General features: G+C 43.7%; 1 protein-coding gene across 1 annotated transcript; it reads left to right on the top strand.

Annotated features, from left to right (window-relative positions):
* Positions 1-14,470: 14,470 nt before the first annotated feature.
* Positions 14,471-47,333, top strand: MAP1LC3B (microtubule associated protein 1 light chain 3 beta). Its single transcript, XM_069216694.1, has 4 exons — positions 14,471-14,667; positions 30,799-30,854; positions 33,393-33,499; positions 45,544-47,333. The coding sequence occupies exons 1-4, from the start codon at positions 14,628-14,630 to the stop codon at positions 45,716-45,718; spliced, it is 378 nt and encodes a 125-aa protein (XP_069072795.1). The 5' UTR covers positions 14,471-14,627; the 3' UTR covers positions 45,719-47,333.
* The last annotated feature ends 24,756 nt before the right edge of the window (positions 47,334-72,089 follow it).

The following is a 72,089-nucleotide window of genomic DNA, read 5'->3' on the forward strand; positions in this document are numbered from 1 at the left end:
AACTTCAACATACAGCTTGACAGAAAGGAATACTTAACAGTTATATAATTATGACATTCATGTTTTTCGGCTATATCCTTGTTTCACATACATGAATGAGAGAATTCAAATAATTGTTAGATGGCAGTTGCTGTTTTTCTCAATCGCATTCCACTTTGTCCTATTTAAGTTCTCTTTGGTTATCTGTATGTACTGAGAAATCACATAAGTTCACGTTGGGGGAGATGGCTTCATTCACCAGACACACAGAGATGACATCAAACTGCTTCCCATGCTTGGAAGGTCAGCTATTTTTGCCTGGGATAGGTAGAGGTAAATCTCTTTCCAGGGTTGGTAAGAAAAAGGAACAATCCCAAAATAAGTGAGGGAGTTGCAGAAGGGTTTGAGCCAGGGGGTGAAATATTGTCTTCATGGAGAAAAGAAAATGTCAGTTAATGCACTTGCAATTCTTTCGCAGATTTTTACGTTAGCAAATGATTACCTGTATATTTGCACAAGCAAAAATTTAATTCAAAAACGTTCACAGTGAGTCTGCCTGGAACCCAGAAAGAGTGTGCATTCTGAGGGTGCTGGGAAGGGGGGCATGGGCAGTACAGAGCCCCACCCCCTGTGGCCCCCTACATTGTGTTTCCGCCAGCCTGTCCATGGCGGGGTCCCTGCTATGGGAAGGCTGGCAGAAACAGGAGTCATGATCAGCACAGGGGTGCTGAGTTCATCTCCACCGTAGCTGACCACGAGTCTGCCGCTGTCAGTCTGCCAGGAGCCTTGTTCCCGGCGGCGATCCCCAGCGGTCAGACCCCCCAGGGTCATAATGTGGCAGTCGGACCGCCTGGAGTGCGGCAGTCACAGGCTGGTGATCTCAAGACCACCAGACTCGTAATGAGGGTCTAAGGCCTGATTTACAGTTAGGCGGATTGGATTACTCTGTCACAAACTTGACGGATATCCCGTCTGCGTATTACAATTCTATTATAGCCTATGGAACGCATAATACGGTGGACACGGATCTCCATCACATTTGTGACGGAGTAACCCTTCCTCCAAACTCTAAAGGGGGCCCTTAGACTGGACAAAAGAGCAGACAGAGTTTTTGTAAAGCAACAGGTGTTATCTGTAAGTTAGTCTGCTATTCATTTTCTAAGGGGTTGGCCAGTATTGTGAAGGAATAAATAATGTGCATTATTGCCATCTATGTTTGAGGTCTGAGTAAGAAACACCCATAACCAAAGAATGTACTATTGCCACCAGTGTATTAATGCTGCCCTGTTCTACCGTGAAGGTAGTGCACACATCGCCTCAGAGAGACTCGCAGCTTCTAATAATGAGACCACCACAGAAAAAAAGCCATTGTGGAAGAGCGCAGAAGAGGATGCCAGTGAGTTAATGCTGCTACTTGTAAATTAGTAACGTTTTGCGGTTTTGAGTTTTCGTAAAAAAAAGGAAACTCTTAACAACTCCTCTTCGATCAGTACAGAAGTGGTTTATTTTTTACTAATGACAGTCAGAGACTTGTGACATAGACATTTCTTAGTGGCCAATGGAAGTTCCCTAGTCTCAGAGTAATAATGCAGGATAGGGTAAGGGGATGAAAACAACAGTTGAAGGGTGTAAATGGAAAGAAAACTAAATTCTGTGACCATTAGCAAACTTCCGAAGAGGCATATCACCCTTAAACCAGATAAATAAGCAAGTTATGGTTGTGAGAAGAGAACAAGAATACTGATTTGTTTATTGATCTTAAAAGTTTTGTATGGGACGAACAAGGTCAACTAGGCATCGATATGCTTTATATAGAAATAATTTCTTTAAAAAACAGCCTCTGCAGTAGACGACCACATCCTTTGTGTAATCAATACGTGTGAGCAACAATGGTTCACTGTGGGGTATATGTTAAGAACCTATTTATACATTCAATTAAAAATAATACAAATAATTACAAAGTCCTTGTAACTAGCAAGAAATGCCACATCCCAATATAAAATAGAGTCATAAAAAAACGTTCAGATATATTACATTAGGGACGTAGCTTCACGGGGGTGTCTGGGGTGTGACACCCTCCAAATAAATGCATTCTTAGTTCGGTAGTTGGGACTTGGGGCCCTGAGTTGGGTCTGTAATGTCTGTGTTAGTTGTTCTCATTGTCCTGATTTCGCTGAGAGGTTTTTAAATGTTCATTGTTTGGCGGAGGAACTTACATACAGGGACTGGTTCACCTAAAAAGTAAATCTGCACCCACCAATGAACTCTTCGAGTGGACGCAAATGTACTACTTTTTGGAATTCACAAATGTGCGCTACCAGGATATACCTTGTGCTGACGGATAATAAAACAAGCATTTGCAATGCAACGGGTCTCGCGTTTGCACATGTTAGAGCTGATAGCGTTGTAAACTCATAACCCGACTTTTCACCTCTCGGCAAAAGTGCATTTATGCACGTAACCCGAAAAAGTGCAATTAACTATGTAAAGCGCTCGACTTCTGCCAAGTGAAATCGCGCTAGTAAATTAGAGAAAAAGTAGTCCACGAGCCGGACAGAAAACAGCGAGCCTCGCATGTTTTCTGTACTTAGTCGATGCGCTCGAGGAGGGCTAGCCACCGGAAAATGCATGACATATGCATGCCTTAGACTAATAAACGCAAGCAGATTTTAATAGGCAAGCCCACGAACCAATGAAAAAAACCAACGTGACGTCGACAGGGCCCCAAGCCCTTTTCTAAACACTAAAGCGTCTCGCTGCGATACGCATGCGCGAGAGCATGCAACGCCCTTCCACCCTCCACTCTAATCAGGGTGGAAGGTCAGATGGCTTACCTCCAATAGCCCCTACTACATTGGCCTGTGAGAGGAAGTTTTACACCAATGGTGTACATTTTACTCCATCTGCATAAAACTTGTAGTCCATCTGACTTGGACCTTGAATTTGGTGGACAGGGTATTCAGTCGCTGTTGCAATAGAGTACCAGTCTGCCGAACTGTAAATCAGCCCCAGAGGCTTACCTGATGCAAATCAGTACTGACCCTGCACCTCTTGGGAACAGTTCATACTGAAACATGGTCATCTCTATCTTTCACCCTGACGTCCATGGCTTTTATACCTGGGGAATATAAGATTCACACACCCCGAATGTCACTCACTACGGTACACCTCTATTATAGTTTGTTTTTACGTTTCAGGAAACTACACTGATAGTAGTTGTGCAAAAAACTGCTTAGTGTTTGCGCTCACCCAGGGCTAAAAAAACAAAAAACAGACGTCAATCGACAAGGATTGGTTTGGACGCTTTTAGACCTTATGAAACATCTTCTTTGTTTGTTCAAATTGTATGTTTATGATCCAAATATCTGTTTCCTTACTGGTGACCAATATATCATCTTGGGATTTAAATCCCATCAACATTTTGAGTAACTAGACATTTCATGTCTAAATTAGACCTATTGGATGGGCAAAATACTATTTGCCCCGATTAGTCTTTTTCATGATCCTTGTATTTCAAATTGTGGCTTTTTGCTTAATTATACCGAATATATTATATGATTTTTTGTATTTATATGCACAGTTCTCCTCTAAATATATATACTACAGTGAAAAAATGCTGCTTACATAAATTAAAAAGAAACGAGTCACAAAACAAATGCAAATCTAGGGCATGTATATGGCTCATAAGGGTATAATTTACAGGTAAACAGTAATGATACAGAAATGTAAACATGAACAAGCAAAGACTAAAATGCAAGTGAAGGAACATAACTAACTCACTAACTAAATCGAAATCTTTCTTTATTCGATTATAAATGTACAATCATAAAACAGGCAAATCTTACAATACATAAAAACACTAGCCTCAGCAATGTCACCAGCATTTTCATATAAAATACTTTAAAAAGCAGACTAGAGACTACTAATTAATATTTTAAATCATACGACTCATCAACTCCCCATAAGAAAAAAATCCCTCCACATTGGAGTTACAAATTATCAGTAGCAAACAAATAGCCGCTCAATGGGCACACAAAAGAAGATAAAAACAACAATGCAATATAACTCGAGGGCAGTGGACTCACACCAATAAAGTGCGTTTTTCAGAAAGGCTCCCACGGAATAAGAGACATTATGATTAGAGAGCATTCGTGGGTAATAAAGTTCAGGCCTATATTGATAAAAACCCAAGAACTGACTAAATAAATAAATAAATAAATAAAAAGAACTGTTGACATGGAGGCCAAACTGGGCCAAATCATTACAGTGTACAAGTACAGATTAACAAGTATTCTCAATGTAAAGCAAAATGTTAAGTTGCAGATTTGTTTATAATGTATGCATACTGTGCCATGCTGAGGAGATACAGCACAGTAAGAGGAATTAAAACCGTGAGTTAGAAAAAACTGAAGGTGGTGATAGATTTTGTTTTAATGGAAAAGATTAATTGTCGGGAGAAATGAGGAAGAGAGTTCCAAATCTTAGGCACACACCCTGAGAAGGGCTGAACAGGTATGCACTGTTTTTTGAAGGCTGGTGTCTTTACTACATGGGAAGTATGGTGCTGAAGAGAGCATGTTCCTCCAGATCGTGTTAGTTTCTTTGTTAGATAGTTGGGTGAGACCAGATAAGTGGCTTGAGTAAGATATACCAGTTTACACATACTTCTAACTTCATTTGGAAACCCATGAAAATTGAGGAGAATGTGCGTATTGTGGTCAAATTGTTTGGTCCCTGACACCAGGCTTGATGTTGCATGTAGGACTGCTTTGAGGGGTTATACATGGCTATTTGGTATGCCTGTCAGAACAGACATTCCCTAGAGAAGCCTGAAAAGTGCAAGGAATGGCACCAAAGTTTTGAAGTCTGATTCAGGGATATAAAAGTTGATTCCTCTGAGAACTTTTAGCTGGGAGTGTGCATATCTGGCTGTGTTATTAATATCTGCATGAATATTCAGGGCCTGAGTACGACCTTGTCGGATGGGATACTCCGTCACAAACGTGATCACGCCTCAGCAATGCAGGAATCCGCGACAGAGCCCTGGACTGGGTCACCTCCTTTCTCACCGGCAGAACCTACAGAGTCCACCTCCTCCCATTCTGCTCAGAGGCCACCAAAATCATCTGTGGCGTACCCCAGGGTTCATCCCTCAGCCCGACCTTCTTCAACGTCTACATGGCCCGCTCGCTAACATCGCCCGATCCCACGCCCTCAACATCATCTCATACGCCGATGACACCCAGCTGATCTTCTCACTCACCAAAGACTCCACCAAGACCAACCTCCACGAAGGAATGAAGGCCATCGCCGAATGGATGAAGAACAGCTGCCTCAAACTCAATTCCAACAAGTCGGAAGTCCTCATCTTCAGCTCCACCCCCTCCACATGGGATGACTCCTGGTGGCCTGCCACTCTTGAAGCTGCTCCGACTCCCACCGACTACACACGCAACCTAGGATTCATCTAGGACTCCTGATTATTGATGACCCAGCAAGTCAACGCCATCTCCTCCTCCTGCTTCAACATCCTTTGCATGCTTCGAAAGATCTAAAAATGGATCCCCACCGAAACCAGAAGAACAGTCACCAAGCCCTTGTAAGCAGCAAACTGGACTACGGCAATGCCCTCTATGTAGGAACCACGGCCAAACTCCAAAAGAGGCTGCAACGCATCCAGAACGCCTCTGCACGCCTCATCCTGGACATCCCCCGCCACTGCCACATCACAGGGCATCCGAGAGACCTTCAATGGCTCCCAGTCAACAAGAGAATCACCTTCAAACTCCTCACCCATGCTCACAAAGCACTGCACAACACCGGACTAGATTACCTCAACAGGCGTCTCTCCTTCTACACCACGACCCGGCATCTCCGCTCCCCTCCCTTGCCCTCGCAACCGTCCCACACATCTGCAGAACTACAACCTGCGGCAAATCATTCTTGCACCTCGCCGCCAAGACGTGGAACACTCTTCCCACCCACCTGCATCAGACCAAAGACCTCCTTACCTTCAGGAGACTTCTCAAGACCTGGCTGTTCGAGCAGTAGCAGCACCTCTCCCCCCCACCACAACCTCAGCGCCTTGAGACCCTCACAGGTGAGTAGTGCACTTTACAAATTCCCAATTGATTGATATCCCGCCGACCATTTTACAAGTTCCATAGGATATTATGGAACTTGTGACACGGCGGAGGGGATATCCATCATGTTTGTGATGGAGTATCCTATCTGCCAAGGTTGTAATCAGCCCTCAACCTTCTCTACAGAGTAACCATGAAGAATTAAGTACTTTCCATGATGAAAGGTTTGCAGTCCAGGATGATCAATTAGGTTGGCCAGGACTGAATCGGATGCTTGCATGGTCAAGTTTAGAGGGTGGTGAGTTAATGAAGGTTGTCTACTCCTGTGAGACAGTGTTCAAAAATAGATGTCTTCAAGGGGAATACAACTTCAAGGCGCAGCAAAGTGCCATTAGCATAAAGGTGGTAAGAAACGCCTGAACATTTGAGATGTGCCCCCACAGTCCAACACAGTGATTAAGGGCCTGATTTAGAATTTGGTGAAGGGGATTACTCCATCACAAATGTCACAAATGTGATGGATATCCCATCAGCTGTGTTCCAATTCCATTGTAGCCTATGGAACTTGTAATACGGCGGGCAGGATATCCATCACCTTTGTGATAGAGTAAACCCTCCACCAAACTCTAAATCAGGTCCTAAGCCAAGTAGATGCAAAGATAGAGCCTGGTGGTATTATGTGCAAGAATAGTCTCAAACTTGAGAGGGTTTTTCCAATTTTTATCTTGTGCAATCTATTTTTTAAATAGGAGGTAAACCAGTTCCCTCCCATCCATACCCATGTGTTATTTTAGGGTTTTGAATATTGATGGGGTTCATGGTATCAAATACTGACAGTAGGTTTAAGATGTTTAGTATGTATAATGGTCGGTCCGCTATTATCACCAACAGTACCTGTGCTCAGCAGTTCAGTGTGGGTCATCCAAGAAGGTACCTACAATCAAGTTTTTTTAAAGTTGCGCATGTACCCAACTCAAATATTTTCACTAGAAAAGACAGAACTGAAACTGCCCACAAATTATTGCATTCTTGGTATATGCCACTTGAATGACTGCAGATCACTCACTGTTAGATAAATCGTGTTCTATAACCATGGGGGATAGGATCACAAACATGTTTGGACTCTGCTATGGTTTCTCCTCAGTGCTAAATAGTGCTATACTTGGTGCTGCATAACACCACTGCATCATGAAATTGGCTGGTGGTGGCTGCTTTGTGTGACAAGTGTGTTTGCTCACAGCATAGCACAATACCACATATTGTTATTTGTTTTGTGATTTTATAATCCCTTATGTTTCTTTAATACTAAAATAATACAAGGGTAACAATAATATAGCAACACAACATGCATCTAAACAGCAAACAATACAGTGTGCTGTGTTTTTGTTATGCGTTTAGTTTTGTTTATGTGATGTTATTGTTGTGGTCTTGTGTTTTATTGCTATGGAGTGTTGGCGTTGTGAAAATGTTGTGTCATTTTGGTTGTGCAATGTACTGTTGTGGTGTGGTCTGTGATATTGTTGTGTTGTGTTTGAGTTGCTTTCTTTTTAGATGTTATGTTGTGTTTTTGTTACTGTGTTAATGTGTGGTCTGATTGCTTGATATTGTATAGTGCTGTGTATTGCATCCCCTACTACAGACATTAACATATGATGCTATGTTTGCAGCCCAGAACAGAGTATTTAATTTGTTGAGGTTGTTACTTGATCCCGTCCCTGCCTAGACACTTAAACCCCAAACCACCCCTAAAAAGCTTAGGTAACTCTGTGCATCCTTGAAATACCTTGGCTACAATAGAGATACCTTGATTAGTATAAGGAAATGCATTTACAGATCATTCAGTGACAGATTCCTTCTAGAAACTGATGACAAGAGATCAAGATCAAACCACACCATTAACACTCTTGATTCACTTGTGTAGCAACTTTGCTTAACATACTAACGTAACTACAGTGTTACTTTAAAACATTGATAGGTAGTGTGCTGCAAACCAAATATATAAGAAATGTGCAATTATCCCTCAGCATTTTATTTTTAAATAATTTCTCTTCTTCCCAACTCACAAGATAACCCCCTTCGCTCACTATCAGTATTTATCTTACATCATCTAGCTACCATGTTCTACAGGTAGATCTTGGCTTGTATCCATGACTTTCATTTGGAGCTAGGGCAGAAAGATCTCAGTATGGGATGGAGCCTGCTGTTTTTTTCTTCACATGTGGGGAAATCAGCCTTTCTTCATTGAGAGATGTGTTCAGTTGCTCCTAATGCAGTGGACAGGATACTTGGATACACATCCAGCTACAGTGATACGATTAGGAACTAGGTGCCACTAGTATTAAAGTTTTTGATTCAAAAAGAAGTCACAATTTGCTGGCAGTATTTTTGCTACCAGAAACTTGTTTTGAGAAATGACATACATACTAATAGTTTGGTTTCCAAATTAAGAACTCGGACTGAGTCGCAAATGACCTACCTAGTTAATATTCATTAGGTAGACCATGAATTGTGACTCAATCCAATTGTTCCAAATCACATAAATGGTGGTTTGCGAGGGTCAGCAGATCATCAAATCTATGTTTGACTGTAAACTGATATTTTTTTGTTAAAAGCTTTTTTTTAAGGAAATAGGGTTGCATTTAAATAAATGTTTCTCTTTTTTTAAATTTTCACTGAGAATTGTCTCCTCCCTGAAACTTGAACAAAACTTCTTCAGGAGAAGGGCTCCAAATGGAATTCCTTCCCCATTACAAATAAATTACCATTCAAATTGGGAGTCAGTAACTTCTCTATGGGTTGTGACTGGAATTCTGGTTGCAAAATATTGCTACATTGGATACTGATTTGGTATTTGCAAACCACAGCATGCCCTTTCCAAATACTGAATCAGTACCCATTTGTAAAACCGTTTTAGGAATCAGTAAAACTTTACTAACTCCTAAAGTGAGTTTTGTACATTACCAGAAACGTTCTTGTGGTCACAAAATCTGAATCAAAGTGTTTGCTGACACAAAAAGGTTACATACATTTGGCCCCTAAATGATATTGGTAACAGCCCAGATATGGCTTCAAAAATAAATTATAGGACGTGGAATAGCATTTGATGGTACCTCATTGGGTACAGGCCAGAGACACATCACAAGATGACTGATAAAGATATTTTATTAACATTTTCAATAAAAAAAAAAGGAATATGGTGACCATATGATCACTTATTGCCCTTCACCGAAGGCAAAATACACATACTATTGTTATGTGTACATACTTTGGCTGTAGTCCATCACTTCTGCTCAACAATAAAACAAAGTTAGCGCAGACCTCAACAGCATGAGGAATTACAATTTTTACAACTTCAGTGGTAACATCCCTCTGTAGTGCTGCCGTGGCTGCCATATTTTTCCTCATTTTTTTGTCCATCCTTTCCCCTCATAGGTGTCATAAGATTACCCATTAACTCAAACTTCCACAGGAGCAGATGCCTTTTACCCAACTCCCTCCAACAGATGCGTGCTCAGACTTTAACTGATTATCTGAACCCTGCATCCACTATGGGGAAAGGGGAATGGGAATAGAAAAAGAGAGACCACCTCCAGATATAGTTCAAGCCTGTGTTTCCCACTTGAAGATAGGATATTCAGTGTGTGTCTCTGAAAACCTGCACCTTTCTTTTTATTGGGATTTCTTTAAAGGAAGGACCTGCAGTCGGGCGATAACAGCATAGATAAGTACATTCCTAATGCGCATTCAACTGTTCAGCCATTCAGATTCACCCAATTCTATTGTTCTCCTAACCTGGATCTTTTTAGAGACTAGCCTCTCTCTAAGAGAACAATGTTAACTTAATATCTTCTTTTCTCCAGGAGTCAGAGGTTACCAAGGTTCTCTGGAGAACAGTTCAAAAGTTCACAACTATAGAAACCACTGATGTCTTTTACAGGAAACGAAAACTCCTTCTCAAGGTTCAGTTTTCTCAATCACAGTCTCTAGGAATTAGTCTAAGCACTGAGGTTTGTCTCTAAGACTGACAAGTCTGCAAAGCAAAATTTCTTGAATATTTACATATATTTACTGGCAAGTCTGGAAACCGTACAAAAGGATTCCTTACCGCAGTTGCTTGAAGTTCTGTTAGGCCAAAAAGAATTCTCATCAGAAAGCCGATAGCCAATTGTTGGAAGAAGGAAAAAATTCAGCTTCTTCAAAAGGGAAAAAGTAGCTGGTGTGCACACCGTAACAAGAACAAGAATTAATTACTCAAAACTGGAATAAATTCTCTATGAAATGAAGCGCCCCAGGAACACTGTTCATTTTCCTCAGGATGACACTTGAAGTGCAGGGCTCCCAGAGAGAAACAGCTGGAGGGAAGCTTCAGCACGAGACTAAGGTAGAAACACTAGAGCGCTGACCTCACAAGGATTTGAGGCCACTATCTTGAGTGGCAGTTAAATCTGAAGAAGCTAGTTCTAAGAACTGCCTCCGCAAGAGCCACCGGTAGTGAGGACACCGCTTCAACCAATGTGAGTACAAGGAAAAGGGGAATCGTTTTTGCTGAGGGAAGAACTTAACAACGCTGGCAATAGTTTTCCTGACAATACTTGCCTTTTGGCCAGCATGCACCAATCCACATATTGCTTCCAGCTAACCAGCTCAGGTGGATCATTTTCTTCCCACTTTCTGGCAATGTTTCTTCTTGCCATGATTAACACGAGACTGCATAGTAGTTCGGTGTATTTCAGCAGGCCCCCATCCCTCATACATTGAGTATAAGTAACTTGACCACTCCATCTGCTTGTGAGCCAATGACACACCGTAGCATTCCTGTACCCACTCCCAGAAGTGTTGTACCTGGGGACAGGATCATAAGGTATGCATGAAGGTGCTTCTTTGGTTGCAACCTCTTGTGTGTCTATTGGTGCCAATGATCTATGCAGTATCGCAATTGAATTAAATGGAACTCTGCTATGATCACCGCCTCCCTTGTAGTTTTCAGGCCCACTCCCATTCTTCCTCCTCCAGTTTCCCTAGAACTCTCTCCCAGTTACTTCTCAGTTATGCCAGAGATTTAGGGAAGTTGTTGACTTTTTTTGTAGATCAATGAAATATCCTTTTTGGAAAGAGATTCAGACAGGACCCTATCTTCCAGTGAGGAAGGGTCCTATATCACCAAGCACACCGTAAAGTCAGTTGTTAGCACATGCCAGAACTGAATGTACCTATAAGCTTCTATATCTGCCAGCTGTTATGCTTGCTGAAACAAAAACAATGGAACTAGTTCTTCACCCTTCCAGGTTTCACCTAGTTTTCTTATTCCTATGTAGTACCAGTTGATGAACTCCTGCAGTTTTCCCATCTCAGCTTGCAAATCACTCTCCCATAGTGGTGTTTCCTTCTTCAGAACTTCCTCCCATCCTAGCTATTTGTTTGTCTTGTGTCAACATTGTTAAGGAATTCTCCAAACTGGCTACCAGTGAAAACAGCATCACACCCTCATAGGAGCTGTGCAACAACCTCGCCCACTTCTACTATGACATAATTGCAACCGTATACAGAAGCTTCAGACCCCAACTTACACCTATGGACTTCCTCAACAGATACATCACCACTGTAACCGACACAAACTACACACTGACAACCTGGAACATCCTCTCCACCCAGGATATCACCTCCACCATGAAATCCATCCACTCTGGGGCTCCCACAGACCCATGCCCACACCACATCTTCAACCTTGGAAACCAAAGGATCGACCAGAAACTCACCACCCTGCTCAACACCTCTATCACCACCTCAACAGTTCCTGATGCCTGGAAACACACCAAAGTCAGACTACTTCTTGAAAAACCCTCCACTGACCCCAGCGACCCCAAAAACTACTGGCCAATGTCCCTGCTCCCATTCCCACTGAAGGTACCGGAAAAGATCATCAATAAGCAACTCATGAAATACCTGGAGATGAACCGGTTACTCGACGTCCCCCAATCTGGGTTCTGCAACATTCACAACACCGAAACCGCCCTGATCATAGCCTCTGATGACATACGAACCCTTTTCAACAGAGAAACAGAAACTTTGATCCTCCTCGACCTCTCAGCAGCCTTTCAACACTGTATCCTACCTACCACATGCTGAATGAAAGACTCCACCCCATCAGGATCCAAAGGGAGGCCCTCAGATGGATCAACCCCTTCCTCATTGAAGACCCCAGAGGATCCACCTCCCACCTTTCTCCTTGAACCCAAGGAGATCATCTGCAGGGTCATCCAGGGCTCATCCCTCAGCTCCACGCTCTTCAACGCACATATGACCCCGCTGGCCAACATAGTCAGATCCCACGGTCTATAAATAATTTCCTATGCAGACGACAACCAACTCATCCTCTCATTCACTGCCGACCCCTGCACCACCAGAACCAACTTCCACAGATGCATGACAAGTGTCACTGACTGGATGAACAACTGCCTGCAGCTGAGCAGACAAGATGGAAGTACTGATCTTTGGCAACAGTAGCAACATGTGGAATGACTCCTGGTGGCCATCAGACCTTGGACCCTCACCCACTCCTTCCAATCATGCCAGAAACCTTGGAATCATCATTGACAACAAGTTCACTATGAAATCACAGATCAATGCCATCTCCTCTGCCTGCTTCCTCACTTTGCGTATGCTATGTAAGATCTTGAAGTAGTTATCCCTACACACGAGACGCACTGTGTACAGAAGAGATGCCAATTCAAGTTGCTGACCCACGCCCACAAGGCTTTACACAACCAAGGACCTGCATACATTAACCACTGCCTGGAGTTCCACCAACTGTCGCGAAGACTACACTCTGCCTCCCTTTCACTTGCCCATACTCCCCGCATTTACCAAAGCAGAAGTGGAGGACGCTCCTTCTCTCACATCGCAGCAAAAACCTGGTACAGCCTCCCCGCGCACCTCCAGACCATCACCTCACTTTCGGAATTCCAAATAGCCCTAAAGACCTGGCTGCTCCAATATGCCTCCAGGACCTGCAAGCGCCTGGGTACCCAAATTCGGTGATTAGCTGTGCTTTATAAATTCTGATTGATTGATTGAACTGGTGTGGGACAGCTTTGTTGTTTAATTCTGGGACTTGTAGTACTGGTTTTTAAATTAGTAAATAATTCTACAAGACGTGTAATGCTGGGGTGATAAGCTAATCATGAGTGGATTTGCTAAACTTGGCTGGGCTGTACCAGTGAGTCAAGAGACAGTACACACCTTTAGAAGGTCAGCAGCAGCCATTTTTTATTACCTCATTTGAGGGACTAACATAATTTATAGCACGCTTACCAATTTATAAAAACAAATGAAACAATGGTAAAAAAATAATCTGGCCTATTGTGATATTTACACGGGAAAAAATATAAATGGAAACCACTGCAAAACGTCCCACACCTTTATGATGTTGCCAGACCATTATATTTCAGAAAATAATGAATTTCTGAAAGGTTATGTTTATGAAATTCCTAATTTTCTGAAATGTAATGGTCTGGGAATAGGCCGAAGAAGCAACTGCTATGTTCTCATTGCAATAAGTGTTACTTAAAGTGTCACACATACTGGGTTCAGTGGCGGCTCACTCATCCAGCAGCTGCAAAACTTTTACAGTAAAACCATAATAAACCATGTTTATTATCATTTTATTGTTGAATGGGCGGGGGCATGATGGACAGAGGGGGGAACATTCCCCCATAGTGCGCATGTTGTTTGGCCAGCCGTCTTGGGCCAGCCAAACACACATGCGCACTAGGCTCTCCAACCCGGCACTGTGTTGCTGATCTGGAGACAGCAGGCAGAGGCTCCCACTCTGCCTGGAACTCCCTGGCGCTCCCTCCAATCCGTATGGCAGGCTAGGACTGAATGGGTTACAATTGCATTCAATGACTATGAAAACATGGAAATGTCACACATAAGCAAACTTAAAAACTTGACAGCTATGCAATCGGATCTCGGTTACATGCCACGGGGTTACTCTTATTCAAGACGCTGTCGTATAATTTCCGGTGTCATCGTGATACTTACCATTCTCGAAACCTGAAAAACCATACCTCATTTTTGGATACATAAGGCTGAGAGGTAAGTTTGTCGATAATTTTATTTAGACACCGGTGGATACAGTTATTTAGACACCGGTGGATACAGTTTGCTCCGACGTATTGCGTCTGAATTGTAAACACCACTAGTCTTTTCACAGCAAGTGTTAAAGAATAGAATTCATTTCTATCTGTGCTATTCTCCGAATTTGCAAAGGTGAGAAGTGCACTAACATCCTCAATGTAGCCAGCACCAACACGCCACACTCAACATGGCGCCGGAGACAAGTCATACTGCTCCCGGTGGGGGCTGCGCAGTGACGTCGTGGCGTGCGTCTGTGTGTTTTGTTTTTGCTGGCCTGGGCAGGGCAGACAGAACAGCGGAGGCAGGCAGAGGAAGCGAAAGGCAATTTGGAGGAGGCTGGGCCTTGTGTATCTGCGTTCCTTGGAGTCCCCTAGCAATAAACAAAGGAGAGAGATAGAACCTGACGGCCTCTGTAGAGGGCCCGCCATGCCCTCCGAGAAGAGTTTCAAGCAGAGGCGCTCCCTGGGTAGGTCCTGTCTCAGCCCCCACCCTCTGTTCTCAAGAGTTTGTTTTTCAATGTCATGGAGCTTGTCCAGAGGCAGTCCTGTTAGGGCTGGAATTAGTAACTGGTGATTTTATATAACGCATAACCAGTCCGTTTTAATATATATGTGTTTTTCTCAGTTGGTCGGGTTTCTGTAAGTCGATTTTTTTGCGCTTGTCCGCCTGCGAGCCTCTGACATTCTTATTGGGAGCAGAAAGACTTGAAGAATATCGTCTCGCTCATTTTACCATCAAAATAATAACGCAGACTTTCTCGCATACTTTCAGTGGACGCCCTGCCCAAACTCCCCTGAAGATGCAGCTCTTTGTCACACTTAAGCGGCCTTCGACAGACTGCGCTTTCGTTCGAGAACAATGGGTGATTAAATCACCGTTTCAAATAACGCCCTTATTTAAGGACAGACAACTGGCTGTTACGAGGGGCAGTGTGTTTGGGGGTATGAGATGATAGGAAAGAAAACGGATGAGGTAATTGCCAAGGAGCCATCGGGTGACGTCACTGCAGATTCTGGTTGGAGGAGGGCTTCACGCTAATCCATTTTTCCCCCAATGGACTCCTATTTTTTCTGTCGTAGTGTCTTTATTGATTTAGCTTAAAACAATCCAGGATCTCTTGAGCTAAACGGAAGATTGTTGTTGTTGTTTTTTTTTTTTTTTTTCGTTTTGTAATAACAGGATGTGACTTTGACCGACACAGATAGGTACGTTTAAACAGACGTCGATACAGTGACATTTCTCACCCGAGTTCAGCAGCCTGTTGTAGTTACACAAGACTTAATGGGACACGCTGCATTACGAACCACTGTTTTATATTAGCTCAATGTTTTTTTGTTTTTTTTTAACCAACCGATTATAAAATTGTAGTCCTATGCGCCATTAATTATAATTGTCTGAAGCCAGAAACCTCCTCTTTCTGTGTATATTTCTCTTGCTAAGCGGCCATTAGGGAGTGGATTTGTCCAAGGCTCACTGACTGACATTTAATACCCTTGAAGCCAGAGCAGAAGATACCAATTGAAGATTGTTGTGTTTGTAGGCAAAGGGATTGGAGTGCTTTCTAGGTCGTCCTCTGAGAATCTTACATACGAAGGCAGTTTGTAACCAGCTACACAGCTTGTTAAATTGATGTACTTGGTGAGGTTTAGGAGCAGCCTTCAAGCCGATACCAGAAGTACCGTTGAGAAAAGTAAATTGAGTATTATGTAGTAACGGCAACGGGCTTGCTTCATTCTGTTTTCCTAACCAGTTGCCCCTGTTCTAGCGATCTCGCAAAATCCCTTTCAAGGATAACCCTTGACGTGAAGGTTACACCTAAAGCATCTCTACAACGAGCGTGCAACCCACTTAGTTATCCTACTGCCTCAGTTCTACCATCCTCGGAGACACTGAGAGCAAGCATGCGAAATTAACAATAGGTTGTTAAATCCAAACTAACTGTGCAGCTGCTTAAGCAGTTCGTTTTTGATGTACAAGCTAACACAACACGCCGTTTTTCACCGTAAACATGTTTTGCATAACACAAAGCTGCATAGCTTTTGCGAGGTTCGTCAAAACATTTGAATTGTCATTGGTAATAACGTTTCTTTATTGTTAATCCAACTTCGTTGTGTTCTTGCTACCAAGGCCTTGTCTCAAAATTGAATTCTTCAAAATAAAAACAATGTGCATGCTACAAAACCGAGCAACGATGCTCCAGAAATAAAGACAATACATATTGTAGGATGTTTGACCTCACCTCTTTGTGTGCAGCTTCGTCTTGTGGTGTTACTGGAGAAGGAAGGTCTAGTTATGGGAACTGAAATACTGTTTCCTCTTGGAATCCATGTAGCCTGTTCTCGGCCCCAACACCTGCACAAACACGACTGCAGTTCTTTGTTCAATGACGTATTCTTTGGTTTCGCTTCATAGCTATTGAAATTAGTTGGCAGACTCTACTGCTACTTGCAATGCACTATGGGGCATTTCTATGCCTGCCCGCTACGTAAACGCTGAACCAAGAGCCCAACGTGTTTGTCTGTCAAGATAAGGGCCAAATAACTTTGTAGCATGAACTACGAATCCATAGCTTTGGGGTTGTGAACAGGCCTGACAAACTGGTTTTGAGTTTGATTTAAATAGGCTGACTATTTTGTTGAAAGAAAAAAAAAAAATACTGCCAGCTCTAATCCTACTTTTGATACAGTCGTTACTGTTTTTTTGTTTCACCTTGTTTAGCATTGCCTCTTTAAATCCATGCGTTTGGGAAACCGACTCATAATTACTGAATCACGGCCCTTCCTATTTCGACAAGGTTTTCTCATCAGCAGTCAGGCTTGCACGTGTTCTTATCAGAATTTGGTAATTTGGGGATTTTTCTACACTGGGTTGTCCAGTTAGCGGTGGGACTACTTATTTTTGGGTAAGCCTATTGGCTAGATAAACTGCTCCACGTTATTTTTACGTGTGTTTTTTTTTTTTTTTTTTTTTTAAGTAAAAAAAACAAAAAAAAAACGTTTTTTCAAACTGGGTTCCAGATACTATTGACAAAGGATTGCTAAACGTTACGTACTCTTCAGAGTTAATGCATCCTCGTCATTCATCTTAGAATGGTTATCTTTATTCTTCCAGCGGCCCAGCTGGCCACTATGGCTTGCCTCACGGCCCCGGAAATGAGAGGGCTCGGGTCACTCGATAAGGTCACTGATGCAGCAACAGCTGAGTTTGCATTGTTTTTTTGGGGGGTGACCTAGTGGTTAATTCTCTGGGTTTTGCGGGGTCACGAGGTCAGCCCGACCCGTTCATCCGATATTACCACCTCTTTCTATCTACAAGCTATGCGCTTAAAGAGGACAAGTCCAAATGCAGGAGTGAAATAACTAAATTAACTTAAGGACGTGCATTTTTGTTCCAATTGGGCCTTCTTAAACAAATAACTTGATTGCATCTGCCTGTTTCCTGGATTTTTATGTAATGTATTTGATTATAGTTTTCTATCTACTTATTTCTTTAACAGACGTTTCCATTTGTTTGATGCAGTTCCGTAGTCAGTCTAGCTTGGCTTAGAAGTCGTCATACTCGTTTGTCACTATTTGTTCCCCACACTAAATTATTCTTATCAGTTATTTTTATATCCATTTTCAAATCTTATCTGGTGATTTCTGCATTCTCCATAGCCGTATAACGTGCTCTTGTCCTGTAGCCGTAGTTGCAGTGAAATGTGTGTGGTTGTGCCTCATCCTTCTTCTCTCGATGCTTGACTTTCTTGATGATTTACCGGTGTGTCAGTCTCGCCTGGCTTCCTTTGAGGGTTTAGCAGAATTCTAAGGTTCATACTGCTGCAGAAGGTAGTTTGTGGTTTGGGAGGGAAAGTCAACCCTCTGCCTTATTTGAAAAAATGACTGACCTGTGAAAATGCAGTGCGTCTTTGAGCTTCAGCACTTGCCATCACTATCTAATTTCAGTGAACCATCAAAGAAGGGGGGAGTATATTCTGGATATGTAGGGTACCTTTTTTTTTTTTTTTTTTTTTTTTTATAGCACTGGAGCAGTCTCTATCCAAGTATCCAAGTCCGCCGGGAGTCTGAGGAAGATGTATATTCTGTTTGCAATTGCTGACCTCCACACGCCTGCATCACTTTGTCCAGGATTTCATCGCCTGCAAAAACATCCAGGTCTTAACAAGCAAGTGCTGTTTCCCAGAAGACCTGTACGTGTGTTTTTGTCATGCACGTTTGATAGAGATTGTAATTGTATTTATATAGCGCTTACTACCTCTGACAAGGCGTCAAAGTGCTTTTCGGCGAGTAGCATGCTACTCCGGAACCCAAAAGGAATTGGAGGTAGATTAGTATAGGAAAAAACGTGTACAGTATTAGTATGAGTTAATTTGAGCGGAGGATATGTGAGTTTGCTAGTTGGATTGACTAGACCAATGGAGGGAAGAATCCAGAAGTGTTAATTGGGAGTTTATAGTAATAGGATGAGGCTTGTGATGAGTAAAGGAGAGATGAAGGAAGGGGTAGCAGAAATGCTGACTGAATTGGCACAATACAAAATGGTGGGTCATCACTGGCCTTTGAAGGTCGTGCTTTTTAACTCCCCAACCCCTCCCCCCGCACTCCTTGTGATTTTTAGTTTGTGATATTTGCGCAATACACTGCTCCTTTATGTACTGTGGGTAACTTCATAGCATCTCAAGTCCATTGGAATATGGTGAAGATCCATCAGATACATTTTCTACCATCAACATTGTTTTTTAATTAGCATGCTAATGGACATATGTCTTGCTTGGTGCAATATTTCTACAATCTATCAACTCTCGGGAATGAATTAAGAATGTCTCGATGTACACAACTGATTAATATTTCTTGGTCAAGGTGTTACTCTTTTCCCCTTGAATGGTGAGAAGTTATTGTGCAGTTACTCTTTGTACACAACAGTATTTGTATTTCCCATAGACATCTGGCATTGAAACTTTCTAATTCGTTTTCCTTTCAGTGGTCTGGTGGAAGTGGAGTCTTCTGTCCAGTTAGCCGTACGCATTTTACGTTCTTCATGACTGTTTTCACTCGTGCTTTGGCATTTTTCGAATAGAGGGCCCAGGTCAGTTCTAAGTTCAAGATCAACATGCCCATAAAGTTGATTGGTCTACAGCGAGCATCGTAATCAGCCCTCTCTCCTTGCTTCAAAGAAGGAGGAGAAAGTTAGGCGTTCCTTTACATATGCTTCTGTGTGTGTGTGTGTAGTTGTTTTTTTTTTTTTTTTTCTGATTGCCTGTGGCCTAATCAACTTTTGCAGTATTTCCGCTCTTAAAATAGTTGAGTTGGCTATGCCTTCAGCTCTTCTGATGAGAACCCTTTAGCTTAATCAGGGTGTTCAAGATTCAGTATATCATGTTTCTGTGCTGTAGTTTATACAGACAACATAAATATCAGAGTTGTAACCATTACAAGTGACTTCCAGTTTCAGATTATGAACCTCTTCCTCCCCACATGAATCTGAAAAGAAGTTAGGGTATGAGTATATAATTCAGTGACACCTAATGGCGGGTGGTCATTACCTTGACCGTGACTGATTTATGCAGTCCACTCTTACATGTGTTGCTCCCTTTCCATTCAGGCAACGTTTTTAGGTCGACATGTTGATATGTATCTGGGCTTTGAACCACACCCATCTCATGCCCGTCACTATTACTCGTTCGTGGGCTTGCCCTTCAAAATTCATTTGAAGACATTGGTAAATGGTTTGTTTGTCCCTCCTTGGGGAGGTTTTGTTACCGCCTTGGCCCCTGTTACATGGCTCATTGCACTTTTGCCGGTAAGTTTGACTGCGAGCAAACTTCTTTTTCCTTTTGTGTCTGTTCACGCTGATGCTCATGGCAACGGTGGTGGTGTGAATCGGCTTGCTTATGTGAAACTGTTTTACTTTTCATTTTCAATTTATGTGGCAAGAAAAGTCCGGTTAGGAGTTTACAACGTTAATAGCTCTAACTCGAGCAAATGCGAGACCCATTGAATTGCAAATGCTTGTTTCTGTAGTTTAATTCATGCCAATTTTATTTATATTTGATGTATTCGTGTTCTTCATATTTTGCAGCTGAACTGTAATATTTTCTTTTTTGCTATTTTTAGGTATTTAGGCTTTTCCAACTGCATATTTCACCTAATTTTGAGTATTACACAGTGGTCCATGGCATCTTGTCTTTATTCTGCTAGGTTATGCCAAGCGAATACCTGTGCACTCTAAGGAGACATATGATAATTGGCTGTGTTGTTTCTCGCCTAACATACATATGTCTTAATATCTCAAACCCATTTATTGTGATTGCTTAATAACTTCTATTTGTTGGTTTGTGAATTATAGGGTTTGTAACATCTGTGGTTTTTGAGGAACATGGGTAATGAAGTTCATGGGTACTTCTCATTCTAAAAATGGCCTTCTTTAATTGTGGCACATCTTTCTCTTTGTGTCATTATAGCAAAGCATCTGTGCTGTAGTGTAATCCATCGCCTCTTTTGGGGATTCTTCACCAATGATTTCAGTAGTGATTATCTGTTCTCTTCACCATACCCTTAGTGACCATCAAAGCCGTAAGCCTTGAAGTAGCTTTCTCAAGCCACCACGGTAGTGTCTCTGACATGCATGCTTTTTAACATTTCTTTCCAAATGTTGCAATTCGGATGTCTTCCGTAACATTGATTTACGGTTCTATTAGTTAAGGCTCGGCCTTTGTCTACGATGACACACTAAAGTAAACTATTTGTAGCAGAAGTTACACACACTCTATTTGGAACATACTGTATGTTCTTATGTGCAGAACACTAATATAAATCTTATAATATCTTCATCTACCTCTAATATTCGTTAACGCATTCTAAAATGGCTAGTGAGTGACACATTTTCACGTGGGCACCATTGATTAACTGGTTCACCAGTTTTTAATATCTTTGACTTTAATTGATTATTACTCTTTCAGTTTTTTTTCTTTCTGATTTTTGTCTTGTGGTTTGGGTGCTTTTTGTGGTAACAGAAGGAATGTATGAGTGCATGCTGATAATCCCCATCTTCGTCTTCATTACTCGTGCTGGACATTATCGCCACGGATCAGCTTTCCTTCCTAGTGTGCATGCTCCATTTAAATAATCGACTGGTCAGTGATTAACTGTTGCACCCAGTGTGCAACAATCTTAGCGCCAAAATGTACATTTTGTACCTTACGATGGTCTGGGAATTTACTATCGACACCAAAAAGACCTGTTTCGTAGACGCGAACACATCCATTTCGATCTTTAGAAATTAACCAATGTGGTTCATCCATGAAAATTATTACATAGAATGTTTCCTGGTCTGGCAGACAACGATTACTGCCAGTGCAACCACAACAGAACCTATGGATAAAGTGGACTGATCCATTTCCTAAAGTAGTATTCTATGGTGGGTGGAGGCAAAATGACTAATGGCACCTTAACAGACCAATGGATGAAGAGAGCTGTACAACAGCCCGTGAATGTGTACATGTATGCATGTGTATTCATTTTTGTGGAAAAATGGGGCCTGTGACAGTGAAAGCTGTCTGTTTTTGAGCTTTGTGATTGGGGGCATAGCAGCCCCTAACATTCACAATTTTGTTATGCACAATGTTTAATTTGTGACCTTGACTAAATATTGTCTTGTCTGTTATTACAATATATGTTTGCCACACAGTCTCTGTCCACCATTCTCTGCAGGCAGACGAGGAGGGCACAGAAAACTAAATTTCTCAAGTGCCGTACTAGTTTTGTGGCTGCTCGCCACAAATTGCTTCCTTTCAGCTGAGATGGGCTCATAAAGGGTGCAAATATTGTGAATTGCAGCTGCCCTCATCGTGCTTTACGACTCAGTTGTATATTCTACCCAGTTTCGCCTTCTGCTTTTTACAGTAATTTCCTGAGGTCTTATTTTTTTTGATTGCATTAGAGATCAGAATAGTCCGGAATAACAGTCAGTAAACAAGAATGCCAAAATAGGTTAGTTAGCCTCTCCAGCACTATCCCAGATCCTTCCTAATTTGAAGTTTTCATGCGAGTCTTGTTTAGCGTGCTGCTTTATCATAACATCCAGATTGCAAAAATTCCGGTATTTTGTAAGCCCCCGAGAAACATGTCATAATGCTAACTACATTGCTTTCTGTAAGACAAATATTCACATATAATAAGCAAATGTGCATTGGCCAGCATCCTGTAGCGGGTGGAAAATCTGTTCGGTGCCCCTTCACAAATTAACTGAATTTCATAGTGTCGTGTCTACAGCCCCACCTGCTCAGCTTATTCATGATTATATTTTAAATGGAAGTGACTACGCTATTATTTATAACAATGTTCAAGGTCACCCGACCACGTACATCTTAAATACACTATTTTACCAGTGTCCTGTGATGTTATAAAGATGGGTATATGGGGCACAATAAATTGAGCAGCGGTGTCATTTTCAATAATTATCAGTCGGAACTTGGTCCCACTGCTTTCTCATCCATTCTGGAATTGAAATGAACTCTTATAGCTTCCAGACCATATGCTCTGAATGAGTGTTTCATGTGGTTTTATTTAACCAGGCCTTCCACTGGGGGTGGTCAGCATATGTTATCAAATTTTACACCTAAACTCTCCAGTACCAGGTTTGGTAGTCCGGGTAAGAATACAGTGACTTGGGTTTGCACACATTCATTAAAAGATTTGAGGTCACCTATATGATCCAGTATTTGCAAAGCAGGCATATGATGTGCCTGGCAAGTCCTTGCACGATCACTGTTTACAGTGGCAAAGGAAGGAGAATGGGGATCACTGCCCATTGTCTGCGCTTGTTGCCTTGATAGTTCAGATCACCGATTTCACTTTTAGAGCTGTCTCTAGAAGAGGTAAAATCATGGCAACCCACTGTTATCCCTACAGCATGATTTATCTCAATGTCCTCTAGTGAGGAGTCCTATATTCCTGTGAGAATTCTCCATGAAAGTACTAGTTCACATTTTCACCAGTCTTGGTTGTTGTTGGTTAAAATAAAGCAGACCGGATCATTAATTCTTCTGAACATTTCCAACCTCTTCACAATTGCCATAAAGATTTCTCCAGTTATACATTTTTATTGGTAGAAGTTCTTCATTGGTCTCTTAAGATAGCTATTAATACATCTTGCCTAAAACAAAGGAATCGTTCACTCCACCCTGACATGGCTAAAAATGATCACCCGGTTGCCACCCTTCTTTTGTTAACAGGTGGCTATAGATAATGGTAGATTGCCAATTACAGGATCATGTGGACAGTTGCACCATATGTGAATGCAACCAGTTGGGGTTCTGTCCCCCAGTAGTTGCACAGAAGCTGCCCTCCTACAAGATCAATCCCATCTTGGATGACCACTATGTTTGTTGATCTGTTAGTGCTTTAACACTGTTGTACAGTATGGGGTAGACTACCCCGTTGCATCGACTGCAGTGCATAGCAAGAGCTTTGGGTTGCCCTTGGTGATCGTTGGTATTGCTTTTAGATTTTAGTTAGACTAAGAACAATGCGATTTTCCTCTCGGCTTATACCTACAGAGAACCAAATGTGTTTGCGTTTTTCTGATGACTTGAGGGTACTTACAGTGCATACATCGTCTGTGCGTGTATTACTTGCAATTTAGGAACTTGGAGTATCTGATTTGTTATTTTTTTTTTTTTTTTTTTTGTTTCCTTGAAAAATTCAAAAGTCTGAGGACTATACAGTTTGGTTGTTACGAGTTTTTTTGGGTTGGGCCTACCACCCTTAGACGAAAACATTAAATGGGGAATAGATGGAAGGTGGCTTCAAAGTTTAGATTTGACCTACCAGATGTTGTCCAGTGCTTGGGACATGCTTTTGATACACTACGTTTTGGTCACTGGGGACCCTGCAAAATATATTTTTGTTGCCAACTGCCATTCAGACAAAATTGCTAAGATTTTTTATTTTTTGTTGTTGTTTTTGTGGCATTATTATCTAGACGAAAGGAAACCACTTACTTCTATGCTCCCTTTTTTTTAGTCTGCTGTTAGTCCTATCACACAAATTAAAAACCTGAGTCACTTTTGACAAAGCCCCAACAATGATCCGTTCATTGAATGTGGCTAAAAATGTCATGTCCACCTCTTACAGTAAAAACTTGCAACTAAAGTTGGCTAGCTGACGCTCTGCACAACCATAATTGGGTCAGTTCTTAATTCAAGCACTGATTATGCCAGCAGCTGGCATTTTGAGAATTATCAAGGAACACTTAACTCAATTAAAGGCCAGAATGTGTGGGTCCAATTAACTACAGGTCTCGCTTAAAAGGACCATGTGTCTTATGCTTGCAGGAAACTGTGCTGGTTTCACAATACCACAGGCACGCAATAGTTGATGGGAGGAATACTTGCAATTTGTCTCACCACTGTCAGTCGCTCAGGATAGCATCCTAACCCATCCTTTTGCTCACCATGTCGCCTCTGTTGGACCCAGGGATATGCAGATTAGCCTCGACCTTGCTCCTCATGAGACTGTCTGGCTCGTCTTCTCCAAACCAGAACACAAGCAACCTAGGACCTGCTTAGCTATGATAAGGGCTCATCATACAGGGATAGCTTGGTTCCAGCGGCACAGTGAGCACAGGACGCACATCTGGCCTACCCTTGCCATTTGCCAAAACAAGCCAAAAACATGATCTTTGATATGGTCAGAAAAATCTCCAAAAGTCACATCACCTGATATGTCTGAAAGCAAAAATGAGAAGGGAACTAGATTCTTCTCCAGTTAAATGCAGCAGGTTAGGCGTAGGATTCACATGGATACAACAGCCCTAGCTCTGTGTCAAACAAAACGTACATACACAACCAAATGTGAACATTTTGCACCTTTCTGTTTTAATTCTGTGGACAAAACTATAAAACAGGCAAAATATTCCTGTCATCCAGACAAGCAACTTCCTTGACCAAAATTATAGCACAATACATACATACACTGCCTTCACATTATAAGCGGCTCCCTTCCAGCAGGTATCTTTCCTGACAAACTCAAGCCACTTTAAAATAGACCTCAGCAGATATTGAGGGTTTAAACTACATGAGGCCCATAACTGTCCTTTCCTTATTTAGTCACGACCGTAGAAAGCCTGGTGAACCTGCAGCTGAATCGCCATATCTTCATGAATAACATTGTTGATGCATACCAGCCTGAGTTCTCTGAAGGACGTAGCACAAACAGCATTCCTAGAAGTGGTAGATTATACCTTTCAGAATCCTGGATGAAGGAAAATCTTGGATACTAGTGTTTCTCGCCACCCTCTAAGCAGTCCATCCCAATAAACACCATGCAAAGGACGATGGATCTAGAAGGCAACGTTCTCAAACAGTTCTCCTGTTTTAAAGATGTTTCCCATATGGTCAGGATAGGCGAACAGTTGTCTCTGCTCCTCCCGCCCCACTCACTGATTCCAGCATGGCCCTTTTCAAACTTTACCTCTCATGAAGAAGTAAAAAGGCCAGGTTTAGGCATGTACACATGGCTGGTGATATGCGCCTTTGTTTAAAAATATCCGAGAACAGGGTCACCATAACTTGACCAAAGATTAGAGAATCCAGACATGGCTATCCAACCACTTCCTCAAACTAACCTCTCAGTCCTGCTTTTATCACCCATCTCGGACAAGAAACAATCTCAGAACGGGATTACAAGCCTCCGTTTGCTAGGGATATCTATCAGATTAGTAGAAGAGGCAAACGCCATGGTTTTTATTGAAGAAAACAATCTTAACCTCCAAAATCCTATCAGTACCCTTGCAAAAAAGGTGTTTGTATCCTCATACAAATCAGCTGCTTGGTACTCAAACAAAAATACTGAATATCTAAGCATACTGTAAATTAACTATAAAATGTTAATTAAAAGCTTTGCCTTCCTGAAAAATGTATAACTTCCACAGCCAGACACAATAACATTACCAATTATTTTCGCATAAACACCCGGATCCATGGAGGACAGAAGAAACTGCAAGCCACGAAAAACTCACCCATTACGCTCATACATTTAAAAAAAAAACAACAAAAAAAAACCACACGCAAGCGCGCGTCTAAAACCATTAATACAAAAGGTACGAAACTACTTGTGCTCAAACTTTGTGAGCCACTGCCTCATTCGTGCCACAAAACGTTGCAAAAGGGAATAAACTTCAGCATAAGCCTACGGAATAACGACTGTTTCAAGTTGTACGGTCAGATAATATAAGAAATGTGCGTGTTTGTAACATATATCACAAGGTCAGCCAAAAGAAAGATGATTCTAATTTGCAAAGGGGATAACACGTGCATTTACACATAAAAGGACCCGCATATAGCTGGAAAATGTTAATAAAGTTTTTTGTACAAAAGGTAATTTTTTTTCTTATTTATAAATCATGTCATGAATGATTTATTAGACGAAATATTACGAAATAATAAAACATCTCTTGTTAATGTTTTCAAACGTGACTATCCCGTTTGCTGTCCCCCCACTGCCTTATAGGCATGTTTATGTATAGCACTCTGAATATTAAAGGCTAGTTGACCAAAACCATGAATAAATAATCAATGTTTTCAAGTCAGTAGGGGTATATAATCTGAACCATGTCACATACAGTGCCATTACCATGCAGAATGTTCTCTGGTGCTGTAGAGCGTGGGGTGTTACCACACATCTGTGTGTGTGTTTGTAAAGTTTAAAGAATGGGTGAGTTTTTAGGAATGGGTAAGGGGTATTTAGGGTTCAGGGATGAGTAAGGAGGAGTATGGGTTTTTACAGTCACGAGTAGTAAGGGTTTTTTAGGGTTCCTTGAACGGAAAATCGGTTTTCAGGGATGGGTAGGCGGTAGTAAGAGATTTTTAGAGTTTAGGTGTGGGTAATGGTAAGAGGTAGTAAGGGGGTTTTAGGGTGCAAGGATGGGTATGAATAGAAGTAAAAAAAGTAATAAGGTGCTTTTAGGGTTCAGGAGTGGTGGTGAAGGGCGGTAAGGAGTTTAAAAAAAATAGGGGTTTTAGATGTTAGCCCCCAAAGATATATTTTGCATATGTGGGTGGATATATGTATATGTCCTATGCATGGTAAACTACCACGATCTAATACATGAGTTGTAAACATGGTAATGGCATGCATACTAAAGTCCAGCATCCATGATAGTGGTGAGCTCTGAAATGCATTGTTATTCTGACATTTTAAACCATCCATACTAGTGACTTTTTCTAAACTCGCTGGTCTTTTTTTTTCTGTTCTCAGAATGGGTTTGGTAGTTAACATTGTTAAGTATATTCTCTGTACGACCTTCCTGACGACTGTAGAGCACAGTGAACGGAAGAGGTGTGTCATGGGTCGGGGCAGTAGTAGAATTCGGTGCTTTTGGAGATAAACTAGATGACCACAAAGCACGCCTGTGATGTCAGTGTTCTATGTGCACCCGTTTGACCTATTTTTAGGTCTTGGGCACGCATGTCAAAGGACCCATATATTGGTGCTAAATTTGGGGAAAGTGGCAGAGGAGTGAGGCGGTACCGCTGCAGTCAAGGGATTAATTGTAAATTCTAGAAGATCATCCCTTATAGCATCATAATAGCCTTTTGCCCCGCCATTTTTGGGGTAAGAAACTATTTGAGGCAAAAGCTGTGTTGTAATCCTGATCGTACCCTGTAATGGGAACTCAACCGGTTTTGTAGTGATTTTTCTAAATGAGTTATTAGCAAATGTTTTTAAAGCTAAGGGTATTCAATTAATTTTTAGAATGTTTGGGTTTCTCATCTTCCTTCTTATCTATCTTCCCTGTGTAAGTGCCTGTAATGAGTATACCAGTTGACCGTATTGGTGTTTTTTATTTAACAAATTTTCTTTCTACAGTAAATGATTGTTGATCATAAAAGCCAACCCTGAGAATGAACACGAGGTAGACATCCACTGCAGCATTTGCAGAGTCTGTGCACATTACTTCCCATGTGTGGTTCTCTTCCCCCCCCCCCCCCCCCCCCACCCTAGCCCCAAACACTGCTTGGACCTTAAAGTTACTGCTTCTTCTGAGTGCAGATTATTCCTCTTGATATTTCTCAACATACACGTCCAACCCTTGTTTTTCACTTTTATCCCTTGAGCAACTGACCTGGCTGGTTTGGCGGCCTATCAGTTACCTACCAGCGGACAGATGATTTACCTGATTCAAGTACCTATCAAAATATCCATAGTAGTACTATCTGCTTAGGTAAATAATGTTGGTTCTGCCCACATTCTTGCATCATCAACCTGCATGCTGTCTCAAATATCTTTGCTACATCCCTTAAATCCAGCATGAAAAACTGGCCTTTAGGCAAAACCTCTATTTGTCAACTCTCCTTCTGTTTTTAATTCCTTCTCAAATTACCTTCTTCCCTTCCATCCTCTGCATGCCTCCTGTCTCTGAGCATAATCTACTCTGACACATGCATGTTTGTCTCATTCCATATTAATGTAACTCTTCCATGACTCATTTACCAAAACTCAATTCCTCCTTCTTCTGAAAGTCCTACCTATTCAGCCTAACAATACCTAATCGCCTCTGATTCATCCATGAATCCCACCAGCCATGTGCATGACCTTACATATCCCCACTAATGACCACAGCTATCCCCTATTAATTCAGTCCACCATAAAGAAATGAGAATGAATGCATAGAATGTTTTACTTGAGCGCAAAACACTTATACCACTGCCTAACCGTAACCAATAATTGGACTAGCTCTAAACTTGGATTCCCGAGCAGCTTGTTGTCCGGCGTAAAGCTCGTAGCCCCTTCAGGGGTAGTAAACGCTATATGAATGCAATTACTATATAATTGGTGTAGATTCATATAGTTAAACTTTGAGAGGACCTTCATGAGTGTCCAATTTATTATTTGTACTATTCCATGCCTTCATCGTGGATGGTATCTTTGAGGTGCATGGGAGTAGAAGTAGCCTGGCTGATGGCACCGAAGTTGTGCAAATAGAGGTATTTAGATTAAACAAAAACCTTCATTTGTGCTTGCATGCCAAGAACTCCGCAGCTCGAAGAGGATCCTCTTTGTGTTACCGAAGTGGGGTCTGCATGAACGGTTTCACTGGATACTTGCAACACAGAATAGACTAAATTGAGTCTGGTCACTCAGGGACATGGTAACGAGGGATTGCCACAGACTCTGCATTAGCTTACTGAATCCCTCCTGGTAACCGAGTAATGAGCTGATCTCGAAGCAAGCAACAAAAGTGGGAGTGGAGGACAAGTTAAAATGTTAAGAGCAAGGAAGAGCATTTGTTTGTTTGTGTATGTGTATATATATATATAATAGTGTGGGCCCATCCGTTTTGGAAGGGAGCCCATGCATGGCATTTATATATGCCTATTTGAAATGGGGAACTGGGCAGGAAGAATTACCAGGTATGTAAACTTGTTTGTGAACACTAAAATAAAAGGCAACGTTTCACTTAGTGTCAGTGCTGCGTTGGATCAGCTTGGTACTCCCTTTTGTGAGGTAGTGGATTGTTTCATTGGATGGAGCTTAGACATTTAAATAATAATTTCATATGCAGCCTCCACCTGAATGTGAATAGGGGGGAAAAAATCAGTGTGTAATTGCTCAATTCGGTGTTTATCCCACAAGTAGATCACCTTTTCTTACTGGAAACTGCACCATGTGTTTCCATAATGCATCACTGCATCAGATACAAGTCTAGGGAGGATGGTAAATGTAAGCAAGCTTGATCACCATACACAGTGACTTTGCTCAAACATCCTGATCGATTCATTGCTTCCTGGTGGATAGTTTTTTTTATTTTCATTAAATACTGGTAGAATTTAGAACATGAGTGGATGCCTAGTTTTTCACTAAGCCATTGCCCGTTACAGTCGGTGTACAGATTTCAAATGCTTTTTGCAGGTATAAGACTGTGCCAGCTCGCTGTCTCTGTTCCCTTGGACTCTGCAGCTCATCTCCCTATACCCTGAAAGGGAGAAGGTAAAGGAGTCCTGCACAGCAGCTCCACCTCTACTCTGCCTCACCATGTCTACCTAGTCTCTCTTGCTGTCTCGCTGTATTTCCTTCTTTCAATTTTTCTTACAGTTGGGGATTTAGTTGTACATTTCTCTGCACCTTAGACCAGTTCCTGCCTCTATTCATCGTTATCATGTGAAAGATGCCCCTTGAAGCTAGCTTCCCACCCCGCCTTTCCCAGGTTGTATTTCAAGTAGACTGTAGCCACTCTTCGGTTTTGTCCATGCTGATGCACACTCCTGGAGGCATTCAACCTCTTAAGGAGAGAGGTGGCAGGTGGCCTTCGTGCAGCGACAGAGCACGGTGTCGCCGCCCAGAATTCAGGTGGGAGACGGAACCAACAGATCCAGTGGGAGAATAAAGTGGCATGTGCAAAGTCCCCCCCCCTTCCTTCTACGGTTTATTTTTTTGATATGTTTAAAATGTTTTCCTAGCAAAAAGTGGAAGCCTTCCATGAATACTGCACGATTTGTTAGCGGCACGCCTTTACTTGTGTTTAGTTGAGTGTTCCTTTGTAGCATGCAAAACTATTGGGTCACAATTTGACCGTCTCTATTCTCTGTCCCCCACAGAGCAGAGAGTTGAAGATGTACGACTTATACGAGAACAGCACCCGAATAAAATACCAGTAAGTCCTGTATACATCGGATATTTGCCGTAAAGTGTCGCTTCAGTGTAATGCACCGTACATAAGTTACTTTGTAGACGTTCTTTGAGCTTTTCAGTTAGTTGCCCAAGTCGAGGTGAATGCAGTGTTTATAGAGGGGATTTGGAAAGTATGGATCAGAAGTATTTTCACTTGTAATAAGGTGAAGATGACATTCACTGTGCCGAGTTTGACAACTTTGAAGGGTGGTGAGAGGGCTGGCTAGAGTGAAGTGGAACGGAAGCTGATATGTATCGTTTTGGAGCTGAAGTACGTTTGTTCGTGTTTTGGTAAGCAGAGTTCTCAGACCCATGTTGCTCGTCTCCTATGTTCACTTACTCGCTTGCAGAGTGAGTATTGTGAACTAAGATGATACACGCTATTATGAGGAAAGGCTCAGAACATTTTTACACAGCCACCTGCTTTAGAATGAAGGTTTATTGTTTTTAATGTTTGTGGTAGTGCTTGGGGCTGTTGCTTAATAATTAAAGTTTGAGCCTTTGCTTAACAACTGCTTTCCCCAGTTAATTGCAGCCGGTATTCAGTGTCATTCCCAGTAGTATGCCAGATGGCTCTCCCTGTGTGCACCAGGGATGGCTCCAGTAATTGAAGCTTCAAAGATTGGGGGATGGGTGTATCCTCGAGCTCAGGCCTCGTAGGGTCTTCACGTTCAGATATTTAAAACCATGTGCTGTCCCATTGAAGGATGGACTGTGTGTACATTAGTAGGGTGTTTATTCAGTTCATTGCCATCGGTAACAAGAATCACGTGATGAGATTATTACTTGGTTCTTTATTAGAGATCTAAAAACACTAGTAACAGTGGAGAGCTGGCATTGCCAAAAAAGGGCAAATTCTTAACTAATTATGGAAGGCAGAATAGGCCTATATGGTTGGCTTGTCCCACGTATTCTACCACTGCATTACATTGGCGATAAGAAACGTTGCTTTAAAGCTGCTTAACCGTCCACCTCTATGAGTTTAACAGTAACGTTGTGTATAAATCAGATTAAAAAAAATTGCCGTGGTTAAAGGGCATGTTAGGACGAGAAGTCCAGATTGACTTAACACAGTTCTCAGTGCTGTGCTGTAAAACCTACTCTTGGCGAGGCAGCGAGCAGTGCTGGCTAGAATGCTAAAATGAATATAAATGTCGGTATTCGCTATCCCTCAGTACCTGTTTGATACTGATAACTGCTGTGAGTACCTGCCCACTGGTGACCACCCCCAGACACTCAGCATGTTTATAGGGATAATTCTTGTGCTTAAAAAGATGGGAAAATAAGTGCAGTTTTCCGGGGAACTTCACCTCAGCTCGCACTAACAACAGTCCTTGAAACGGGAAGACTGTAAAAAGGAAACTACTCCGTCTCACAACCGGAAAAGAGTTTCTTCTGCTTGAGTGGCAGACTATCGATTTGTACAGAGGAGAACCCCTTCGACATCCACTCATGGTCACTTAGCCATGCATTCAGAACAGTGGGAATACTTTCTGGCTTGTGGCACATTTTCTTGCTAATATCCACCCTAGAGTTTTTCCTTCTGAGTGCTTCAGTGCCATCAGGGCGGTAGGCGGAAAAATAAAGGCGAAGCTGAGGCAAGGTGAAACTGTTTTTTCACCCCCTGAAAGCAGTTTTCAGGCATAAAAGGGTGTCGGCGGAGGAACTGCACACTTTGTATGCTTTATGTAAAACAATGGTCTTCAAACTTTTAATGCCGCCCCTCTGTATTGAAAAATAGATAGTACCCTAGGATGACAAACGTATTCTCTCACAATAACTCCATAAAATCAGCTATGAATGTACTGTTTTCAGCATGTTTGTTTTGGTTCCCCAAGGGAAGAGTAAATGCTCCCCTTGCCCAGAGCTCCTCCTCACCTCCAATCAAGTCAGACCGAGGCCCTATCCAACCAATTTGAAGGCCTCGGATAGAGATCTGGATTGTGGATACATTGCGCTCTATAAAAACAAAAAGGACCACATCAACCCGTTGGCATTTCACTCTTGATACTCAAATAGATGCGAAACTGAAGCTTACATATGACAATTGGTACTGCAGGTAGAGCCAAACATGTACAGACTTGGTAAACTGTGTGTACTTAAAATTTGTTACGAGCTTGCCATTAAATGGGGAAGAGGGGATCTATTTCACCACAACCTCCCATGTAATACCCAGTTCAAGCCGGTAACTAACTTCCTTAAGCCATTTTTGCTTGTCCTGTTATGCTCTACAGACACGAGATGGTTCTTTTATTGTGCATCAAGATGCAGTGGATAACGAGTTGTTTTGTATGCCCCTTTGTGTTACTGAAATGTGAACAGAACACTCCAGTTGGTCACATCGACGCTTCTTTGGCTAGTCGTTCCTTTTTATGCTTTTATGATTTTTAAACTTATATTTTCCACGTTTAGTTGTTGAGCACAGACAAAATGTTGCACGAGGTTGTCATTATCTGCAGTTTCAGAAACCGAAACACTAATTTATATATATATATATATATTTTTATCTTATGATTTCCAGGTGATTATTGAAAGGTACAAGGGGGAAAAGCAGCTTCCTGTGCTTGACAAAACCAAGTTCTTGGTTCCGGATCATGTCAACATGAGTGAGCTCATTAAAATTATAAGGTATTTCTCTTTTCTGTTGACGGATGTCATATTAATTTGTATAGTGCACTAATTACCCATGATGGCGCTTGATAAAGAGAAGCCTTATGTCCATCCTTTTTTATGTATTGTTTTTGAATAAAATATTCTTGTCATAATGTGTGCACCTTTTTGTATTTTTATATATTACTTGAGGTTCAGATCGTAGAAATTGCGTAACCTGGGGCCCTGTCTTCTAATAGTGATTTAGTAGGGTCTACGGAAGTCAAAAGCGTAAGAAGTGGTGGTCTGTAGTATATTGAGACCAGCTTCACACTCAGTCAACCTGTGTCCTAGGTCTTTTATTATCACGTTACCTGCCCAGCCTGCTCTTGGGCACAACCAATATTTTGTGTGTTATATAGCGTTTCATACAGCATTCGTGCGGTTTCTAAGTGTGGAAAAAAATAGTTATTAATACTCAATTAACTGTAATAAGTTTACCACCCTCAAAAGATGGAAAGTGGAGTTCTTCTTGAGTGAAGTCCTGCATATCACTAGATGTTAGATGCAAGAGTTCTCACCTGAACCATCTTGCTGTAGATGTTTTTTCAATTTGTTGTCTTGAATGTGCCAATGGCTGCCCAGTAGAATGTCCCACGTTTTGTAGAGTAGTCCAGTTTGTACAACAAGGCTGATCCTGCAGTATTCAGGTTATGGAAGAGCTCCGTTGTTCTAAACTGTAATGTGAAAATATGTAGTTTCAAGTATTGTAATATCACTTCCCACATTGAGTATAGCGTCCAAGGGTCTCACAGACTTACAGGAGTGCGAAATGAAAGAATGAACTCAAGAATTATCTTGGGCTTTGCGTTTGTAGATGGAGACGTGTAATATCTGTAAGTCAGAGGAATGTTGCAATTCAACTGTAGAACTGTAACATCCATTTATCTGAAAAGCTTATTTTAATTGCACTGTTAAATGAGACTTGGCCAAGCCATCAGATTAGATTAGGTGTTGGTTGTCCTTTGACTTTGCCAGCGCTTGCTTCGTTATGTCCTAGTCCATTCTAAAATGAAAAATACACATTGGCTAAAAATAAACATATTTTCTTAGGCTCACAAAGTACATTTTGCGATAGCAGTTCCTGGTACTGAAGGAACTACTCTGTGTATGTGCTCTTTGTGAAAGAGCAGATCTCTTTAATGTACTAAAGTTAACCAGTGGCTGAAGTGGGCTGAGAAACTGCCCCAGTTTGTATACTATAGTGGGCGGAAGTAAAATGTGAACGATACAAAAGCAGACCACTGCATAAAGAGATGTCTTAAAGCCCCTACCAGTAAATACATTGTTATAATGTTAGTATAAGCAAAACATCTTGTTTAATGTCACAACTAAAAAAAAAAAAAACACAGCAGGAAGCAGTCCATGTAGGCATAATGACTTGCATAGTAAAATGTTGATACTGTTCCTTTCAGAAATTTGTTTAAAATATAGTTGTTTTTTATTTATTTATGTTTTTTTTTTTTTTTTTTGGGGGGGGGGGTATTTTTGTATTGCAGTTTTTTTAAGTTTTTTTTTAGACCTGGTTTTGCCTTTTTTAGTAAAGGTTTGTCTTTGACTTTACCTCTAAGAACATTTTCCCCTTCGACTATGATTTCGAACTCCTGGATTTTTCTTTGATAAGGTTTTTTCTTGTGATGAGAGACTATCTGGTTAAAAAAAAAAAAAATACCTGCCATTTCCTTTCTGAGAGATGCTGCCTCTAGTATTCCATGTGATGAAGACCTTTTGGAGGGATCGTGTTTATCTATTCATGTGCTTTATTTATTCTGTGTGACTTCTGGTTTGGAGCAAAACGATAGGGGAACTGCTTCTGCCTCAGTAATGCCCTGCTCGTAGTCACCCACTTGGCTACTTGAGGGGTTTTGGTGCAGATAGTGCGCCTACAGTTGCCGTCGGTGCAATACAGTGCTACCAAGAGGGGCTGAAAAGACACCCAGTGGTAGCAATACTTCAGCGGTGCAAGACTTCTTTCCCAAAGAAGTCTGCTTCGAGGTGGCCGAAAGGGCTGACTAAACATCAGCCTTATTAAAATTCTAAGATCAGAAGGGCTTTGCGGCATAAATACATGCACTACAGAGGACCCTTGCCAGCTGTTGGAGCCAGTGTTCGTCCAGAGAGTCTTAGAATTTGTGCTGCCCCCAGGCCGCAGGGCGATGTTCAGACTTCAGGGTCCGGAATGCTCATCATTTTCAGTTCTTCATAATTCATTTACGTTTTTTGTGTGCTACCTTTTTCCAAGATAATGCGAATATATAAGGACACTCATTAAGTTGGGGCCCTGCAATTTAAACATCCTGGAGTGGAGGGCTGGAGTTCGCAGCGACACTGCAGTTTTCACAAACTTCACTTCACTTCAGTTTTCCATAAGAAATTGTCCGTAGGCACCCTTCATATGGCAGATCTGTTTGGGAGCCGTACTGCATGCATGGCTGTACCCACAATAAAACATCAAACTTTATCCATGGGATGCTGTCCTGATGGGTCATTTGTTGCTTTCCTTTAGCATACTTCAAGCAAAATACTCTATTGTGGGTAATATTAACAGGTTGGAGTAAATGTTTTTCTCGTTACCCTTGCATCTGGTAACTTTCAGGCAGTAATGAAGAAATGATAAAAGTTGGCGAATGGAATAATAAGTACAAGTGAAATTCCTGCAGGTATCAGACGCTCAATTGAACGACCTAGTTCATTCCCTCACATCCGGTTCAATGAATGACCTGATGCCTCCAGGGTATGGCTGTCATTGGCAGATACATCAGATAAAATACCCTTCGTTTTATATGTAATGCCTCTTTGACTCTGAGGAATAGTTACCCAGGATTGGAAAAAGGCATATGTAAAGACACCTTCTAAAGAAACCGATAGCCGACCTAAATATATTGAGTAATGAGCGACGGATTTTGCTCCTTCTTTTTCTAGGGAAAATTCTTGAAAAACATGTTAATACCATTTTGGTAAATTACTTGTAGAGCAGTGACCTATTGCACCTAGCACAGTCTGAAACCGCATTGGAGTCTGTTGTGGATGATTTTAGAATGACAGTCACCCTTTGCGACCCCCTGGCCTTAGAGGTGTCCGGAAGACAGGAGGCAACTCGTCCTAATGCTCGTTGTTGTGGACTCCCGTTTCCTGGTTTCTGGCAATTTTTTATTACACTAATAGTGACTAACATATTATTCACTATTAGTGTAATAAAGAATGGAGTACAATTAGTTGGAATATAACTCTACCTGTCAGCGGATGCAAATAAAAGGTGTTTTTAAATGTGTTGTGTGCATTCTTGTGGGGGTGTGTGTATGTGAAAGTAAAGGCCAAATGGCATGTGATGTCACTTCCGCAGCTCCTGGCATTTTGATGAATTGATGTTAATGGGTGGGGTGGTCTTTATGTATTACACGGCTAATACTCCACTTACATAGGGGTTGCTTCAAAGGCCACTTCCTCTCATGAGAATTTCCATCAGTGTATGTAGGATGTTACTAGCTGGCTTACGGTGAGCTCAAGTTTAATAAAGGTAGAACTGCGGTAATCTGCAAATAAGGTACCATGACTATTTGTCTAAAGGTGTTTTTTTTTTTTTTTTTTCCCTTCCCAGACAATTTTTCCTCACTCAGCATCCCCAGAAGTATGGAGCCTCTTCATTGTTTAAAAAAAAAAAAAAAAAGTCTCAAACCTCACATATCGATAATCTATCTTCCACATGATTTTCTCTTCTAAAAACAGAGAGAAAACCTCTACCTTTCTTACCAGTGGAGCATAGAATTTTCTTTATTCAGTCCACCATCCTTTCATTTAGACTATGGTAATGCCTCGTATTGAGCACACTGGGCAAACTGATTAAACAGCTGGCATTCATCCAAAACGCAGCTGCTTTGTTGTCATAAGTTGATTTATGTAGAGGTTCCTTCTCTTATGCATTAAAAAGTTACATTGGCTACCAGTCGGTAAAAGGATCATTTTCAAATCACTATGGGCCTGATTTAGATCTTGGCGGTAACAGTCCTGCTGATGGTTTTTCAACAGAAAACCCGTTCTCCAGCTTGGCAGCCTGCTCAATTTAGATGTTGGTGGTCCCATAGGCAATAGATAGCTGTCCGTATTCATTGTCAAATGAATGCTGGCACCACAATAACGTCACAATCACACTAGTCAACTGTGTACATGTGTGCACATTGCATGGGGACCTGGACTTGTAATGTTGGGCTACCAGGTGTGTGTGTGTGTGTCTGTCTATGTGCTTTTGTAATGGGTGAATTGTAGGGAGGTGTAGTGGGTGATGTGGTTGTCAGATTGTGTGCTGCTTACATGTAGGTCTACTGTTTGGTTGTGTTGCTGTGTGTAGCATTCAGGTGAGTATCGTTGGGCTGTGGTGGGGTCTCGTAATGTGTGTAGTTGTGATATTGTGTGAGTGTGTAGTTGTGTTGGTTGTCATGGTTGGGTTTGGTGTCGATAGTGTGTATGTTTCATGGATGTATGGCAATGTGTATTTTCGGCAAGTACATGTTGTGGTGAAATGGGAATGCATAATAGTTAGTGTATGTGGTGTTATATAGTGTGTTATGCAGGGGGACACACATGGCTGAGGTACAGTGTGTGTGTGTGTGTGTATGACTTAACCTCTGTTGCACAGGCAGACTAGAATATCCATTGGGTCCTGCACCGTCCACTCTCTGTCAGAAATCTGCTGCCTGCAAAACTATAACATCTAAATATGGGCAGCGGGAACCTGCCAGCCTGGCTGCTGGGAAGAGCACTCTGTTGTGGCAGTTGGTGGCTTAGCCATAGTATATTGGCTTGATGGAGTACGTCCGCCCCTGCAGCGGCGGATTGGCGGTAATACCATCAAGATATAAATCAGGCCCTATGTATTGTGTATAAGACTCCACATATGTGGTATTTGGTCTACCAGCTAGGTTGCCAAGTAAGATCCACTGAAGCAGACCACCTGGTTCAGGATAAATGTAAACCCTCCAACGATGAAGGCATATCATTTTCAGTACAGGCATACGCCTGTAGAATACGTTCAGTGGCACTGCAGAAACTTAGTCTTCTGGACAGCATGTTGATATACTTCCATTCTTTCTTTAATAGTTTTCCTGGCGTGTTCTGCCCCTGGATATGCCTCACATTGTTCTAGTGCGATACACGAAGTCTGCTAGTGGTGGCATATAGGGCCATGTTGGCTCCCATTATGGGTTTTGTTACCCATCTCAGCTTGTGCAACTTATGGGCCACATATGTCTGCAAGGTAGCAGTGAACATGAGGGCCCAACAAGCAGTCCCTACACACAAGATCCAGTAATTTAGGCTTTGCCATAATGATGGTCTTAATGTGCTGGTAGTGTCTCCTTTTTCAACTTCTAGAATTCTATCTCTTTGGAAACCTGCCATGAAGAAGATCCAACCGACATAGATGCCGGCCCCAAGCATTATGTACCCTCACCCGTTTGCCTTTTTAGTTGAAGAGATTTGACACACTCTGTCTAGCTGGTTCTCCCTCAGAATATGTGAGTAAAGTGAGCGCTTGATTTCGTTTAATCCAACCTTCAATTAGAGTGCCATGCTAGTTTTTTGGTGGGTCCATCATGTAAGCATTGTAGTATCCCTCAGCAATTTCAGGCGAGAGTTCAAGGAACCGAGCAGTAGATGTTGGGGCAGACACACTTTGTACAGTCCCACTACATTGATTTGAGATCAGGTATGTTCTTCTCTTCAGTGAATTTCATAGATCTACACATGAGGTTTGTCTATCCCGTCTCCCTTCAACCTTCCAAGGACTGTATTGTGTCCTGTACTGCTTTAAGGTACAGCTGTTGCGAGGTCTGGGCTAGGTTACACAAGCCCAGCCCGAGGGACTTGATGATTGGGTGATTTATTATTTTGGTGCTCTTATTGCACACACATCTGTGGTAGGAAGTCCATATTTTATAAACGGATGGTATTTTGCAGATACCTGTGAAATATAATTTTCATCCAGTGCGAGACCTCGATTCGGTCTGATTTTGTTTGCTAGATGCCTAATTAGTTACTAGGCATGACCTTGCAGTTAAAGAATGACCCACTAAAGTGAAATAGCTTCCCCTGTTATAACCCTTTGTTACATGGTTACCTGTTCATTCTCATTCTCTCCCTCTCGCTCCCTCTCTCTTTCTTCTACCCGCCCACCCCCCAAGCATTGCATTTGGTGTGCGCGCTATAGTTTGCATTGCAGGTGTGAGTAATGGATTGTGGAGCCAGCCGTGATGAGTAAAGTTTAGTGTGTGTGCTTCTGTGTTTTTTTTTTTTTTTTTTTTGTTGTTTTTTTTTGTTAACATAACTACATTAACTTTGGTTTTTTTTTTGTTAATGAATGTCAGACGTTTTTTTTAAAGTTAAGAATTTATAACTAAAATCGACACTAACAACTGTAAGTGTGGTTTGTCAGTGAAAATATATTGTATGTGAGAAGGCTTGGTTCAATTATTTTGATATTATTTTTAGTATATCTAGGAACAGCCGAGATTTGCGTCATGTCTTTGTTTGCTCTTCTGTGATGAATTTTGTTTCAGATAACTGGAGGGCCAACATTTGAGGGTTTTGTGTGTGACTCATGGTAGTTTTAAGTGGATTCTGGCATCGAGGTTGAAGTAGTGGAGGTGTTTTTCAGCACCTGAAACAAGCAGAGTTGCAGCACGTTGGATGGCTTTGTGGTGGGCGAGCTTTCGTTTTTTGAGGCCCGTTAATACTGATTTACTGACATCTAGGTGTCTGACAAGGACTGAACAGTGTTTCTGAAGTCGGATGGTGAAATGAAAGATTTGATTTCCCAGAGAGAAATTAAGTGAGTCAATTTTATCAAGTTTGGAGATGGAAGGTACTGCAGAGCTATTTTGGTCAGTAAAAAAATCCTAGGGATTTGGCAGGTGCTTCAGAAAGTGTGAGAAAATATACATCTAAACCTGTAAATGTAGGTCTATTTTCTAAATTATGAGAATGTGACGAACCAGAACCGAAGATGGTGATTGTCAATTACTGTTAGTTCCAGATCGTAGCTGTCTGACCTGAGGAGTTGCCCACCAGTTGAGGATTTTTAAAGCAAGGGTGGGACAAAGCAATAAGATAGAAGTGTAGCTTTCCATTAGGTAGGAATTTATGCTGAAGTAAAAGTGGCTCAATGGCATGGATTGCTCGCTCGCTACCTATTGTTTTATCAGTACTATCTATGCATTGGCTGCAAGTGTTTGAAAAAAAAAAAAAATGGAAGTTTTGAAGAAAAGTGAATTTGGATGTGGAGATTGAGAAGGGCTCTTTAGGTGAAATGGGCCTCTCATGTATACTGCAGGCATAGTCAAAGTAGAAAAGTGCTAAGGAGATGGTGACTTGTAAAATTTGGGTGAAACAACTTGATAGAAAAAGCATCCTTTGGTTACTTGACTGGCTTGTCCTATAAATGAGTTGACCATACATTACCATCCATAAGGTTTGGTAGGTCTGGTGATAGATCATGGGTTGATTTTATTAAGCTTTCTCCATGCTAGAATCTCCAATTTTTCCAATGTATTTCGTCTAAATTGGTTAGTTGGCATCCAGTGGTTAACTGATGGAAGGCATTTGACAATGGCACAGGATTCACGTTTTGTATGGTTTGTGCGGCATCAGCATTATTGGAGGCAGTAAACATGAAAGCGGAAATGAGGTCAGATATAGGGCTAAGTTACATTTGGAGAGAAGCAAAAGTAGAGCCTTTTATTGCTCTGGAGGGGGGGGGGGGTCATTCTGAGAAGGGAGACTTAATGTGATTAAGGATCTTTTAGTGGAAGGATGCAATCCAGTGCAACATTATGTCCTAAATTTCTGTTTCAAGTCCCTGCAATATCTTAAATTAAAGAGCACTATCAAAGGAGGTTTGCGGCCAGTAACAGGGCAGCTGCCACTCTAATGAACCAACGGTACTCTTGCTAAAGAAAAAAAAATAATTAGCAATGCAATAGGTCTCCTATTTGAAGGAGTTGTAGTTGTTGGAGTTGTAAATGCATAACTGGGCTTCTATTGCCACATAAATTGGTCAGCCCTGCCGCATAATTCTAGGCACTTCCATTTACCTCCTTCCACTATCTGCGGCAAGAAATACAATTTTTACCATTATTTATTATATTTTTTAATGTTATTATTTTACACCCAGCCTAGTATGGGGATCCATAGATGACCTAGACAGAAAGAACACATTGTACTGACTGCTTTGATGGTGGTCCCATTGTCCTAGGACCACCACTTGGTAAGTTATGGGCAAAAATGTTTTGTAAAAGGACTGGCCTGCAAAGCATTATGGGGTGCGTTTCGGAGTGCAGCGAATATTCACTATAATGCTCAGAACAGCCCCTATAGGGCACCACTATAAAAAAAACACGTTTGTAAGAAACATGGTCATGTAACCATAGTCTGCCCGCAGAGAGCGTAACTACATAAAAATAGAGTGGCAGAACATAATGCAGTGTAACAATATATTTACACCCTAGAGGGTGTAGTGCATTACACATTTTCAGGCCAGCGGGCCTAGTAAAATAATATTACAAACAAGGCCCTTAAAACACAAACTACTCCCAGCTGTAAAACAAAAGTTACAGCCATGAGAGACCTAAAGAAAAACAGTATTGGGAGGGGTTATTTTTGGTCCCTCCTCCCCTTCCCCCCCCCCCCCCCAACCTACTGTGGGGATCCAGAGATGACCTAGATAGAGAGCACGTCGTGCTCAACGTTTTGATGGTGGACCCATTGTCTTAGGACCTCCACATGGTGAGCAGAGGCAAAAATGTTTTGTAAAAGGATACCCTGCAAAGCATTATGGGGCGAGTTTCTTAGTGCAGCAAATATTGTAGTATCTTGACTGTAATGTTCAGAACAGCCCCTAGAGGACGCCACAATAAAAATAGCATTTGTAAGAAACATGGTCATAGCCACATGAAAAGAGAATGGCAGAAAGTAACGCAGTGTAATGATATATTTAGCCCCTAGAGGGTGTAGTGCCTTACGTATTTTCAGGCCTATTGCAATAATATTACAAACAAGGCTCTCAAAAACACAAACTGTTCTCAGCCGTAAAACAAAAGTTCCAGCCATGAGATTTTAAAAAGACCCTGAATGGCATGAGAGGTTACTATTTTGGGGTCCAGAGATGAGTTAAAAAGAGCACGTCACGCTGAACAGTTTGGCAGGGGTCCCATTATTGTAGGAGTGCCACAGGCTGAGTTATGGGCTAAAATGTTTTGAAAAAGAAATGCCCCCCAAAGGATTATGGGGTGAGTTTTCTAAGTGCAGTGAATATTGTAGTATTGGTTCTCCCTCTGTGCCGGGAGAGCCATGTTGAGATTTGGGTGGGTTTTTTCTGTATTAAATGCGCTTGTTTGTATATTTTTCAACTGATGAACTTGTACGTAAGTGATACTCTTGCAAAGCGCTCCCCGATCAAGTTTCCCGCTGTATGAAACTTCTTGTTGGTAAGTGTTACTCATGTAAAAACATTCCTCTGATAGTTTGCGCTATATGAAACTTAAAAAAAAAAAAAAAAAAAAAATTTTGAATAAATAAAAAAGAACTCCCCTACCATCCCCAGCTTGCGTATTTTGGGTGCATACACCACAAATAAACAGTGGCATGCCCTAAAACAAGGAAGAGAAAAAAACATATGGAGCGCAGAGGCAAAAGAAAAAAAAAGTAGTGCGCCACACTAAGGTATATGGCCGATTGTGCAATAATCTATGTCACTTGGTCAGTCTCCAAGGCCATAACAAAGCATCCTTAAGGCGGGACACATGTAAAGCATTTACCTATGAAATCAATGGAATTTTGAAAGGCAGGCCAAGGAATGAAAATGTGAAGGGTGTGATGAAAGCCCACTGCAGTAGATTACAGCATGTTGAGAGACAACGCTTGTGCACTGTCTAGGCTCGACCTAAAAAATGAGTTGGAAGCCCATGTGGATCTATTGCATGCGCTGACTGACTTTTAAAATGGTCATCCTCAGATGGATTCTGTGCCCCCTGATATTTGAGCCTGGCACAACCCTGCATATTGACAGAGGCTCAACGCACTCTTCTGTAGCATGGCTATGTCCTCCATGTCATTATGAAGACCATTTTTGTGTGATTTCTGACCCCCATACTGCACCCACATTTTTTTCAATGGGCCATGCTTTCTTGTTGTTCGGATGGCATGTTTCACTAGTACTTGTTTTTTTGTATTTTTTTTTTTTTCCTTCTTCTTCTTCTTCTTCCTCCAGCCAAAGGAACTAAAAAAAAAATGACCTCCACCTTATGCAAGCTGTAACTATATCTTCACTGTGCATTGGACAATAATCATATCCACATTATTTCTGTTTATCATTTTGATTACTAGCAAATTTGAAAACCTTCAAACTGAAGGATTTGAAATGATCTCAACTGCCTTCGCTCTAGCAAAGCACCTATGCATCCTCAGTTTGAGCTTAGTTGAATTCTTACTTTGCAGATGTTCATCCATCATTTAGAAGGAGGTTCAGTCCGTGGAGTGGTCCTTTTTAGATCGGTTCTTCAAAACCTCAGACTTAATGACCTGTGAATGCAGTATTCAGTATGGAGTCTGGTTCATCAAAACGCATTTACCTATATTTTTCCTGTTGGACTGTACCTTGGCAACAGATTCCTGGCACTTTGAGATATTGGAATGCTGAGCCCGTGTTCCCTAAAATAAAAAACTTTACTACGGATTGAATTTCCTGTTGATGTGCTCATTCGGTCTTTTGTAATTTCTGTTATCTGCATTCTGCTGAGGACTATGCTATTTGAAATGAAGAGAAGGTATTCTGGTGGGGTATCTCTAGCACCCTGACTAGTGGTATGTCCAAGGGCTGCACTCATTTTTAATTCCCACCCACAGCTAAAAGCAGTCTGTTTACGAAAGACCTTTTGTGGCCCATATCAAAAACTTACTTTGGGCTTGCAACCAGCCCATTGCTTACCATTGGTTGGCGTTCTTTCTTCTCATTTGCTTGCTTCCTATTCAACGGCTTTTCTGCTTCTTGCTTTTTTTCTCCTCGTCTGGAGCGTTTCCTTTTTGCCATCTTTTATATTGGATGACTTGTATCTTTCCACTGCTGACGTTCAGGGAGCTATTTTTTTGTCCTTAAGCACTTGATAAGAGATCATGGTATCTTGCCCCCCCCCCCCCCTGCCCGCTCCCCAAGACATCAAACCTATCTGCCTATGTGTTGCTCCTTCTCCCCACACTCCCAGCTTGTCCCCCCCCCCCCCACACACACACCCCAATACCCCACTTTCCACGTTAAGCAATTTCGTAGCTTCACTGGTCTCAATCACACTTTCCTTTGTACTCACACTTAAACCTTGTCTTCTCCACCACTCACTGTTCCATTGTTTTCCCACCACTCCTGGCCGAGAATGTTTTTAAAAATGGGTTTGTGTTAAGTCTGGTACTGGTCATCTGCTATTTTCTTAAATATATATTTTTATATATTTTCATGAAAGTAAAGTGTTTTTTTTTAATTTTATTTATTGCTTTAAGTGACATCCTCCATCTTGGAAAAGTACATTAAAAAAAATGGATAAGAGCGTGTCCAAATGCAGAATGATGCATTAATAGCATAGCTTTTCATGCGGCTGCCAGCAGCATCATGACATCCATTCAACTATTCAGATTATCAAGCCTTTTTGTCTTTTCTTCTGTTTTTTTCCGCTGGTGCTACAGAATCTGGAAGATTCATTGCAAAAGCCAGTAGGTCAGAAAGGAGCGACCTATTGGCTTTGCAATGCTTGTTGGCACATGGTTGCCATCACTCAGTGATTGGAACTAATATTCTTGTTTTATGAGCATGCCAAGTGTATTTCATGCATTTAAGACACGTGTGCTATTATGCTCACTTGCAAAATGTAGTGGTTGGTTGCAAAACCATAGTTGTTTAACGCTGCAAACCAGTATTTTTGATTATTCCAGCGTATTGGATGATGTGACTCTCCACATGAACTCACTGGCTGTGTTTCCATTTACAGGAGGCGCCTACAGCTGAATTCTAACCAAGCCTTCTTCTTGCTTGTGAATGGACATAGCATGGTCAGCGTCTCCACACCTATATCTGAGGTCTACGAGCGTGAAAAAGATGAAGATGGATTTCTCTACATGGTCTATGCCTCTCAGGAAACATTTGGAATGCAATCTCCCGCCTAAGCAATTTTCCTGCTCCCTTGTCGGCTTTATTTTTGTTGCAATTCCCTTCACTAGAAGGTAAAACACATTTCAAAGGGACGTCACCATCAGTTGTGTTAAGGTTTTAACATCTACTGAAGATAAAAACTTTACTATTGATGAGTCTTTTTATTCTGGGCAAAAAACAAGACCAATGGTTAAAGTGGTTTTAATGAATGAAAGTACATATCGTACTTTTAGATTGCCAAAAAAAAGAATGCGACTCCTGAACCACAAGTTGGTTTAAATAAATGGTATTTAAAGTAAAATGGAGTGCATGGTCTAGTTCCTCAGTGTAAACTTAGTTTACTCTGAGTAGACCCTGCTTCCCCCTCAACCCCATGTAAAGGGATTAATTTAGATGAGAACCCTGCAGTTGCTAAGGCATGAGCTTTACGTCTTAGTCAACCAACGTCACTAGTCTAGGTGCTGTTGCCTTACATCAGGTGAGAGCCGAAAGGCTAATTAAGATGGGTCTTACTTTAGGAGTGATCAGTTTCCTCTCTAATTCGTTGTTTACCAAGCGGTATAGCTTTACCCATGCCGTTAGATACCTGTGGACCTTTTAATATAACTGTAGCACAGGAGTTAATTTGATTTAATATGTGCATTCTCACTGCTGCCGTCTCACTGTGCCGATCAGCTGGCTTCCAGAATAGTACCATGCTTTAATGTAATCAAGTACATTAGTTCCTATTTCCTTCTTGCACGTAGAGATATGTTTATTAAAATCAAAGCAAATGATGAAGCAGTTATTGTGTCAGTGGATAGGTTAGAATAAATGCTTTGTGAAAGCGATGAAACACGCAACACTTGTCTGCTTTAATCGTCCCAGGTGTAAAGGTACATTTCTTTATCACTCATTTAAGCTCTAAGATATAGGAAGCAGATTTTGTGTTCACCCATAAGAAAAGATTAATTTGTATAAATACTTTTTGGAACCCCAAAAGTGCGTTGTAACCCAACAAGATTCGTCTTGCTGACTTGTCTTATTTCCAGAAAAGTTGTGTGGGTTTATCCAGGAACTTGAAATCGGGAAAAAGTATTGCTGAACATGTCGGGTTCCTTTCTAGCTTTAAACGAGATTCAAAGTAAAATTGGTTTGATGCTTCCAGCAGGTTGCATAGGATGCGAAATCTTTCATTTCTGAAGCGGGCGTGATTACTTCACGTGCAGAGATTCAGTTTGTCTAGAGTCCACAGCAAAGAGACTCGCTATATATAAATGTACAGGTATGGTAACTGTATAAGTGAAAGCTGTAACCTATTTTAAAAAGTAGGGAAGTGAAGAAAACTGTGTTTCTTCACCCTGGTATTGAATATAACATTAATATTTTAATCGTCTTATAACATTTTGCATGTATTGCAGTCACTGTTTCCCGGATCTGCTTGTTCCTCCCCCCGCTGTGTACTTTTTATTTAACTGTATGGTAAATTTCTGTTATGTTCTCGTTAGCAGCGTGAAAACATATTTTCTGAATTCATGACTGACAAGTATACTTGTAACTGTGTGATCTGTATGACTGCTTGTGTACAAACGAGTGTTGCTTTTTAAAAAATCAATACAGTACTTCTACACGGATGTATTACATCCACAATAGTGCGTTTTCTGTGTTTATTTCTAGTGAAACGGTAAAGGCACTCAGTGATATTGCATTTCTTTATTTTCCATAAGAAACGACTTGCTCAGAGCGTTACATGCTGTAGTCTTGTTTAATGCTGTGGGGACATGGAGACATGACAAAGCTGAAGCCCTTCTCTTGCTAACACTGTTCTCCTTTCTGATGTAAGTCAATCAGCCTTCCTCTGCAGAAGGGCTATGTTAACATAGGTCCTAGTTTACTACACTCACGCCAGAGATTGAGTATATCCACCTGTAGGAAGTTGGCTCTGTATGCACTATTTCAAAGTAAGAAATAGCATGCAGGGAGTCCAAGGGTTCCCCTTATAGGTAAGATAGTGGCAAAAAAAAAGATAATTCTAATGCTCTATTTTGTGGTAGTGTTGTCGAGCAGTAGGCTTATCAGAGGGTAGTGTTAAGCATTTGTTGTACACACACAGGCAATAAATGAGGAACATACACTCAGACAATTCCAGGCCAATAGGATTTTTGTATAGAAAAATATATTTTCTTAGTTTATTTTAAGAACCACAGGTTCAAGATTTACAAGTAATACTTCAAATGAAAGGTATTTCACTTAGGTAACTTAGGAACTTTGAATCAGCAAAATAGCATGTACAGTTTTCACAAAAAATGGCAATAAGCTATTTTAAAACTAGACAGTGCAATTTTCAACAGTTCCTGGGGGAGGTAAGTGTTTGTTAGTTTTGCAGGTAAGTAAACCACCTACAGGGTTCAAAGTTGGGTCTAAGGTAGCCCACCGTTGGGGGTTCAGGGCAACCCCAAAGTTACCACACCAGCAGCTCAGGGCCGGTCAGGCAGCAGGTAGGTACCCGCGTCTTCGGAGGGCAGACCAGGGGGGTTTTGAAGGGCACCGGGGGGAGGGGGGAGACACAAGTCAGCACAAAAAGTACACCTGCAGCGGCACGGGGGCGGCCGGGTGCAGAGTGGAAACAGGTGTCTGGTTTACAATGGAGTTCAATGGGAGACCAAGGGGTCTCTTCAGCGAAGCAGGCAGGCAAAGGGGGGGCTCCTCGGGGTAGCCGCCACCTGGGGGTCGCTCCTGCACTGGAGGTCGGATCCTTCAGGTCCTGGGGGCTGCGAGTGCAGTGTCTTTACCAGGCGTCGGGTTCTTGGAAGCAGGCAGGCGCGGTCAGGGGGAGCGTCTGGATTCCCTCTGCAGGCGTCGCTGGGGGGGGGGGGGTGCTCAGGGGGGTCAACTCTGGCTACTCACAGGGTCGCAGTTGCCGGGGAGTCCTCCCTGTTGTGTTGTTTCTCCGCAGGTCGAGCCGGGGGCGTCGGGTGCAGAGTGCAAAGTCTCACGCTTCCGGCGGGAAACGTGTGGTCTTTAAAAGTTGCTTCTTTGTTGCAAAGATGTTTCTTCTTTGGAGCAGAGCCGCTGTCCTCGGGAGATCTTGGTCCTTTTAGATGCAGGGTAGTCCTCTGAGGCTTCAGAGGTTGCTGGACCCTGTGGAACGCGTCTCTGTTGCAGTTTTTCTTGAAGTGGGGAGACAGGCCGGTAGAGCTGGGGCCAAAGCAGTTGGTGTCTCAGTCTTCTCTGCAGGGCTTTCAGGTCAGCAGTCCTTCGTCTTAGGTTGCAGGAATCTATCTTGCTAGGTCCTGTGAGCCCCTAAATACTCAATTTAGGGGTGTGTTTAAGTCTGGGGGGTTAGTAGCCAATGGCTACTAGCCCTGAGGGTGGCTACACCCTCTTTGTGCCTCCTCCCCGAGGGGAGGGGGGCACATCCCTAATCCTATTGGGGGAATCCTCCATCTGCAAGATGGAGGATTTCTAAAAGTCAGTCACCTCAGCTCAGGACACCTTAGGGTGACTCCTTGTTTTTCTCATTATCTCCTCCGGCCTTACTGCCAAAAGTGGGGCCGTGGCTGGAGGGGGCAGGCATCTCCACTAGCTGGAGTGCCCTGGGGCGCTGTAACAAAAGGGGTGAGCCTTTGAGGCTCACCACCAGGTGTTACAGTTCCTGCAGGGGGATGTGAGAAGCACCTCCACCCAGTACAGGCTTTGTTACTAGCCACAGAGTGACAAAGGCACTCTCCCCATGTGGCCAGCAACATGTCTGGTGTGTGGCAGGCTGGCAAAGCTAGTCAGTCCACACTGGAAGTCGGGTATGTTTTCAGGGAGCATCTCTAAGATGCCCTCTGGGGTGTATTTCATAACAAAATGTACACTGGCATCAGTGTGCATTTATTGTGCTGAGAAGTTTGATACCAAACTTCCCAGTTTTCAGTGTAGCCATTATGGTGCTGTGGAGTTTGTGTATGGCAGACTCCCAGACCATATACTCTTATGGCTACCCTGCACTTACAATGTCTAAGGTTTTGCTTAGATGCTGTAGGGGCATAGTGCTCATGTACCTATGCCCTCACCTATGGTATAGCGCACCCTGCCTTAGGGCTGTAAGGCCTGCTAGAGGGGTGACTTATCTACGTCATAGGCAGTGTGAGGTTGGCATGGCACCCTGAGGGGAGTGCCATGTTGACTTAGTCGTTTTCTCCCCACCAGCGCACACAAGCTGGCAAGCAGTGTGCATGTGCTGAGTGAGGGGTCTCCAAGGTGGCATAAGACATGCTGCAGCCCTTAGAGACCTTCCCTGGCATCAGGTCCCTGGATACCAGTTACAAGGGACTTACCTGGATGCCAGGGTGTGCCAATGGTGGAAACAAAGGTACAGGTTAGGGAAAGAACACTGGTGCTGGGGCCTGGTTAGCAGGCCTCAGCACACTTTCAAATCATAACTTGGCATCCGCAAAGGCAAAAAGTCAGGGGGTAACCATGCCAAGGAGGCATTTCCTTACATCACCTAAGATAAATGCACAGTGAATCTAAATTTAACTTGTGTGGTCTGTGTTTGTGCTGAAAATACTGCATGGATGTGGGACTTATGTTGGACACCAATGGTTTACAGTCTTCGCCTCAAGATTAACTCCTACAGCATCCCCAGCATAGTGTACTCGTTATCCTCTTTCCATTCATGTCTCATCTTCAGCTCCGGTTTCTGGAGCTCAAGTTGTTGTGTAGGTGGGGACCGATATCATGGATGAAAGTGGTTAGAGCCGCCCTTTGTACAATACTCTTAGGGGGGTGAATTTATGAACATTTAACAAGGGAAGAAACTGATTCTTAGAAGAAAAAGATACTATGCACAAAAGTTTGTTTGGGAAAAAAAAAAAATGTATTCATATATGGCAGGTTAGAAGACTAAAACAACATAAACACAGCAGAAAGTAACACAACATGGCTACAGAAACCTGAATGTATTTCATTGAAACGAACAAACAACTCAGTTGATAAAATCTTAAACTGTTATTTTTAATAACTGACATCCAAACAAGTTTAAAAAAAAAAAAAAAAAATCCAGCTGAAGCAGATAACCGGGCAATGTGAGGAAAAAACTATTGATTTTTAAATGAATTTATAACATACCAAGTCATCTGCAGCAGCTTTATGGCTTTATAAGATCAAAGGCACATCCTTAATACAATATGAATCTGCATGTTTTCAATCCATATAACTCCATATAGCTCAATCTATCTGATGTCTCAGCACATCTAATACCTCCAATGAAAATCTAATTTTCTGGCGCAGTGTCAGAACATATGCATCAGAGTACCAGGTAAAAGGTTCCAGTCCCAATACAAAATTGAATACTAAAAAACAATCCTAATCAATGTGCAATACACTTAAAACCGCACTGCATTTTTTTTGTTTTTAAGACAGTTGGATGGAGTTTTGTTTTAGATTTGCACGCGGCTTGTTTTCAGACGTCTTTGACTTTTACATGTCTCTAAAACATTTTTGCGGTCCAAAATCTACTTACTCCCTGTCAAACCATATGGCGTGGAAAGTTTAATACTTTCATTTGCCCCAAGATCAGTGCACCCGAAAGGTGTAACTTCAGCCCAGTAGTAGACAGGAAAGGGTCATGTTCCCACATGCACTGATAATAAAGTAACCAACAATAAGTACAAAATAATGGAGCACGATTAGGGTTGCGGTGGTGCTTTAAGTGGGGCAAATGATTATGTACATCACTGGAAGGACTCGCTCAGAACTAAGCACTACATTTTGGTTGTATTCATCATTAAAAATAAATACAATTTGCATAGAAGTCACTTTACACAAAAACACAGAAAAAGCTGAAATGCTAGGCTACCCAGAATTGCTGTCAAACCTTTGTTGCAACCTTATGCAAAGCCACTAAATCAGATGTTGGTGTGCTTCTTTCGGTGAATTACAGTCTGCTGCCAAAAAGGCAGAACATAATAAGGTGCTGTAAATACTGAGCAATTCTAAGAGACCTTGATGTTTTTTTTTAATTTATTCTTCTGCTTTTACCATATCAAGCAAGAAATATTGAAGTACAACATTCCACATTTTATAGAAGATGGCATACACTGCTATGACTGTTAGCCCCCCCCCCCCCCCCCCCCACGTTCCGATATCACATAGTAAAAGTAAGTAATTCCAATCTATTTCTTTTTTAGCAAAAGAAGGATTGCTGCAATTAAATATGCCTTTTATAGAGTACTGATGAAAGAATTGGGAAAGCGTAATGGTTCCAAGAGCTGTTGGGCTTGTTTTGGATAAGATTATATAAACTGCGAACGAAAGCCGAGCTGTGGTGTAGTGACAACATCTGGGACAAAAGCCTGCGTTATATTCTTAGGTGGAGCTTATAGATTTTAACTTATTATTGCAAAATTCATCAGTTTGTATTTCCATGGGCTGCGATTAATAGGGAAAGAAGAAGAAAAACACTTAAATATAAATCAAAGGACTGCAATGAAGTAGAAAGGAAACCAAAGTTTTGGAACAGGCCAAGCCCAAATATTGGTCAAGTCCTGTAAAGAGCACAGTTGTTACAGGGTCGTCATAGCTTGACTAATTATGAAGTCGACACTGTAGTAGTTTTATCTGTATCGTCAGAGAATAGGGTTGTAACAAGTTAAATTTAACCAAGTGATCATCTGTCACTTTTGCTAAAATGACACAGCACAAGTGATTTACATTTCTGACTGCCACTTTATTGATGCTTATTTCTCATGTTCTCAGTTACATGGAGATCCCACCAATCTAGAAAACAAGAGGAATTGCCCTCTTCTCCATTGGCAAAGTATATCGGGTGTGCTAATAGCATATGCTATCCTTTCAAATCTAAAGGCAAAAGCAGTGTTTTCGCAGGCCCTTGACATAAATCAGCAATTAAGGAACACAAGTTGCTGTCTAAGAGCATTCAAACAATTAAGGATAATCTACCCAAAACCTCCTTCCATAATATCTGTTGATTGGAATAAATAGGACATATATGGGTAAGTACCTTGAATCTCACATCTGAAACGTTCTCGTTGATGGTGGAAAACATTTGTGGGTACAAACTATGGTATAGTGTCTACTAGATTATAAAGAATTGAGCTATATTATTTAAAGTGATCCCAACATAGTATTACTGCCCCCTGTATTCTGCTTAATATTATTTGTGGTCTCATGAACCAATTGTACCAGTCTTTCTCCTTTAAACCCGCAGCTACCTGTATCCCAGAGTTAGTGTGCATAGCAAAATTATCTTCAAATTCCTGGGTGAACTGATGGGTTGTTCCAGAATGGAACAAAGGTGCCTCAAACTGGAAGTTTATATTTTCCTGTGATCTTATATTATGTTTCAAAATATTCCAATGTTAAAGCATGAAAGACTGTCAAAGTGCATAATGGAGATTTGTAAATATCTGAAGGTGTGTGTGTGTGTGTGTGTGTGTGTGTATGTGTATATATATATGTGTGTGTATATATATATATATATATTCGATGGCATGTGTAGCAGCAGATACACATGCTGTGCACATCCCGCCATCTAGTGTTGGGCTCGGAGTGTTACAAGTTGTTTTTCTTTGAAGAAGTCTTTTCGAGTCACGAGATCGAGGGACTCCTCCCCTTTTGGTTCCATTGCGCATGGGCGTCGACTCCATCTTAGATTGTTTTCTTTCCGCCATCGGGTTCGGACGTGTTCCTTTTCGCTCCGCGTTTCGGTTCGGAAAGTTAGTGAAAATCTCGGAAAATTCGACGGTATTGTTTGCGTTCGGTATCGGGTTAGTTACAACAGATCGACACCGAATTTTGAAGAGCTCCGGCAGCCCTTCGGGGTTTTCGATTCCCCGGCGGGGCCTGGTCGGCCCGACCACGTGCTTCTTCAAGGCTAATGGAACGGACCCCATTCCGCTTCTGCCCCGAATGTCACAACAAGTATCCTTATACTGATCAGCATCTGGTCTGTAATTTGTATTGGTCTCCAGAACACAAGGAGGATACCTGTGAGGCCTGTCGAGCGTTTCGGTCCAGGAAGACCTTAAGGGACCGAAGAGCAAGAAGACTACAGATGGCGTCTGTGCCGACAGGACAAAAACACAAGGAAGAAGAAGAGGAAACCTTCTCCATCGAGGATTCGGACTCGGAAGAGGTCGATCCTGAACAGACGCCGAAAACCATGAGTAAGACGTTGATACACAAAACTCAGGCAAAGACCACTAAAGCCCAGGGGACGCCACCGCCGGCAGGCCATGGCTTAACCCGAAAAATAGGTGACCGAGCATCTGCACCGAAAAAGGGCATGCATGTGTTGAAGTCATCCGACTCTGGTCGAGATACCAGCACAGAGCAGACTCTACACCGGGTCAGAGCAATTTCGGCACCAAGAGAGCGGCACCAAAACAAGTTGGCACCAAGAGATCACTACGCCGAAGAGCAAAAAAGTGTTGTCGTAACCGAAAAAAGCAGCCAAAAAGGTTTCGGTACCGAAACATCCGGCCTCGGAACCGAAAACAAGTTCCTACACAGAGGAACAAGGCCTGTCCTCACAAATACATAGATTTGGACAGGAGCTAGAGACCATAGAGCCAGATTACACCCAAAGAAGGCTCCACATTCAAAAGGAGACAGGGAAGATTAGTACTCTTCCTCCGATACGAATGAAACGAAAACTTGCCTTCCAAGAGAAAGACAAGCAGCCACAAGCAAAGGTGGCAAGACAAGTAACCCCGCCACCATCTCCACAACCATCACTGGTAGCCACTCCACCGATGATGCAGTCCCCAACTCATACAGGGATGAGTCAGGATGATCCAGACGTGTGGGATCTTTATGATGCGCCAGTGTCAGATAACAGTCCCGACTGTTATCCAGCTAGACCGTCACCACCTGAGGACAGTACAGCCTACACACAGGTAGTGTCAAGGGCAGCGGCGTTTCATAATGTCAGCCTCCATGCAGAGCCAATTGAAGACAACTTTTTATTTAACACACTATCGACCACACATAGCCAGTACCAAAGTCTCCCCATGCTACCGGGAATGCTAAAACACTCCAAACAGGTGTTTCAGGAGCCTGTGAAGGGCAGGGCCATTACTCCAAGGGTGGAAAAGTACAAACCGCCACCAACAGACCCGGTGTACATCACGCAGCAATTAACACCAGACTCAGTGGTAGTAGTGGCAGCTCGCAAGAGAGCGAACTCACACACCTCAGGAGACGCACCACCTCCAGACAAGGAGAGTCGCAAGTTTGACGCTGTGGGGAAAAGGGTTGCAGCACAAGCAGCCAACCAATGGCGCATTGCCAACTCCCAGGCCTTGCTGGCTAGATATGATAGGGCTCATTGGGATGAAATGCAGCATTTCATAGAACACCTGCCCAAAGAGTTTCAAAAGAGAGCACAACAAGTGGTGGAGGAAGGACAGAGTATTTCGAACAATCCGATACGGTCAGCAATGGACGCAGCGGACACAGTTGCTAGGACTAAATACAGCAGTGACCATAAGGAGACACGCCTGGCTGCGTACATCAGGATTCAAGCCGGAAATACAACAAGCTGTGCTGAATATGCCATTTAACGGACAGCAGTTGTTTGGGCCGGAGGTGGACACTGCTATTGAAAAACTCAGATACAGATACGGCTAAAGCCATGGGCGCACTCTACTCCCCACAGAGCAGAGGCACTTTCTGAAAAACACAGTTTCGAGGGGGCTTTCGGGGACAGAGCACAGAACCCTCAACCTCACAAACAAGGCCCACTTATCAGAGTCAATATCAGCGGGGAACTTTTCGGGGACAATATAGAGGGGGACAATTCCCAAAGAGTAAAGGGAAGTTCCAGAGACCCAAAACTCCACAAAATAAACAGTGACTTCAACGTCACAAATCCCCAACACATAACACCAGTGGGGGGGGGGGGGGGGGGGGGAGACTAACCAAGTTCTACAAACACTGGCCAGAAATAACAACAGACACGTGGGTCCTAGCCATTATCCAGCATGGTTATTGCATAGAATGTCTACAATTCCCTCCAAATGTCCCACCGAAAACACACATGTCCAAACAACATATGGAACTCTTACAACTGGAGGTCCAAGCGTTGTTGCAAAAAGATGCAATAGAAATAGTACCAATTCATCAAAGAGGAACAGGAGTTTACTCACTGCACTTTCTCATACCCAAAAAAGACAAAACTCTAAGACCTATATTAGATCTCAGAACACTAAACATCTACATCAAATCAGATCACTTTCACATGGTAACACTGCAAGACGTGATCCCACTGCTCAAACAACAAGACTACATGACAACACTGGACCTAAAGGATGCATATTTCCATATACATATACATCCTTCCCACAGAAAGTACTCAAGGTTCGTATTCCAAGGGGTACATTACCAGTTCAAAGTGTTGCCATTCGGGATAACAGCGCCAAGAGTTTTTACAAAATGCCTGGCAGTAGTGGCTGCACATATCAGAAGGCAGCAAATACACGTGTTCCCGTACCTAGACGATTGGTTAATCAAAACCAATACGCAACAACGGTGTTCACAACACACAAATTATGTCATAGAAACCCTTCACAAACTAGGTTTCCCACTCAACTACAACAAGTTACATCTACAACCGTGTCAAATACAACAATACTTAGGAGCAACAATCAACACAACAAAAGGGATTGCCACTCCAAGTCCACAAAGGGTTCAGGCATTTCAAAATGTAATACAAGCCATGCACCCAGAACAAAGGATACAGGTAAAATTAGTGATGAAACTACTAGGCATGATGTCCTCATGCATAGCCATTGTCCCAAACGCAAGATTGCACAATGGTCACAGGGTAAACTTCAAGATCTAGTGTTGATATACCGCCAAACATACACCTCGCTTCAATGGTGGAACAGTATAAATTTAAACAAAGGGCGGCCTTTTCAAGACCCAGTGCCTCAATACATAATAACAACAAATGCCTCCATGATAGGGTGGGGAGCACACCTCAACCAACACAATATCCAAGGACAATGGGACAATCAGCAGAGACAATTTCACATAAATCACTTGGAACTACTAGCAGTATTTCTAGCGCTGAAAGCATTTCAACCTATAATAACCCACAAACACATTCTTGTCAAAACAGACAACATAACAACAATGTATTATCTGAACAAACAGGGAGGAATACACTCGACACAGTTGTGTCTCCTGACACAGAAAATATGGCATTGGCCGATTCACAACCACATTCACCTAATGGAATTCAAAACCAGTTAGCAGACAACCTCTCTCGGGATCACCAACAGATCCACGAATGGGAAATTCATCCCCAAATACTAAAAACTTACTTCCACAGGTGAACACCGCAAATAGACCTATTTGCAAAAAAAGAAAACACAAAATGCCAAAACTTCGCATCCAGGTACCCACAGGTTCACTCGGGGCAATGCGTTATGGATGAGTTGGTCAGGGATATTTGCATACGCTTTTCCCCCTCTCCTTCCATATCTAGTAAACAAATTGAGTCAAAAAAACTCAAACTCATACTAATAGCACCAACTTGGGCAAGACAACCTTGGTACACAACACTACTAGACCTCTCAGTAGTGCCCCATATCAAGCTACCAAATAGACCAGATCTGTTAACTCAACACAAACAACAGATCAGACACCCAAATCCAGCATCGCTGAATCTAGCAATTTGGCTCCTGAAGTCTTAGAATTCGGGCACCTAGACCTTACACAGGAATGTATGGAGGTCATAAAACAAGCTAGGAAACCAACCACAAGACATTGCTATGCAAATAAGTGGAAAAGATTTGTTTATTACTGCCATAATAATAAAATTCAACCATTACACGCATCTGCTAAAGACATAGTCAGCTACCTACTGCACTTACAAAAGTCAGTTAGCTTTTTCATCCATTAAAATGCATCTCACCGCAATTTCAGCTTATCTGCAAATTACGCACTCAACTTCATTATTCAGAGTACCAGTCATAAAAGCATTTATGGAGGGTCTGAAAAGAATTATCCCACCAAGGACACCACCAGTTCCTTCGTGGAATCTCAACATTGTCTTAAAACGACTTATGGGTCCACCTTTTGAACCCATGCACTCATGTGACATACAGTACTTAACATGGAAAGTAGCTTTTCTGATAGCTATAACATCTCTCAGAAGAGTAAGTGAAATACAAGCATTTACTATACAAGAACCCTTTATTCAGATACATAAACATAAAGTAGTTCTACGAACAAATCCTAAATTCTTACCTAAAGTCATATCACCGTTCCACTTAAATCAAACAGTGGAACTCCCAGTATTCTTTCCAGAACCAGATTCGGTAGCTGAGAGAGCATTACATACATTAGACATTAAAAGGGCACTAATGTACTACATAGAACAAAACAAATTCGCAAAACAAAACAATTGTTTGTTGCATTCCAAAAACCTCATACAGGGAATCCAATATCCAAACAAGGCATTGCCAGATGGATAGTTAAATGTATTCAAACCTGTTATATAAAAGCAAAAAAGAGAACTGCCTATTACACCAAAGGTACACTCAACTAGAAAGAAAGGTGCTACCATGGCCTTTCTCGGAAACATACCAATGACTGAAATATGTAAGGCAGCCACATGGTCTACGCCTCATACATTTACCAAACATTACTGCGTGGATGTGTTAACAACACAGCAAGCCACAGTAGGACAAGCAGTATTACGAACTTTATTTCAAACAACTGCAACTCCTACAGGCTGAACCACCGCTTTTGGGGAGATAACTGCTTACTAGTCTATGCACAGCATGTGTATCTGCAGCTACACATGCCATCGAACGGAAAATGTCACTTACCCTGTGTACATCTGTTTGTGGCATGAGACGCTGCAGATTCACATGCGCCCTCCCACCTCCCCGGGAGCCTGTAGCCGTTTTAAGTTGAGAAAAAAATCAGACTTTTACATTTTTACATTTGTAAATATATCGCATTAAACCACATTATGTACATACATATTTACTCCATTGCATGGGCACTATTACTATAATACACAACTCCTACCTCACCCTCTGCGGGGAAAACAGTCTAAGATGGAGTCGACGCCCATGCGCAATGGAGCCAAAAGGGGAGGAGTCCCTCGATCTCGTGACGCGAAAAGACTTCTTCAAAGAAAAACAACTTGTAACACTCAGAGCCCAACACTAGATGGTGGGATGTGCACAGCATGTGAATCTGCAGCGCCTCATGCCACGAACAGATGTACACTGGGTAAGTGACATTTTCCATAGATATAGATATAGATATAGATATAGATATAGATATATATATATATATATATATATATATATATATATATATAGAGAGATATTCGATGGCATGTGTAGCTGCAGATACACATGCTATGCATAGTCTGCCATCTAGTGTTGGGTTCGGAGTGTTGCAAGGTGTTTTTCTTCGAAGACGTGTTTTTGAGTCACGGGATCGAGTGACTCCTCCTCTTAGGCTCCATTGCGCATGGACATCAACTCCATGTTAGATTGTTTTCTTTCCGCCATCTGGTTCGGATGTGTTTCTTTTCTCTTCGATAGCTCGAGTAGGAAAAGTTCTAAAACTCGCTAATTCTCATTGGTATTGTTTCGATCGCGTACCATCTTCCATCGACACTTTGGTACAGTCGGGACAAACATCTTTACTTGCCCTTTGGAGCGCCCACGCCCAACTCTGGCCTAGTCGAGCCTACCGTGTGGAAGCCTCATGGACCGGGCCCCATTCCACTTTTGTCCTCTGTGCCACGCAAAATTTCCCTACACAGACCAACATCTCATCTGTAATCTCTGTCTCTCTGCAGACCATCGGGAAGAAAATTGCGAGGCCTGCAGATCCTTCCGTTCGAAGAACACTCTCTCTGAGACAGAAGAGCACAGAGACAGGAGGAGGAGGAGGAGGACGAGGAGGAGGAGGAGGAGGAGGAGGAGGACGAGGAGGAGGAGGGCGAGGAGGAGGACTGCGAGGAGGAGGACTGCCACAGCCAAGCCCAAACATAAGGCATTGGGAACGCCACTGCCGGAAGGCCATAGTTCAACCCGTAAAAAGACCTTCGGTGACCAACCAACAACTTCGGCACCGAAAAAGGCCACCCCACCCCAGCCTTAGGCGGAGTTCAGCTCGAGTCCGATCAGGCATCGATCGTTCAAGTCGAAACCTCGAAAATTGCTTTCAGAGCCGAGGCCAACATCCACACCTTGTTTTGTATAGATGAGATGGTCATGCAGCAGGAGATCAGAAATCCGTCTGAGGGGTGACAGCAGCGCGGGCTGCCCAGAAAACCCTAGACTACTGGTAGCAATGCTGGGGGTCCTTTAAGGAGCCCCCAGAGTGCAGGAATCATACAACCAATACCGGCAACAGCATTGGATTCCGACATGCTTGATACCAAACTAGCCCAGGTTCGGAATAGTAAAAAGGCTTCCCTGCACTTATGAAATCCAGTGTGTTGGAGTTCATAGGGGTACCTCTGCTCATACAGGGATGCCCTCACACACAGGTACCTGCACCCTGTCCTCTGTAACTCGCCCCTATGGTAGGCCCTCCTAGCCCAGTGACCTGGTGTAGCGACCTGTAGTAAAAGGGTGCATGCACCTTTTCATGCAGGCTGCAATGACAGGCCTGTAGACAGTTTGGGTGGGCCTCCATGGGTAGCACAATGAATGCTGCAGCCTATGGGGTGCCCCTGATGCCCCAATGCCCTGGGTACCCAAGTACGATATACTGGGGACTTATACGGGGGCACCAGTATGCCAATTGTGGGGTGTGCCAAGTCCTAAGCAACCAAGTTTAGAGGGAGAGAGCACAGTCACTGGGGTCCTGGTTAGCAGGATCCCAGTGAACTCAGTCAAAATACACTGAGAGCAGGCAAAAAGTGGAGGGTAACCATGCCAAAAAGTGGGTACTTTCCTACACTGAGCACATTGCCTCCTTCAGGGTGCCAAAGGCCGATTGACAGTCAAGAGTCCAGTTTACCTTCTTGGGCATCTTCTATGAGGGGGTTCACAATGGATCCTTACCCCTTCACAAACCTCCTGTAATAACCAGTCAAGCCAATGAATGTCGTGACCGAGTCTGGGTTTTTGAACCTTCCCAGTCCAGAATTGTCTGGATCTTGGGCTGTAAGGGTTGCACTTGGCCTCCACCTACAAGTGGCCCAAGTATACAACAGTGCCCTGCCCTATCTGGCACTTTGAAGCCTTGATTGTGAGGCTTGCTAATTGCAGAGCCTGCACAATCTTCTCCAGGTGATCCTGCCAGGATGAGCTGGAGACAACAATATCATCTAGATATGCTGCACTGAAGGACTTCAAACCAGCAAGGACTTGATTCACCAACCTTTTGAACTGGTAATGCCCATCAGGTGTAGAGAATGCAGTCTTCTCTTTTGCTCTAGCTGCCATTCTAATTTGCCAGTACCCTGCAGTTAAGTCAAAAGCACAAATGAATTAGTTCATCTGCTATTCGTATAGAGTGAGCATCTGTATTGGAGACAGGGTTGAGACCTCTGTAGTCCACACAAAACCTCATCTCTCTCCCCATCCTTGGAATGAGGTTTAAGGACCAAGACCACTGGGCTAGCCCAGGGACTGTCAGAGGGCTCAATAACCCCTAACTCCAGCATCTTGTGGACTTCAACTTTGATGCTGTCTTTGACCTGATCAGACTGTCTAGATTTTGGTTTTGACTGGTAAACTGTTTCCTGTGTCCACATCATGGGTACACAGCTGGGTCTGTCAAGGGGTCATAGAGAAGATCCCAACAAACTGCTGTAGGACTTGCCTGTTGTCTGAATAGACAACTCTATCAACTGACCCATCTTTAGGGTCATGTGAGAGGAGGTCAGGAAGAGGTTCACTCTGCTTCCTGCTCATCAGTAACCATCAGCATGGTTACATCTGCCTTTTCACAGTGGAGTTTTAGGTATTTTACATGGATCACCCTCTTGGGGGTCCTGCTGGTGCCCAGATCTACCAAGTAGGTGACCTCACTTTCTCTTCTTTTCTAGGATAGGGTAAGGGCCACTCCATCTGTCCCCGTGTGCCCTGGGAGCCACAGGCTCCAGAACCCATACCTTCTGCCCTTGTGTAAATTCTACCAGTGCAGCCTTTCGGTCATCCAGCAACTTCTGGAGTGGTTGGCTGGCCTCAAATTTTTTGGATGCCTTTTCCACGTACTCAGCCATCCTTGAGCGGAGGCCAAGCACATAGTCGCTCACATCTTGTTTAGGCTCATTGAGAGGTCTCTACCAGCCTTCTATTACAAGTGCAAGTGGTCCCCTAACAGGGTGGCCAAACAGAAGTTCAAAGGGGGAAAATCTTACTCCTTTCTGAAGCACCTCTATGTAGGCAAAAAGCAAGCATGGCAGGAGTATATCACATCTCCTTTTGAGTTTTTCAGGGAGCACCATAATCATGCACTTCAATGTCTTGCTGAATCTCTCAACAAGTCCTATGGTATGTTGTGGTGAACTTATCACACTCATTCCACATGTGTTTTAGGTACGTTTACATGAAGTTTTCACCTCTGTCAGAAACCACCTACTTAGGAAACCCTACTCTGGTAAAAATACCAATCAGGGACCTGGGTACTGCAGTAGCTGTAGCAGACCTAAGAGGAATTGCTTCAAGCTATCTGGTATCATGATCCACTACTAACAGTAGGTATGGATTCCCTGAGGGTGTTGGTAGTTCAAGTGGACCTACAAAGTTCAGATCAACCCTTTCAAATGGGGCCTCCACTACAGGAAGAGGAATTAGGGAGGTCTTTGGGTGGCCACCAGCCTTACCACTGACTTGGCAGCTGATACAGGAGTTACACAACCCCTGAGACATATTGGAATAGGATCATCGCCACTTCTACTAGCCCAAGTGTTTGTGTTTCCCAGATGCCAAACTAGGGGGATGTTATGGGCCAAAGTGAGGATAAACTCTGCTGAGGCACTACCACTCTTCTGGTTGCACCACGTTTGGGGTCTCTGGCCTCAGTGTATAGGAGCTCATCTTCCCAATGGACTCTGTGGGAGCCACTGACACCTCCCTTTTTCTGTGCAGCTGCTTGCTGCCTCAGGCATTCAAGAGTGGGACAGGTCCTCTGTCTCTGGCACATCTGTTCCCTTGAGGGTCCCTCTGGGCCCAATAATTCTACCTGCTAAGGATCCAGGCTCATGGACTCCTGAGAAGAGGAGTCTTGTTTCTTTTGCTGCTCAGAAGCTGGTCCCTCCAGTCTTCTTGCCCTTTCTCTTGGAAGACTGGGCCACTATTCCAGGCTTCAATACTTATTTTTCACCCTGTGCTTGACTTTGTGCTCTAGTTTTCACACACACCAGTTCAGGGATTCCCAGCATGGTGCATGGGTTTTGAGTTCTACCTCAACCCAAGCTGAGGACTTCAGATCATTCTCTAGCAAGCATTTCACTAGGATTACAGAAGAGACCACTACCTATTTCAGGCCAGTAACCACTCCCCATTCTCAGGTTACCATAGCCATGGGATAGACCTAAGTTACATTATCAGCACTGGTGACTAAATAAGTTTGCCCAGCCAGATACTGGTCTGGGGAAACCATTTTTCTGTCACCATGGTGGCACTGGCACCTGTATTCCTCAGGGCTTCTACTTTTGTCCCATCCATCAAAGGGTCCTGTCTGTATTTGTTCTTATTGAGGGGCCAGAGAGCAAGAGTGGCAACATCTATCCCACACTCTGAGAATAAAATAGCTTCAGTATGAACCCTGATTTGCTCGGTGCACACTGTTGATCCCTCCTGAAAACTGGCTATACCGATACTAACTGGAACAGTGCTGGGGGGGGGGTGGAGGAGAGGAGGAATTCTTTTTGGGACAGGTGAGTCTCCAGTTTGGTGTCCATGCTGTTTACAGTTGTAACACCAGGCCTTTTTGGAATCAAAGTTTTTACCCTTGTAACTGTTGTGACGGGGCCACTCACCAGAAAAGCGGGATGTCTGCAGGGGCGATGGTATGCCGCCGACCTCCTCGGCACTTCCTGGTGGACACAGAAACCCCAGCAGGTGTCCCAAAAGGAAAGGGGGAGTGGAAGAGAAAACACTGCCACGTCTTGACGGTCCAGCCAGGCACCCTGTATCTTCTGGGAGTAGGGGGGCAGGCAGGTTGTTGTTGACAGAGTGATAGAAAGAGAGATTCAGTTTCAAGTTCAGTGCACTAACTCAACTGATATGGGCACAGGAGCGGTAGAACACCGGGATGCTCCGGCACTTTTCTTGGATAATAACTGTTGGCACAACTACTAACTCTGCATTACCAAAAACCCAAACTGAGTACCATAACAATAAGTACTGCAACACTAGGGCTGGCTTCACACAGATTCACTATTGCACACTACAATTAGAACTGTGGTTGCACTAATCATGCACAAGAAAGACAAACAAGGGCATTAATTATATCACCCATAACCTCCCTGCATGCATAGGGTCAAACTAAAAGGAACAAAAACAATCCAAGAAATACAAATGTCCGCTCTGGGTTCAAACAGTTAGGGGGGGGGCACAGTTTGGGTTGGTTTCACTGTGTGTGTGAAAAACCCTTCAAAAAGCGAATTCCTCAAACCTGAAACACAGGCATGAATGACAATTTAAAATCCAAGAGTTATGCTATTAGAGAAAGAAAAGTGATGTAAATGCTCTTTTAAAATTGCACTGTCACTTTTTGTAGTACTTGAGCTCAACCAGATTTCCTAAAGCACATTTAGACAAGTAACTGCAATAATAATGTAGAATGTTCAGAAATGCATTTGTCTCTTCAAAATCAATCAATCACAAGATTTATAGAGCGCACTACGTACCCGTTAGGGTTTCAAAAGGGGGGGGGGGGGGGGGGGGGGCTTCTGCTACTGGTCGAAGAGCCAGGTTTTGAGGAGTCTCCTGAAGGTGAGAAGGTCCTGGGTCTGTCGCAGGGGGGTCGGGAGGGTGTTCCAGGTCTTGGCGGCGAGGTAGGAGAAGGATCTGCCACCGGAGGTCTTGCGTTGGAAGCGGGGAACGATGGCGAGGTTGGTGGAGCGGAGTTGGCGGGACTATAAGCGGTAAGCACTCTGCCAAAATGCGAGGTCTGAAATACACCAGCTGTTCTAGGAAAGCACAACGCTCAAAGAACAAACGCCCTGCCGAATACTAGTCACTTAGCTGCAGTCTTTTCTGGAGTGCTGGAGGAATGCCTGGTGTCAGCTGGTACAGGAACGAAGAAAATAATTGCCTCAAAAGTCCTGAATACGAGGATGACAGCAGGGGCTGGGTTGCCAAGTCAGATGCTGAGATCAGGAAGCATAAAAAGGCAATCAGGAAGACATGCTTCACTCTGCTGTTTATAGCCACTCAGGAAAGCAATTGAGTTTCCACATGTGGATGAGTCACCACACCCAATTAGAAGCGCATGGCAACACCTGCTCACATTAGCAAACAAGCATTGATAAAAAACAATTGTGTAACACAGCACATTATGTTTACTTAGAAACATGAAGGTTTAACCAAGAACAGAGACATGATTTAACCCTAATCCCTGGGGATGCTGACAGATAACGCAGGAGGCACCTTGGGGATTCCTGACAGTAACCATGTGAAGAGACTCGGGCCCACCATCCTGAGCAGGTTTTTGGTGCCCTTGAAAAGTCTCTTTACTTTTATCTTTAGGTGTCTCACCACCCTTCCCCTGGGGAGGCTTTGTAACCCCTTTCTTTTGGTCACCCTAGTCTTGACCCAATGGTCTGCCTTCTTTCCCAAATCTTGGGGAGAAATTGGACCTAGGTCTACCAGTAATTGATGCAACCTGTCATTGAAGCAGTTACTTAAAAGATGTTCTTTCATAAACAAAGTAAAAAGCCCATCGTAGTCATGCACTCCGCTGCCAGTCAACCAACCATCTAGTGCTTTCACTGAGTAGTCTACAAAATCAATACAGGACTGGCTTGAGGTTTTGTGAACCACCCTGGACCTAACCCTATACTCCTCAGTGGTGAATCCAAAGTCCTCAATCAGGGTAGCCTTCATGTGGTCATAGGAATCAGCATCTGCACTGGTGGTTGTGAGGAGCCTATCCCCACACTTACCAGTAAACAGTTCCCAAAGGAGAGCTCCCCAATGAGATTTGTTTATTTTTATGATTGCACAAGCTCACTCAAAAGCTGTGAACCACTTGTTGATGTCATCTTCTTTATATTTAGAGACAATCCCTTTGGGGATTTTAAGGACATCAGAATGCTCTCTGGCTCTATTTAAATAGCTGTCGCCATTAGTGGGTGCTAAGCCCATTTCTGCTTTCTCCCTCCCTATAGCTAGGAGCTGTTGCTCCAAAGCTAATCGTTTGGCCATCCTTGCTAAAAGGAGGCCCTCTTCATTGAGGCTGCTCTCAATGTTTCCAGAGGAACTGGACTCCCACGTGGAAGACCCAGGTCCTGTGAGTACTATCCTTGGAGATAGGGGCCTTGGGGCCCTGTTCTCCCTAGTTGGGTGGGCAGTGGGGGTGGGGGGGGGGGGGGTAGTTCATCCAGCTCCTGGAGCTTCACATTGGTAGGGTTGGAACCTGTTTTAATGTTTTTCAGTCTGCAGAGGGACTCTCCTGTCCCAAGATGGAGGCAATGGGGTGAGGTTGAGCTCCTAAACCATGTCCTTTGAGCTGCTCTTATTGTTGCTAATGTTGGGATTTACTCTTAGGAACTAAAATCCTTCTTCTAGCCACTTACCTCTAATTAGAGGTAACTTTTAAATCTGAAAAAAAAGTGAAATGGGACTTAACCAAGGCCCTAGCAGGACTTTTAAAAATGTAGAAAAATTGCCAAATTAAAAAAGAAATCAGTTGGTAAAGGCAATTTTGGAATTTAGCTGTGTGATCAGGTATTGGCTGAGTAGTTTAGCAAATGAAAAGTTGTAGACCCCACTGCTGGTCCACCAATGTAGGAAGCTAGCTCTGTATGTACTACATCAAAATGCGATATAGTGTGCACAGAGTCCAGGGGTTCCCCAGAGGCTTAACAGAGGCTAAAGTAGATAATTCTAATGCTCCCTTTTGTGGTAGTGTGGTTCAGTAGTTAGGCCTATCAAAGGGTAGTGCAAAGCATTTGTTGTACACACCCAGTGAGTGTGTGCTTCTTTTATTGCCTAACTCCAGGCCAATGGTTTTTTATCAAGCAAAAATATATGTAGTTACTTTATTACTAGAACCACAATATTGTGATTGTAGGTAAGTACATTTGCAAATAAGTAGCAAGCATATGTATCAACACCACTTTGTTTCAATTTGGCAAGTTAAATGGTTTTCAAGTAAATAGCAATTTGTTTTAAAAGTTGACAGTGCAATTTTCAAACACAGTTCGGGAGGGGGAGGGTTAGTACAGTTTTGAGGTGAGTACAAGACTTACAGTGCAGTCTCTGGGGGTTAGGTTGTCCACAGGAGGTTGGGTTAACCCCAAACACTCACCACCAGCGACACGGGGCCGGCTGGGTGCAGAGATCAATGTTGCTGCAAGATTTAAAATGGGCTCCCATGGACAGAGGGAGGCACTCGGAATTGGATCTGCCAGCAGGTAAGTACCCGTATCTTTGGGGTCAGACCTGGGAGGTTTAGGTATGCACTGGGGGCGGTGGCTTGGGTTCCACACATCAGCACCAACCACACCACCTCAGCTGCATATGGGCAGCCGGGTGCAGGGTGAAAATATAGTATCGGCTCCTAGTGCTTTTAATTGGGGGAGTGGAACCCCAGAGGTCACAAAGATGCTGCAGGCTGGGTCCAGGGAGTCAGTTTCAGGAAACCACAGGCTGGACAAGAAGGGAGGGGGCCGCCTGCTGACCGGTGGTTGGATTACCAAAGGCCAGGGGGCTGCGGGTGGAGGAGTACCTTTAGGTGTCAGAAATCTTCATCTGGATTCTTCATGGGCAGCGGGGCCCTCTGGATTTAGTCTGCAAGCGTTGTTGTGTTGGTGAGGAGGGGTCAACCCAGGGTGGACACTAGGGCAGAATCACCTGGGGACCAGCTCTAGACCGGTGGGCCACCTGGACACAGGCCATGGGTGATGGGTGCAGAGTAGGAAGAGTTTGCAGATCTGGGGCGGTTCTGGAGTTGTTTGCTGGAGTTTCTTTGTGGACAGGGCCACTGTCCTCTGGAGATCTTGGTATTCTGGTGTGCAGGCAGTCCTCTTGGGATTTTGAAGAGGTCGCTGGTCCTGCAGGACGTGTCATCTTTTTGTAGCAGGGGCTTCAGAAGCTGTAGACAGGCTGGTAGGGCTGGAGCCAAATCAGCTGGTGTCTGCAGTCTTCTCAGCTAGGGGTCAGCTTAGCAGTCCTTCTTTCTTCTTGTTGTCTTCTTGAGGTCAGCAGGATTCTGGTGAGCTGGGCTCAGTGGGGCCCTTAAATCCTGGATTTAGGGGGATTACAGGGGTAAGGGGGCAGTAGCCAATGGCTACTGTACCTGAGGGTGACTACACCCTTCCGGTGTCCACGCCCTTTGGGGAAGGGGTACAGAACGAACCCTATTGGTCCGTATCCTCCAAACCAAGATGGAGGAGTCTGCAGGGTTCACTTCAGCTCTGGACACCTTAGGGGAGGTCTTAGCTGAAGTGGTCACTCTTCCTTGTTTTTCATAATTTTCCCACCGGACTTGCTGCCAAAAGTGGAGCTTTGTCCGGTGGGCGGGCATCTCCAAAAGCTGGAGTGCCCAGGAGCACTGTAAGAGGAGGCCTGAGCCTTTAAGGCTCACTGCCAGGTGTTACAGTTCTTACCCCCTCCCCCAGCTCCTCTCACTCTACCTGTCCCCCCCCCCCCTCCCTCGCGCTTTCCCGCCGCGACCTCCTGCACGCCCCCGCCCCCCAGCTCCCATTCGCCCCCAGCTGACCCCTCCCCCCCCCTCCTACCTCCGGAGGAGGCAAGCCCGTCTGCGCCCGTCCGCGCCTGGCCCGCGCCCAGCGCCACGACCCCTGGTCCCCAGCTCCCCAGCTCCCCCAAGCCCCGCTGATCCGCTACGACCCCACCACCCTCCACGCCCTCAACCCAGGGCGCTCCAAAACCTGCTTCCTAGCTCACCCCAAACGCACCCATGGACCCTTCGCCTGCAACTCCTGCAAACGCATCTTCCACCACGCAACTACTACGACCACAAGCCCACGCGCCATCAACCACCTCAAGTGCATCCTGATCAACGCTCGTTCCGTCCACAAGCACGCCGTTGAACTTTGGGACCTCCTGGACTCCACAGCCCCGGACGTCGCCTTCATCACGGAGACATGGATGAACGCCTCCTCTGCTCCAGACATCGCTACCGCCATCCCCGAAGGCTACAAGATCTCCAGAAAAGACCGCACCAACCAAGTAGGAGGAGGTGTCGCCATCATCTTCAAAGACTCCATCAGCGTCACCACCTCCACCGAAGACCCCCCCCCCCTCGCCGCTGAACACCTGCATTTTCAGATTCGCACCGACCCAAGGACCACCCTCAGAGGATCCCTCGTCTACCGTCCTCCCGGACCTCGCGCCTCTTTCAGCGACTCCATCGCCGACTTCATCTCCCCGCACGCCCTCGCCTCACCGGACTACATCCTCCTAGGCGACCTCAACTTCCATCTGGAACAAAACAACGACCCCAACACCACCACCCTGCTCGACAACCTCGCCAACCTCGGCCTCAAACAACTGGTGAACACCGCCACCCACATCGCCGGACACACGCTCGACCCTATCTTCTCCGCCAGCAAACACGTCTTCTTCAGCCACACCTCTGCCCTACACTGGACCGACCACAGCTGCGTCCACTTTACATTCCGACGCGAGACCTCCCACCTCCGCACTCAACCCACCCCTCGTCGACAGTGGAACAAGATCCCTGAAGAGCAACTCTTCTCCGCTCTCGCCGCCAACCAACCCACCCTCACCACCGACCCCAACGACGCAGCTCTCAACCTCACAAACTGGATCTCCAACTGCGCTGACAACCTTGCTCCCCTCAAACGCACGCATCGACAGACCAACACCAAAAAACCTCTCTGGTTCTCTGACACCCTCAAAGAATCAAAGAAAACTTGTCGTGCCCTTGAGAAGGCCTGGCGCAAGGACCACACCGCGGACAACATGACCGCCCTCAAGAACGCTACACGCGAACACCACCACCTGATCCGCACTGCCAAAAGGAACTTTTTCACCGACAGACTAGACAAAAACAGCCACAACAGCAGAGAACTCTTCAGCATCGTCAAAGAGTTCTCCAACCCCAGCGCCAACGCCGTCACGCCCTCACAGGATTTGTGCGAATCCCTCGCCACTTTCTTCCATCGCAAGATCAGCGACCTCCACGACCGCTTCGGACACCAGACCCAACCATACACCACTGAACCCGCTTCCCCGGACATCACCCTCAACAACTGGACCCACATCAACACGGAAGAAACCAAATCCATCATGAACTCTATCCACTCCGGCGCCCCTTCGGACACCTGCCCGCACTTCATCTTTAACAAAGCCGACGACATCATCGCCCCGCACCTCCAGACCGTCATCAACTCTTCTTTTTCTTCTGCTACCTTCCCCGAATGCTGGAAGCACGCTGAAGTCAACGCCCTACTAAAGAAACCTACGGCTGACCCAAGCGACCTGAAAAACTTCCGCCCCATCTCTCTTCTACCTTTCCCAGCCAAGGTAATAGAAAAGACCGTCAACAAACAGCTGACCACCTTCCTGGAAGACAACAACCTGCTCGACCCTTCACAAACCGGATTCCGAACCAACCACAGCACGGAAACCGCCCTCATCTCAGTCACAGACGACATCAGAACCCTGATGGACAACGGTGAAACAGTCGCCCTCATTCTCCTCGACCTCTCGGCTGCCTTTGACACCGTCTGTCACCGCACCCTAATCACCCGCCTACGCTCCAGCGGGATCCAAGGCCAGGCCCTGGACTGGATCGCCTCCTTCCTCGCTAACCGCTCCCAAAGAGTTTACCTCCCTCCGTTTCGCTCAGAACCCACCAAGATCATCTGCGGCGTACCTCAAGGCTCATCGCTCAGCCCGACACTCTTCAATGTCTACATGAGCCCCCTCGCCAACATCGTACGCAAGCACGACATCATCATCACCTCCTACGCCGACGACACCCAACTTGTACTCTCCCTCACCAAGGACCCCGCCAGCGCCAAGACCAACCTACAAGAGGGTATGAAGGACGTCGCAGATTGGATGAGGCTCAGCCGCCTAAAGCTGAACTCTGAAAAAACGGAAGTCCTCATCCTCGGCAACACCCCGTCCGCCTGGGACGACTCCTGGTGGCCCACGGCCCTCGGCACCGCACCGACCCCCGCAGACCACGCCCGCAACCTCGGCTTCATCTTGGACCCTCTTCTCACCATGACCAAGCAAGTCAACGCCGTGTCCTCCGCCTGCTTCCTCACTCTCCGCATGCTCCGCAAGATCTTCCGCTGGATCCCCGCCGACACCAGAAAAACCGTGACCCACGCCCTTGTCACGAGTCGCCTGGACTACGGCAACACCCTCTACGCCGGGACCACCGCCAAACTCCAAAACCGCCTGCAACGCATCCAAAACGCCTCGGCCCGCCTCATCCTCGACGTACCCCGCAACAGCCACATCTCCGCACACCTGAGACACCTGCATTGGCTCCCAGTCAGCAAAAGGATCACCTTCCGTCTTCTCACCCACGCACACAAAGCCCTCCACAACAAGGGACCGGAATACCTCAACAGACGCCTCAGCTTCTACGTCCCCACCCGCCCCCTCCGCTCCGCTGGCCTCGCACTTGCTGCCGTCCCTCGCACCCGCCGTGGAGCGGCGGGTGGGAGATCTTTCTCCTTCCTGGCGGCCAAGACCTGGAACTCCCTCCCCACCAGCCTCAGGACCACCCAGGACCACTCCGCTTTCCGGAGACTCCTAAAGACTTGGCTGTTCGAGCAGCGATAACCCCCCCCTTTTTCCCCCCTAGCGCCTTGAGACCCGCACGGGTGAGTAGCGCGCTTTATAAATGTTAATGATTTGATTTGATTTGATTACAGGGGGGAGGTGTGAAGCACCTCCACCCAGTGCAGGTTTTGTTTCTGGACTCAGAGAGCACAAGGGCTATCACCCCAGGAGGTCAGAAACGTGCCTGGAACTGGCAGGGTGACACAAACGGGTCAGTCCTGCACTAGAAGTTTGGCTAAAATACATGGGGCATCTCGAAGATGCCCTTTGGGTGCATTTTTCAATAAATCCAACACTGGCATCAGTGTGGGTTTATTGTGTTGAGAAGTTTGATACCAAACTTCCAGACTTCAGTGAAGCCATCATTGAGCTGTGGAGTTTGTAATGACAGTCTCCCTGCTTATTTACTTTATATGGCCACACTGTGCTTACAATGTTT

This window comes from Pleurodeles waltl, chromosome 12 (genome assembly GCF_031143425.1).
Source record: "Pleurodeles waltl isolate 20211129_DDA chromosome 12, aPleWal1.hap1.20221129, whole genome shotgun sequence".
NCBI lineage: Eukaryota > Metazoa > Chordata > Amphibia > Caudata > Salamandridae > Pleurodeles > Pleurodeles waltl.

Excerpts from the sequence above, each read along its gene's own strand:
- MAP1LC3B (XM_069216694.1), top strand. The coding sequence starts at position 14,628 with ATGCCCTCCGAGAAGAGTTTCAAGCAGAGGCGCTCCCTGG. Across the intron at positions 30,855-33,392 it reads AGCACCCGAATAAAATACCA|GTGATTATTGAAAGGTACAA; the intron begins GTAAGTCCTGTA and ends TATGATTTCCAG. Across the intron at positions 33,500-45,543 it reads GAGCTCATTAAAATTATAAG|GAGGCGCCTACAGCTGAATT; the intron begins GTATTTCTCTTT and ends TTCCATTTACAG.